A 72,089-nucleotide genomic window follows, 5' to 3' on the forward strand; every position below is an offset into this window, starting at 1 on the left:
TGGTAGAAGAGAATTCCTGGCAGAGGGAATAATTAATGCAAAGCTTCTGAGGTGAGAGTGAGCTTGGTTGGTTTTAGGAACATCTGTGAGGTCACTGACTTCTGTGGTGGGAGAGAGGAAGTGGGGTGGGGGACAAGGTTATAGATATGGGAAAGGACTAAATCAGATAGGGCCTTGTAAGCCATGGCAAAGAGTTGATAATTTATTCTAAATACAATGGATAGTAATAATTTTAGATAAAAAACAATGATTTGATTCACTCATATAAAAAAGATTACTGACTGGTAGATTTAAATGTTTGTTATATTAATCTTTTTCTTTTGTTCAAAGTTCTGCAATATTTCATATTTTTAAGATAATTCTTATTACTCTATTTAAATTTAATTGTTAGAGGACAGTAGTAGAGGTAGGAAAATGATTTAGAAGGCCTCTGTATAATTTTAGGTGATAGATTACTGTGGCTAGAACTAGGGTGGTAGCAGTGGTGAGGAAGAGAAGTAGAAAAATTCAGGATGTATTTTGAAGGTAGAGTTGATAAAACTTGATGATGGATTGAATATGAAGCATGAAAGAGAAAAATAGGAATCAAAGATATGTTTTGATTGAGCAATTGATTTAGAGGGTGGTTCCATTTCCTAAGATAGGGAAAACTGGCAGAAGCATAGGTTTTGGTAATGGTAGGGTAATCAAAAGTTCTCTGATGGCCATTTTAAGCATGAGATTCCTATTAGATCTTCAAGTAGAGATGTCAGGACTAGATACAATAGGCTGAAGAATGAGATCTTGAATCATAAGCTTGTCAGTGGTCTTTAAGGCCATGGATGGAATGAGATCACCAGGTAGAGTTCAGATAGAGAAGAGAGAGGGACCCCAGAGTGAGCCATAGAACACTCCAATATAGAAGCCAAAGTGAAGAGGAGAAATCAGCAGAGTAGATTGGCCAGTGAGGCAGAGGGACAATCAGGAGAGTATGAAGCTGAGAAAACCATGAGAAGAAAATATTTCCAGTGAGGTATAGTCAACTTTGTGTAAATCAGTAGTTTTTAAACATTTTTTATGTCATCATGTCTTTTCTGGGATGTTGAGCCCTATATGACACTTTTCAGAAAAACATCTTTAAATGCACAAAACAAAATACATTGCCTTACAAAGGAAACCAATTATGTTGAAGTAGAGTTGTCAAAAAATTAAAAAACAAATTTGATAGTAACATGTGTTTTCATTAACATTGTCTATAACTAGATCTAGTGGTGAGTTAAAATGTGTTGTAATCTCTAAGTAGTTGTGAGCAGAGATGATATTTTGAGATATCTGAAACATATTCAGTATAATATGTAAGATGTAATGTGAAGATGTAATTTGTATAAGATGTAATATGAGAATATCTGTGATTTCGTGACAGAGTCACAGGTACTGCTAATACTACTGTGGTTTGTTAACTATGTTTAAAACTCAAGTAAATGCTAAATTTAAGTTAGTGATTAGTGAAAATAAAGACATTTTTATTCCATGCAAATTCATAGACTCTCTGATTTAAAAACCAGTGGTCTGATGTTAATGGATAGATCTTCAGAAATGACATTCAGTGATGTGGATTCTTTTAAACAGTGACTTATTTTGCTATACTTATTTAATCGTGAGCAATACCCTTACACTTTTCAATGTTTTATCTTACTCTTAGAAAACTACATTAGAAGGGCAGAGGAGCAATGAGAGAGGAAGTGGGTGGAGTGGTGAAGGGATGCTGAATATTCTTTTCTCTAGTTACTTATGTTGAAGAGCATTAATATTCATAAAGATGTCTAATATTAAAACAGATTTGGAATTGAATTCATTAGGGCAGCAAACGTTTAAATCTGCCTCTACTCCCATTATTTGATATTCAGAATACTTTATAGGGAAGGATAGACATTTGTATAAAAAGCTCTCCTTTTGTCCTCTTCTTTTTATTGCCCCCTTTGAGGTTCTAGAATATCTATTATATTCCTCTTTCCCTCTAATTACATACTGATATACAAAATATAGGTTGCTTGGAGCCTTTAACCGTTTGAGTCCCAAGCAGCGCGATCGCGCTGCTGAGATTTTATGTCGAGAAAACATACGATTCGTTTGAGTCCCAGGGGGTATTGAAAAAACACTGTCGAAGAATCCCGAACAGCGCAACCGCGCTTTCTCTAAATGAGTACGAAAAGACCCAAACAGCGTGATAGCGCTTGTTTTATTTTATGTCGAGAAATACCAAGCAGCGCAATCGCACTGCTTGGGAATCAAACGGTTAAAATACAATGCCCAATTTGTGAATGTGCTGTTAATTTTGGAATTTCCAAGGGTGGTGCTCAAAAATGTTTGACTGCTGGATAGAAATAGTTTTCTTACTCCCCTGCCCTACCAGGTACTTCCTTAGTAATGTAGTATTCTGAAGTTTAAACATTTATACCTGTATCCAACACATCACCAATTCCATGATGAACATTTCTTTGTATTCATTTTGCTGCATTATACTATATTGCAGTGGCTGGCAAAGTATGGCTTGGGGATTGTTTTTATATAGCCAGCCAGCTAAGAATGTTTTTATTTATTTTTTAAAGGGTTATAAAAATCAAAGAAAAACACACAAAAAAATATGCAACTAGAACCTTATGTGGCCTTCAAAACTTAAACTATTTTCTATTTGGCCCTTTACAGAAAAAGTTTGGTGATCTCTGCACAGTGGCTTGTGTGTGCACACATCTACACACATGTATGCCTAGGAAACCTTCTTGGCCCTCTTCTGCATATAAAAGAATTTGTCCCCTTGACTATCAGGGTGGACAAATGATCAAACTTGGCCAATCCTAGTATGTCATCGCCCTAACAACTAGGATTGGTCAAAGAGGCCCTACGTGTCCTACCTGTAGAACAGATATGTAGATGCAGAGAAGAGCCCCTTCTTTGTCTTTCTCTGGGGTTGCTAAGCTGAGATGGGCTAAGGCTGGTCATACTGGTGGACATCATGGAGAAAATGGAGCCAATGTGTAGAGGGAAGTAGGCCTGATGCATGGAGAGTAAGAAGGCACAGACCAAAGCATTTGACCTGTTGACATTTGAGGCCAGATCCATTCTTCTCTCTGTACTGAGTCAGCAATTTTCCTTTGTTATTTAAGCTTTAGTTCCAATTCTACCACTTGTAAGCAAAATAACTCTTCATAATTCAAATGTGAACAGCTCTTCTAAAAGTTCTGTAAGAAACCTGACTTTTTTTCTTGCTTAATTGGAAAGCAGTAGTAATAATGTATATAGCTACCGATTACTGAGCACTCTCACTGCTCTAAGCATAGGGCTGATGGTTTACAACATTATGAAGTGTGTATTATTAGTGCCACATTATAGATTGGGGAACAAAACTCAGAGTGTTTAAGTAATTTAGATCTCACAGCTAAGTCAGTGGCAAAACTAAGATATTATCCACATTCTTTGTGACTCCAAAGTTTACATAAATCCCATGACCACCATAAAATTTAAGTGATCTGACAAAATAAGACCTTATCACACTCTTCCCTCAGAACACAGCAAAATAACAGTCAATAGCCATTTCTTCATTGCCATTTTAGAGTTTAAATGGAGCAACATTATTTTCTCATTTCATATACTAGTAAATAGAAAAATTTCAAATATATGTTAATAACTTGACTGCTATTGCTTTGGGAACTCACTTTGCCCCATTATTTGGCTGAGAAATACATGCATTTGAAAATGTAGAAGTGATTTCTAACGAACTGTCTGAGCTCAGATTCTCTAGAGTGTGTGGCAAGGATTAAGTGCTAATACTTTACTGGGGAGGTGCAAGTCCAGGGCAGTGAAAGTGAGGACAAAGGAGGTAAGGCAGGGAGGAAGGGAAGCAATGCAAGATGATGTGTGGCAGGATTTCACAACGAGCCCCAAAGAGACAAAACTGATCACTTAGCAGATGTGTCCACTTAGTCAGGATATCTGTGGATGCATGTGTACAAGCTGTGTGGATAAATTGTGCCTCCAAACAGTTCACAGGAGGGAAGATGGAGAGAGAATTTATGTGCTAGGCTCCCTCCCCTCTCCTGTTTCCTGTTGGATAGGGTTTGCCCCAAAGAGAGTGAATTCTCCCACACTTCTAGGTTGTATCATCATGATCCTTTGTTATCTAAGAGGATGCTCTATCTCATGCCCTGTGGAGCGGTGTTCCTTCCTAATTCAGTGTAGGAGTCAGAAACCAGGCAAATGCCTGGTCACCGGGCTGCACGGCAGAGGCTAGGGCAATGCATCCAGCATTTCTGAGGCACGTAATTGATTGATCCCAGATGGTGGAACCACACAGCTTTGAGGGGAGTTGATGGGGCATGGAAGTGGCTGAGGCAGAGCAAGCAGCTGGGAACCCAAGTGGTGATGGTACAGAGAGAGTCTGAGTTTGCACAAAACTGTGAGGTCATATAACCATTGAATAACCACTAGAAATCACACATTTTCAAGTTCTGATATATTATGTCAAAAGATCATGAACACCCTAGGGAAATGAGTGCTAGCTCATTTTGTATATGTAATACGATAAGCAACTCAAATGTGGTCTTGATCAGCTATTAGAGGATTTTTCTTCAGTTCCAATAGAAATTTATCTAAGTCTGAACATTTGCTAAAGCTTAATTTAGGTTGATGCACTAGACATTTTTTCATTTTTAATGTGGTGAACTGTTATTATGAATATTAGATCTTTCATCATGGAAAAAACAGCTTCCAATTCTTGAAGACAGCCAGTGAATAGATATTTAAGTAGTGTTTCATCTATCAGTATAGATTGGATTCAGGGAAAATTATATATCCTAATATATATATAATCTCTCAACTGCTATCACATTGTATCACATTGGCTTGGTTCTTTGAAAAAGTCATCAACTGTTTTAAATTTAAAAAGGATATTCTCCCCCATAGTCTCAGAAGTGAAATCTGAAAAGCTAAACATTTACAAAGGCACAATTTGATCTTTCACATGAAAGAGTCTAACGTTGCTAATACAGTCAGGAATGCACCCCTATTGTTTTTATTTCCCCTTCCTGAGCACTCTTCTAGCTCAGCTGTTGTGGGCATCCCTGATGCTCCCTGAGCAGGGATTTTAAATGAATCCACAACAGATTGTTCTCAGACTGAATTGTCTGCAACAAATCTGGGGAATTTTAGTGCACAGCACAAATGGTACTCCTTCAGGGTCATGAAAAGAAAATCCCCATAACTTAATTTTTAGAATATTTTTATTTCTCTTATAAATCAAGCTGGACCAAATTGGTTTGGGATTATTTTCCAAGAACATATGTTTTTGTGGACTTTTGGTCTATAGTCTTAATGATCCCCGCAGTCTGTCATTTATAGCAGTATTTTGCCCACTGTAAAAGCAGCCAGTGGTTAGCACCTTGCTGACTGAAAATTCACAGCCATTTTTCTATCTTCAAAGACTGTTAGGGTGGGGCAAGGTGGGCAGAAGGCAAAGAGATGTAGTATGTGTCTCTGTCTTAAAATCACTCCATGCTGGACTTCAAAAATCTCCTTTAGATCTTTTTTTTAAGGTTTGGGTTCTAAAGGAACGCAACAGTCTGCCACAAAGAACTGCCATTGCCTCCTCCTTCCATAAAATCTGACTTAGTGAACCCAAATGCTGGGAATTGCTTTGGCCTAGACTTAGAAGACAAAGAGGCCAGTGGCCAGGAAACCAATTGACATTAGGGATTTAGTTAATAAAACAATTCCAGGGAATGGTCCTGGGTCAGATCCATCAAGGCTGATTGTTCACATGTTTTTTTTTTTTCACCTCTCAACCTCCATCTGAAGCATAGTCACCTTTGCAATGAGGACTTGTGGGCACTATACCGCCTTCAGTTGATAAGGAGTAACTCGGATTTACTAATATGAAAATGAGGAAAACCAGTTTTAAAAGTCTGAACTGCAAATGGTGAAATAGAGTGGTTTTGGGGGTAACTCTTTATTTTCTGCAAAAATTTCACTTCCAGGCCATTTTAGTTAATCAAAATCTTATTATTAGCATTAACAACTAGATGCTTTTTATATGCAGTATTCTCCTTGTTAAAATTTTTCACTATGACATGAGGTTAGCCTTCTGGTCCGCAAAACATTACCAATATTCCTTTATAGCAGAGTGTCGATGTCCAGCTGCCTTCAAGCTCTATTCGAAACATATTATCCTGATTTTAAACCTCAAATTAGGGCCAATGCTGCCATTAGTGAAGGAGTGATGATGTTAGTCCCTACTTTCTAAAGGAAAAGTATGTGGGAGATGGGAGAAGGCAAAAGACATTGCTTATGTTTTGGAACACAAAATAAAGGAAGAATGAATTACCAGAGACTTCTTGCCTCAACTGTGGCAATTTGGCCCCACCATTTGATATTAACATTCATGAAGAGATATCTATAATCCTCTGGATCCCAGGAGCAATATCCCTTCCCGTTCAGGTAATCCATCACTCTGAAGGGTGGGCAGATAATAGGAACGTATGTTTCATTTATCGGTAAAGGAAATGACAGTAATATTGAAACTCTTTCATATCTTGCTTGATGTCCAGGAGTGGGTAGATTATTTACCCAGGTTCCCAGGTTCCCATTCTGACCAGGGTTTGGTCAGCATCCATCTTTTCTGAGACGGAGAGCAAAAGAATGACAGTTTCCATTTGAGCTGTCTTGGGTTGGAATCTGTGTAGATCTGTGGTTATCAAGTGATATATGTGCATGAGGTGGAAGGGTAGGTAGATGGTTCATCAGTGTCTCTGACGTGGGGAGTGCTGTGTATTTTGCAATATCACCACCACCATAGAAGTTGGAAAATATTCAAGTTTGAGCAGGCATTGTACTGGGAAAAAATTTTTTCCTCCATTGAGGTCCTAGTAATAAAACATGTGACATTCAGGAGTATCCTCCCTCTTTGCACCAAACAACTGATATGCTATGTTATAGACTAGAGAGAATGTGTTTTTATTCAGCTACATGTTCAGAGACTAGCATGTTATGCATTGTAGGCCTTTAAATGTTGTTCCCTAAATGATTAATTATGGAGCCTCTAAATTATTATAGTTCTGGTCACATAATGAAACTTGCCAAGGTCCCTTTCTACCTCTTACTTTAAAAAAAATATTTTTTTTATTGATTTCAGAGAGAAAGGGAGAGAAAGAGAGAGGTAGAAACATCAATGATGAGAGGAAATCATTGATTGGCTGCCTCCTGCAGGTTGGACCGAGCCTGCAACCCAGGCACGTGCCCTTGACCGGAATTGAACTTGGGACCCTTCTGTCCACAGGCCGATGCTCTATCCACTGAGCCAAACCAGCTAGGGCACTACCTCTTACTTTTATTTGCCTCTTTATTCTTTCCCATTCTCTGACTATAGTTGCATCAAACTTTTGGAAACTAGCCTTAACTATGTGGTTGTAGAAGCAAACTTTGGCAGATAAAGAAGTGGAGGCTCAGTGAGGTGAAGTGTCCTAGCCAAGGTGACTCAGTGTCAGAAGATTCACCCTGAGTTCTGTCTACCTTCTTGGCACCATGATTCTTCTGTTTCCCTATACTGTTGCCAGAGGGTATTTATATGATTTGTACTAAAAAATATCATCTGTGAATCAATTAAGGCATCTACTAAATGTGTATCAAAGATCTCTTTGTGTTATACTAAGCACTGAGGATTAGGTGAAGAAGACATGGTTTTCTTGAGGTTTGGAAAACCACCTTCTAGCTAGGGCATCATTACCAATAACTAAAACGCACAGTAGTATCCTAAAGAGATATAGCTCCACTGAATATGGAGCCTCTATCTCTACCTGTGGTGTCTGGGAGGCTTCACAGAGTGGGTAATTACATTTAAAATTGGCCTTGAAAAATAAATAGGAATTTTTGGTCAAATGAATCTTTGTGTTTAACTATTTGGTATGACCATGGGCAGGCTCATTAAATTTTCTAATTCTTAGTTCCCTCTCTTTCAAGAGTGGAATGAAGGTGCAATGAGATTTGCAAACACTCTTTCAGAGGATATTCCAAGAAATATTTTTCAAATTATGGCTCCCTGGGATAGGAGATAAGGCCCAATACATTAGAAAAATAGGATGCACATATCATTTATAGGAAAACACCAGGCTTTTAGATTATTGTTTGGAAAATTCATAGTCCCCAGTGTATCTAGTATTGGTAACGTACAGATAGGCCTCTAAGCCATGGTCAGATAATTTCTAGGAAAATTGGCCAGCAATCAGGGGTAGATATCTACACTAGCACAAATGGTTAAAGGCATTCCTTATGAATAATTTCAGGCATCAGGTATAGGGGAAGGTGTTTGCTTTGGACCTAACTCATAGAATGTACATTTTCCACTATAAACTCAGAGCTGCCATTTTCACTTTCCTTTTATCATCCAGGATAATTGATAGGTAGTAAGAAGCAGAAAATATCCCTGGGCCACATGAGTCAAGGATGTCATGGCTGAAAGTGTTATAATAATAGAAAAATACAAAGATGGTGGGTGCTGAAGTAGGCTGTTCTTGCAATCTCCATATAACAGAACATAATTTAAAAGCTAACTTTTCATAAATCATGGGCAGTGTCCAAACTTATCCTTTTCATGATGTTTCATAGATCAAATAATAAAAGAACATAGGGGACTTCTTTTCTTGTGCAAGCCTTGTAATAATGTTAATTTATTTATGATGAAGGACAAGACCTGTACCATTTAGCTATTGCTGCATAACAAACCACTCCAAAATGTAATGGCTTAAAGCAACAGCTATTTATTACTGCTCATCAATATACAGGTTGGCTGGATAATTGTTATGAACTAAGTTAGGCTCCATGGGACTTATTTATGCTTCTGTGGTCAGCTGTATGCCAGCTAAGAAAAAGTTGAGGTTATTTTGATGTGTATAAGGGAGATTAAAAGAGATATATTGGCCAGGTGGCTCAGTTGGTTGGAGCATCATCCTATGAACCAAAAGGTTGGGGATTTGATTCCTGGTCAGGGAGCATACCTAGGTTCTGGTTGTGGTACATATGGGATACAACCAATCAATGTTTCTCTCTCACATCCATGTTTCTCTCTCCCTCTCATTCTCTCTCCCTTCCCCTCTCCAAAATCAATATATTCTTGAGTGAGAATTTTAAGAATTAAATAAAAGGATATATGTGCTAGGTTGTTGTTTTTTCCATTTTGAAGAGGAGCCAATTTCACTTTATATAAATCAGATGACAAAATGAGCGTGGTTAAATTTCTTATTAAAAGGGGATTGTCAAAGGCGGGGGAAACATTTTGAAGAGGAGCCAATTTCACTTTATATAAATCAGATGATAAAATGAGCGTGGTTAAATTTCTTATTAAAAGGAGATACTACTGAGCAGGCATTTTTGTTTGTTTACATAACCCATCAATGGACTAGATTACAGCTTGTGTGGACTAAGAAGCTTTATCCTGACAAATGTCCTCATGAGATTGCCACACTGTCTGCTCTCCTTTTAGGTTAAGATTTTTTGTTGTTTGTTTGTTTGGTTGGTCTTCTGTAAAAGGCAGTGCCTTTGAGATAGCTTCAAAACTTAAGTGATTATCAATCATCAGTGTTTTAGCGTGTGAGCACTTTGGGAAATCTGGTGGGGAAAAAGGCCCCAAGAACTGAAGGTAAAGATGAAATTCAATATGACTTTACAGTTTTGCCCAAGAGGAGACCCTTAATTAGCGGTTCTCAACCTGTGGGTCGCGACCCCTTTGGGGGTCGAACGACCCTTTCACAGGGGTCGCCTAAGACCATTGGAAAACACATATATAATTACATATTGTTTTTGTGATTAATCACTATGCTTTAATTATGTTCAATTTGTAACAATGAAAATACATCCTGCATATCAGATATTTACATTATGATTCATAACAGTAGCAAAATTACAGTTATGAAGTAGCAATGAAAATAATTTTATGGTTGGGGGTCACCACAACATGAGGAACTGTATTAAAGGGTTGTGACATTAGGAAGGTTGAGAACCACTGCCCTTAATGGACCCAATCCAGCCCTGTTAGCCTTAGCCTCGTCCTTTTATAGAATTAAAGTTAAGAGAGTGGTTAGGATATTTAATGAGATAAATTGGGTGGATGTGAGGGAGACTGGTGGAGAAAACATCATAGCTAGAGGATCCTGGAAGAAAGCAAAGGTTTGTTAATGCCACAACTAGAGCACGAAGCTGTAGGAACACTTGCAGTTTTATTTCCTGTTCTCTTCCTTTGAAAGGGAATTGTATATTTAATGGGATAGACTTCAGTAGTATACAGAAAAAAGGAAACGGCTGCTTCTTATAACCTCCTACCAAACCCCTGTGATTATAATTTGGTTTCATAATTATATTAAATCAGTTGTAATCCCTTAAAAACTCAGAACCCTTTACCTACTAATAGTGCAATCAGTCTAAATGCCATTTATAGTTAGTCTAGAGCAGAAAACAATATTTAAAACCAATTTTCAGTCTCAATTCATGAAAAAAAACCTCATCACTCTATCTTATTTATAATAAACTCATTCAAGTAGATCCAGGCACAATATAAACAAGTGATGGAAAATCCCTAGGAGGTTTTGGCTCATACATTCTGAGCAGACATGCTCGGGAAAACACAGACATTCTCAAAAAACTGCAGTCTGCTGAAAATGCCAGGAGATTCCAGGAGACTGCACTCTTCATTAGGACTTGGCATCTTTCATTGCTTTTGCGTAGGGACTGGGTCAACACTTTTTAGCTGATAGTATGTCCAACTCTTTTTTTTCTGATCCTGTTTTAAATGGACAAGGTCTTGGGGCATAAGAGAAGATACATGCATGGGACCAAGGAATGTGGATCCTGCAAAGTGACCCAAATCATGACCCATGGGAACTCATTCTTGGTGAGTTGAAAAGGCAGGCTAAACTGTTGCCATGTAAGTCAGGCTGTATGTGAATGGCAGCTCAGTGTGATAGAGGGGAGTGGTGGAAAGTGCAGACAGAGGTTTTGGAGCCAAATGGACCTGTCTGAATTTGGTTCTTCTATTACAAGCTGTGTGACCTTAGGCAAATTACTTAACCATTCTGAGCTTCCTCTAAAATGGAGAAAAACATAGCTTTCTGCAAAAATTGCCAAGATGTTTAGCTCAAATATTACTAAGCACCTGGGACACATTATTTCTCCTTTCTTCTTTCCTTATTTCCCTCCTTCCATCTTTCCCTCCCTTTCTTCCTCCCAATCCTTTTCCCCCTCTATTTCTTTCATTCAACAAATATTTGGTGAGCCACTGGACCAGATGCTGTCAGTACTTTGTCCATATTCCTTTGGATCTCTTCACGATTTTTTTATTTTTGCACATGACTCCCAGCATCCACAAGCTGTATCTATTTGTCAAAGAACCAAAGAGCCCGGTAATTTAAATCCCCTTGTGGGCATCCGTTAACTAATAATTGATAGGTGGGAAGAAAGAAACGGTCCAGTTATCATGTCCCCTAACAGGGACAACTCTGAGGTGTGACCTAGACAATATCCAGAGCTCCCTTGTGGGATTGAGCCAAAGTTAATAATCATCCTTGGGAATTAATGTCCTATCCTTGCTTGGTCTCCTCATCTTCCTAGTCTCATTTCCCAAGTCCCTACTAATTTCCTGGGAGTAGTTCCTAATAAACCATCATCACATGAATTCTTATCTCATGGTTTGCCTTTGGAAAACCAGCCCAAATCATGCACTTTCCATGTAGCCCACACAGTTCTGGCTTTCAGGAATGCAGCCATGAACAGTGGTCAGACGTAGTCTTACTCTCGTGTTTTATTAACTGGCAATACTGTAACAAGAGCCTATGTTAATCAGGTCACACTGCATTTTAGACATTCTGCACAATTCTATCCTTCTGTGAGGGGAAAGAATATAGGCTTCAGAGTTAGAACTTCTAAATCTGTGTCCTGATTTGTTCATGTATTAGCAGTAGCTGCATTTGACTTACCGAACTTCACATTTTCCATTTACAATGAATTTACTATTGCCTTCCCTGCCAGACTCACAGAGTTGCTGATAAGCTGACTAAAATAGAATATTTAAAAGCCTCTATGGCACATTACCCAAAACTTAGTTATTACCTGCACATATTATCTGAACGATCAACAAGCAAGGACTTTGAATAATGTAGGTACGTCATGTAATTTCATAGAACATGTTACATATGTTATAAGGCACTGCTTTAAAAATTAACTTTAATGTTTTATCCTTACTGAATTAAACAAGTGTGATTTGGTAGGGTCAGTACAACATCATAAGCTTGGTGTACTTACAATGAAGAGCAGGCTGATGCATAAAGCAGGCAATGCTACAGGTGACAGCAAAATGTAAATACACCTCTTAGAGTTCTATTAAGTGTAAAGTGTTGACAAAGAACAGAGTAATGAGGCAAGTGTTTAGAAGCCTTATCCCCAACATGCCCCTCCCCCCGAAAACATTAACAGCTGCCACATGTAACTCCATCTTCTGTTGAAGGATTGCTAATCCTCTGGCCTCCTCTGATGCTACAGAAAGATTCCCTATGATGTCCTCCATCTTGGTCTTAGAGAGCCATGTTCCACACTTTTGTAGGAATCCCTGTAGGAAAGTATTGCTTCTGGAAGTCTCAGCTCTGAGATGCTTGATTCAAGTTTTCCAGAGTTCATTAAGTCCACAGATAATTTTGGTGGTAAAATCCAAAGTGGGTTAACCTAAAAGAGGACATTCCCTGGAGGCTTACAGGGGTGTGTTTAAGACCCTAAGGCAGTGGTTCTCAACCTCTGGGTCGTGACCCCTTTGGCGGTTGAACGACTCTTTCACAGGGGTTGCCTAAGACCATCCTGCATATCAGATATTTACATTACGATTCATAACAGTAGCAAAATTACAGTTATGAAGTAGCAACGAAAATAATTTTATGGTTGGGTCACAACATGAGGAACTGTATTTAAAGGGCCAGAAGGTTGAGAACCACTGCCCTAAGGGCAAGACATGCATTCACACCTCACTAGGTATTAGAAACAGATCTTGGAAATTCAATATAAGTTAAGGCATATCCCTCCTTATCAGTTCTCTCCTGGGGACTACATAGTCTTTTATATCTGCTAATGTGTTATTAGCTTCATATTTTTCTTGTTCTTAGGGCATATTCTGCTGCTATATTTATATGTGGCATGTCATCGCTGCCTCTAAATGGTGATGGCCTTCAGTTAAGTTTACAAAATAACTGCCTTAGGACAATCAGTTGTCCTGACCTTTCTATGTCCCAATACCAACTGGTGAAAGATTTTTTTTTTCTGCTAATCTAGACTCTGAATTGGTTTCCCTGAGTCAAGTGTCTACTTTTGGTCCAATCATCTGGGGTCCGTGTGTGGTGAGAACATAGCTCTGACATGGCTTCAGAGTCCTAGCTCTTAGGAGGAGGGTTGTCAAAGAAGTAAAGATCAGGGTGGGCACATGTTCTAAAACATTTTCTCCAGTAATTCAGATGTATTCCTAGGGTGGCTTGCTGCATTCCTATCACCCACATCTAGTTAGCTCTCAGGAAAAAAATCAGCATGAACCAAGCAGCCAAAGACAACTCTGACAGAACCATCTGGACTCCATGAAATTTGACATCATTCTGGCTTGTCTTAAATCCATCCTTCTTTTGAAACCTACAGTCTTTTGACAGTTTGTTCCCAAGCAAGAAGGATATTTATATAGAAAAGGGTACTAGTTAGGCCTCTTAGTAATATAAAATCTGTGACTATTCTGGCATATTTTTTCAAAGGGAATAAAATGATTCCATTAGCTTCTTGGAAAGGGTAATTTCCCTGTGAATTCTGGTAGAGCATCCATTTCAGGGAAGAGTAAACAAGCGCACATTGCTGTCAAGTATTTCATCAGCACTGAAATTGGACTTCATTAAAGCTAAGATGGGGCTTTAATTTTTACAATCTGATTCATGTTTAATGGCCAAAGTAAAATGAGATGAAAAAGAGAACAGAAGGAGAGGGAGAGGGAAAGATTCTGCTTTTGTGTCCAACAGATCTTTCTAGTTTGTGTTTCCTCATAAAGTCCCAGAGGGAGGGCACTGTTTCTTTCAAGTATGGGGTAATTGCTAGAAGCTGCAGGAAGTTACTCTTATCTAGCAGAATACTTCCTCTTAAAAAGATGATTCCAATCTGAGAAGATACCCAAGTTCTTTTTTTTTATTTTCCCCCCTTCTTATTGAATTGTATTGGGGTGACACTGACAAAATTAAAATTATACAGGTTTCAGATGCACAATTCCACAACACATCATATGTACACTGTATTGTGTGTTCACTACCATAAGTCGTCTCCCTTCTATCACCATTTATCTCCCCTGTGAATGCAATTTAAATTGGAGTTTTACTTCACATTAACAGACTTTAATCCATTACTTTTTTAAAGTTAAAAATATACGTTTTAAACATTGCATGTGCACAATTGCTTTTTTAAAAAATCCATTACCATTCCATGAAAATGAAGATTTTAATAAGCTAAATAGGTACTTAATTTTTTAAAAGTTTTTTCGATTTAAAATTCTATTTAAGGATGAAAATCTGGTATATTGGGTTTTCTTTGGAACACCTTCTGAATCACCCAGGGTAGGTTATGCACTCCTGGGATACAGTCTCTTTCTTTTTCTCATTGTTTTGTAATTGACTCTTATTTTATTTATTTATTTATTTTAAAATATATTTTTATTGATTTCAGAGAGGAAGGGAGAGGGTGAAGGAGAGAGAGAGAGAGGCTGATTGATTTGTTGTTCCACTTATTTATGCATTCATTGATTGCTTCTTGTATGTGCACTGGCCGGGGATCGAACCCACAATCTTGGCATATCCAGAGGATACTCTAACCAACTAACTGAGCTACCCAGTCAGGGCTGTAATTGTGTCCTTTAAAAAAAAAATCTTTATTGCTCAGAGTATTACAGATGTCCCTCTTTTCCCTCTATTGCCCCCTCCACCTGGTTCCTGCCCCACCCCAGGCCACACAGTGCTGGAGCTCAGAGTAAGTGGGACTGTGTAGATTTGTGCACCAGCCCTTTACGAGGAACTACCTGGAACTCCAGCAGCCTCTGAGTCACTCAGACACATCGCCGCTGGTTTTCATAACCTGTAGTTACAGGGACTTCTCTTCCCAGCACTGCAGCCCTGTGCTGGGGTCTGGTGTGGGGCTGGGACCTCTTGGTTCTCACGAGAGGCCTCCACAGTGGAGATATCCCTCCTGATTAAAAAACAAAAAAACAAAAAACACAAGTGGTTGGACCAGCCTGTTCTGCACCTCCACCCCTCCTACCAGTCTCAATGTGCTTTCTTGTTTACTTCTCTAGTTGTAAGACTTCTGTTCAGCCAGATTTCAGGTGGTTCTGGATAATGGTTGTTCTGTATTTTCGTTGTAATTTTGATGTGTTTGTAGGAAGTAGTGAGTACTGGCATTTACCTATGCCGCCATCTTGGTTCTCCAATCCCAAGATCTTTTGTTTTCACCAAAAGCTATAGATGTGGAACCCAGCAGATTTGGTCATTATAAAGAGCTTGAACCTTTTCAGATGGGCAAGACCACTGAATCAGACAACCATATAGCTCAGTTTAGGAGTGAACAATCTTTTTTACTTGAAATTTATATATAACAAGCCTTAAAGTACAATATCTCTCATGTCAGACAATGCTTAAACATGATAGAGGTGCTCCTTTGTGGCTTCAAAGGAAATGTTAAGCTCCTAGGCATGGGGATTCTTGATCTTATTCTAATGGGGCAAACCTGTGGAGAACAGAGATGCACACACGACTTTGTAAAACCGAGGTCATACCTGGGCTTTTTCAGCTATTGTTTGCGTGGATGGAAGTTGTCCTGCTTGTCAACAAACTTTGAGTAGTGGGCTAGATCTTTTCCATTTGCCATCTCAGGTCTACTTCTGCTCTTTTCCAAGGAGGCTAACTTTTGTGGATTGTCTCAATGGGCCCCCTTGTCCTTTGGCTTCTAGTTGTTTTTGCCCAATGTAAGGCACCTGTAAGAGCAGGTTGGGCAGGAAGAAAAGACCAGGAACTTTTGTTCACCTCACCTCCCACCCAGCCCAGTAATTGTGGATTGGCTTCCTCTGCTGAAGGCTGCAACTCCTGTTAGTTGGTCTGTGCCTAGCCTTTTCAGTTAAAAAATAATTTTATTCATTGTTTTAGAGAGTAAGGGAATGGGAAGGAGAGAGAGAAACATCAATGCGAGAGTGAAACATCTATCGGCTGCCTCCCTCATGCCTTCTACCAGGGATTGCGCCCATGACCCAGGCATTTGCCCTGATGAGAAATCTAATGGGCAACCTTTCATTGCATGGGGCAATGCCCAATGAACTGAGCCATGCTGGGCCAGGATGCCTTTTCAGGTTTGAGTGTGATAATACCTCTCTGCTGTGCTATCCTCAGAGTACTGGATTATCCATTGTTGGATTCCCTTAAATAGTCCTTTGTTAAACTCACCCCCAGTTGAGTGTTTCTTTCTCTTTCCTGCCAGGATCCTGAATGATACAAATAGGGAGAGCCCTCACATTCTCTTGAGTTTCTTTCCCTAGACTTATTTCCTGCTCTATAACCTGCTTCAGTGGTTAGACACACACAAAAATAAAAGGTCAACCAATTTTCAGGGATACTGGAAAGATGCTCTGCAAAAAATATCATATCCTCTATCCCCACTTCTTTTGTAATTTATTAGGATATGATATCTTTTTTAAAATTTTCTTAAAACTGGTACCTAATCTTTTCCTTGAAAGTTTGATATTTTGCTAAGAGAGTATGGGCAATTGAGTTAGACCCTTCTTTATTTTCTGAGGATATGATATCTCTCATTCTATTTAGAGATAAAGTTTTATTGAAAAGATGCCTGAAAGAGGCATCACATTTAGTAGTTTAAGAATAATTAAGAGAATTAGAGTTAGGTTATAGATATTGAGAACACAAATATTGTCTCTGGTTTGAATGAGTTCATTGTGTAGGACAATAATTGACAATTCTTTCTTGAGAGTATGTTTTGCTAGAGAAATAAGAAGGCTCTGGGCTTTCGATGACAGACAAGCTTAGGGCAAGATGGACAGTGGAAGGGAGGCAGCTTATAGCTCCAAAGACAGATAAGCCAATTATTTTTCTTTTTCTCCCTCCTTTCATCTAGCATTTTTTGGATTCTTTTTCAAACTTGAAGGAACCTTTATCATAATTAATTCTAGATTCCTCCTTAACAGATTGGAAAATTAAAGGCTTCAGAAATTAAGTAGTTTACCCAAGGCATATAACTGGACCCTTTACCTCTAGCTTTTCAAAAGGCCTTCATGAAATTTCACAGCACAACTATTGCATGATTGGACTGTGGTGGGAGTTGGAATTGCCTGTGAAGGAAGGATCAATAATTTCTCATGTTAAAGAGGGAACTGGGTTAGAAAGAAAGGCACATACGGGTTAGTCTCTTGGAGAGTCAGGTAAAGAGAGGCTTGCATGTGATTTATTTATGATAAATGATGAGGAGAAAGACAAAGCACTCATGTTTAATATCTTGAACAATATGCACTACGTCTTTTTGGAATTGGAAAAACTTAAACACAGGACTATGAGAACTTACTTGGTAGTTTCTCCAGAGCAGTCTTGCTGGCATGGAAGTGACAAAACTGTTATTTCAGATCCTTGCCAGGTAGCCCAGCTGTGTAGATATATACAAATTGGATTTTGGTATCTGGCTCCATTTAACCACATAGATATGGTCCTCATCAATCAAATATCTTCATAGCAAGCCCTCATGTTCAGTTATTCTTTCACTTGTTTATCTAACCTCAGTATTCATATAATTGGGGAAGGCTTTGGAGATAAAGGTGAGAAGCCAACAGCCTTGAGATGGGACTCCAGTGAAAGTCAAAAGCATGCAAAAGGAGCATTCCTAGATTGATGCAACCCTACAGTGGATGGACAGAAGTCTGAGAGACAGGCCAGATGAGATAATGTCTTGGATTAAGGCCACAACGTTAAGAGAAGGATGAGGCATGACTTCCAGGTGGTGTGTTTATTACTCTTAATTTTGTTTAGAGAAGCTGCCTGTCCAAGAGAGGTGAACTTTGGGAGAAGAAGCCCTATATTACAGTTAGTATCTTGCAGTGTTGAGATCACAACAATACAATTGATGGATTTATGCCACACATGTGTGTATATACACATGTATATATGTCATTGCTTTAGAGTTTTGCCAGACAAGATATAGAGTTCATATGAAATTGTTTCAGTTATAGAACTGATAGGGGCATGAAAACTGATATCTGAGCTTCCTCCCATTCTTTTGGAGGCTACTTTTGTCAAGACAAAGCAATGAAACCTCACTCTCTATACCCCAGCACCCCAGAAAATACTTTGGGAAGGAGTTAGTATGGAGGATGACCTAGAGAAAGATCAGGTATCTGGGTATTGATTTGACTCAGATGTTTTTTGAGGGCACCCATTCTGCAATTTATCAAGGGTTTATGAATCAAGGTACCTACTAGCAGGCAGGACTTCTGGTATTTCTATGATTTCTATAGAAAACTATTAATACTTTCAGGCTGTGAGCTAACCCAGCCCTTAGCCTACTCCCACAGGGACCCCAGATTGGGAGACTGACATACACATCCTCCTCTAACCCTGGTCTCCCAAACTTGAGAGATTCTGCTCAGAGACCAACAACACATAACCATTTTGTGCATTCGCGTGTCTCCTTAAGTGGGTTCTTAATTTCCATAGTCCTTGAATTGTGACGAGCTTTCAAAGGAAGAGATCCCCAAACCAATTGCTTCAGCACACTGACATTTTAAAGGAGTGCTTAGTTGCAGCCATTAGTTCCCTAGCAGGGAACTGGCAGGCAGCCATCTCACCCAGCCCCACATTCACAGCAAGTGTAGGTTGTCAGGGTGGAGACTGAGGAAACATTCTTCTCTGTAGTGGCTGGGATTGCTCTGTGCATTGTAAAGCCTAATAGAACCTGTGAAATGGATGATGAGTGGGTCTGAAATACTTGTCTTTAAAATGTCTTGAGAAACAGATGCTAATGAAGGCATTTACTTCTCTGAGTCATTTCACAGTCATTGCCATAATTTTCTTCTCTGCCATTACCATTTCATGGCTGTTCTAAGTTCCCATCTTTGGTCAAGTGATTCCATGGTTTCCTGCTACTTGCTGAAAACAAAAATCATAATTCTGGAGGCAGTGTTCCTTTCCCCTGACTAGATGTATCCTTTCCAGAGAGCTGGACTTTTCTAACTCAGTGGTTCTCAACCTTCTGGCTCTTTAAATACAGTTCCTCATGTTGTGACCCAACCATAAAATTATTTTCGTTGCTACTTCATAACTGTAATGTCGCTACTGTTATAAATTGTAATGTAAATATCTGATATGCAGGATGGTCTTAGGCGACCCCTGTGAAAGGGTCGTTCGACCGCCAAAGGGGTCACAACCCACAGGTTGAGAATCGCTGTTCTGACTTTTCTTTGTGCCCATTTGTCACCCCATCTCTGTTGACTCTGCCTTCTAAATTAATCCCTCTGTCCATGTGACTTAGTCTCTCATTGCTAACTCCTTTCCCTCATCTATTTGAATTTCTTAGTGTCAGTCATTGCTTAGGGAACACAGGAAATGGAAATGGCTTCTTATATCTATGTCATTCCCTCCGAACACAAGGTTATTCTACCAAGGGGGCCTTTTGAGAAGCGGCTTTGGCCTATTTAATACACACAGTATTCACAGACATGTATAAAGTCTGTCCCCAATATTTAATCTTTGAAATTACTCTTTGCATTCAATTCTAGCCATTGACCTGGAGATTTGTCAGACCATTTAAAATGAGGACAGCTCATCCTTGGGATGTGGTCTTTCAAATGCTCAGAGTTGCTATTCCTGTTCAGTTGATTCAGTTTTTTACATTGAATTCTCAGCAGGAGCTGAAGTTGCCTTCCCAAACCTTCTTATGACTCATTGCATCCTCGGGGAAGTCACTACTGTGACATTCCCAAAGAGTGGGGCCCTGGAAAATGCAAAGTCACACAGCAGCCATTCCCTGCACCCTACCCTTCCATGTTACCAGATCTATTTTTTTTGTTGTTGTTGTTGAAAAGTCCCGCTGCAACACGGAGCCCAACTCTTGTTCTCATCTTCTGCAAAGGACGATGAGGAATGAGGAGATATGGGTTATAGTTTCCACATTGCTGCAGAGCAACTGGGTGAGCTTGAGCAAGTGGCTTCTCTATCCCTCAGTATCCTCATCTATGAAATGAAGTGTTTGGATGAGCAATAAAATTCTATACAATTTGGAATCATTCCTCCTCCTAAGTTTCTGTGTGGAATTTATTTTCCTAGTTATAATAGTATTTCAACTTTGGTCCTCATTTTATTATTGGGCACTCTTTTTCTTATTATCTTAATTTTCTTACTTTTTTGATGTGATATCTTCCCTTTTAAACTTTTAAAACATTTCTATTTTTATCTAAAATTTATTAATTTCATTTTGAATACAATAACATTCAAATTATTTTTAGTGTTGGTGAAAATTTTTCTAATTTTCTTCCGTTTTATTAGGAAATTTTTATTGCAGTGTAACATACATGTAGAAATATACACAACTAATTATCATAGAGCTCAATGAATTGGCACCAAGGTAACCCCATATAATCAGAACCTAGATCAAGAAACAATTTAACAATCTTCTCAGAAACTTCCTTTATTCCTTATTCAATTCACTCAACCTCCTGTCCTACATGGGTAACCACTATGAAGATTTTTAACACTCTGTATTTGTGTTACTTGTATTAAAACTTTAAATAAATAGAATCAAACCATATGTACTATTTGTGATCTGGCTTCTTTAACTCAATTATGGGATTCATGTATGTTGTGTAGAGAAGTGTAATTTGTTTATTCTCATTGCTGTACATCAGTTTAACTATTCAAATGATTTCCTTAAACTAGCATAGGAATTTCAGCCCTGTGTTCTTATACTATACTAGGGGCCCAGTGCACGAATTCATGCACCTTGAAAGGAACTGTGGGCCGAGAGGCTGCATTGGGCACAGGGGTGGGTCTCGGCCCATCTTCTGCACCCGCACCCAGCCACGGCCCCTGGTCCGTCTGCTGGCAGCCCCACTTCTGCCGCCACTCTCAAGCGCTGATTGCGCTGGCCCCACTCGCACCTGCTAATGGTATGGAGCAATTGGGGCCAGTGCCAGCAGCGGGTGCAACTGGCGGCTGCTGCCCCAATTGCCCCTCAGGAGTAGGGGGAGATGGAGAAGCCCTGAGAGGCCATCAGAGCTGGCAGCTGCCGCTCATACCCACTGATGGTGCCAAGCGATTGGGGCTGGCGCCGGGCACTGGCAGCAGGTGCGAGCGGGGCCAGCACCAGCAGCAGATGCGAGTGCCAGGTGGGACTGTGGCATGCGGGAGCAAAGAATTTTCAGTAACCACCAGAGGCTTGCCCCAATGACAGCGACTGGTGCCCTGCCTTGGTCTGGCACCCCCGCTCACCTGCTCCATCATCCCACTGTGGCCAATGCCTACCATGTTCTGCACATGCCCCCTGGTGGTCAGCACACGTCATAGCAACCGGTTGTTCTGCCATTCGGTCTATTTGTATATTACCCTTTTATTATATAGGATAAATGCTGATAATCTGTCTCTATGGAGAAAGAGTATATATGCTAGAATTTATAACATTGGAGTGGTATCAGATTTTCTAACTTTTTTCCACCTGTGCCCCTGGCAACCATTGAAAATGTTGGAGAACTTGGTGCTTAAAAGGGACTAACAGACTGTTTTCTGGTTATTTCAAAGGATCCCAGAATCTCTTCATAAATTAAGGCAAAGTAGAATCCAACAAACCTTATTCCATTTCACTGAACAAGAACCTAATAACATATAAGCTCCTTTGCATATTATGTTGTCAATGTTGTTTAGAAAATAGACAGATGTGGAAGCACATAATCAACAGTCAACAATCAATAAATCAAATAGCTCCTGGAGCTCCAGGGCTGGGACAGGAACACAATGAGAAGGAAGTAATTGGCTCCTCTGGGAGTCAAAGGGCCAATAAGCAAAGAACCAGCTTAGGCTCAATGCATGACTCAAGGCATTCTGAATTCCAGTCTGAAGTTGTCTACCATTGGCCTTTGGAAGAAAAGATAGTTGGTTGATACTTTTAGGGAAAGAGGTTTCAATATGATAAATACTTCCTATTTGTTAATATTATATATCCTAGTGAGAGATTAGATGCTATTTGGAGATGGTCAATAAAAATACTCATTTTAGGCCCTAGCTGGTTTGGCTCCGTGGATAGAGCATTGGCCTGTGGACTGAAGAGTCCCAGGTTTGATTCCGGTCAAGGGCATGTACCTTGGTTGTGGGCACATCCCCAGTAGGAGGTGTGCAGGAGGCAGCTGATCGATGTTTCTCTCTCATCAATGTTTCTAACTTTCTATCCCTCTCCCTTCCTCTCTGTAAAAAATCAATAAAATATATTTAAAAAATACTCATTTTTGGAATTACTCATGTGAAAAGAAAAATTTGAAAGCTCTAAGTAGAACTATACTTATACCAATTTCTACCAATCCCTATTGTTAAACAAAAATGTTAACTTCCATGGCTGAAAATATATTTTAAAGAAAGATTTATTGAGCCCCAAATGCTAGTCAACCACTATGTTGTACACCTGAAACTAATACAAAATAATATTAAAAGTAAACTATAATTGAAAAATAAAAAATAAATAAATGAAAGAAAAAATAAATGCTAGCCAAAAAGAAGTGGTTTGGGGCATGAAGTCTAAACCACTAGTAGCATGGTTATGTAGAGAAGACATACATGTTCATCGTTCCAGAGTTTGCAACCATTTTTATTTATTATTAAAAAAATATTTTGTTAATCCTCAGCTGATGATATATTTTTCTCCATTGATTTTTAGAGAGAGAGTGGAAGAAAGGAGGGAGGGAGAGAGATAAGGAAAGAGCAGGTGAGAGAGAGACACATTGGTTGTCTTTTGCATGTGCCCCGATCGATCAGGGCTGGGACCGAAGCTGCAACCCAGATATGTGCCCTTGACCGAGAATCAATCCCAAGACCTTTTGGTGCCCAGGCCAGTGCTCTAACCATCTAGCATACTGGCCATGGCTACAAGCCTTTTGAAACATATAGTGGTGGTGGGGGGGAGTAAGATGTAAGCCATCTGAAAGAATTTACATTATCAATAGACAAAGGTGTGGGAGAAGCTGAAGCAGGGCCAGCTCTGGGATAGGCGCAGAGTCTCCAAAGAGAAATGTCCGGCCTGTGGATTGGATGTGGCAGCAGTCCAGAAATCTCTATTGTAAATAAGAAGTGGAGACTCCTGGAGTTCAAGGATGTCTGGCTAGGATAATTGCAGAAATAGCTACCTGAAAATTAACCTGAATTTCCAACAGACACACAAGGAATGTGAGCGGTCTTTTTTGTTGGCTGGCCCTCAGCCATTAACAGGCTAAGAGTTCTGTTTCTTTATCTCACTCTCTGGCCACTGTAATTTAATTTAGAACATCTCAGAATTTTTTTTGACAAAGTGAGACCCTAGAATTTTTTTAGTATTTTTGTACCTTTAATACTTTTGTACTTTTGGACAATTAGTTGTTACATTTTTCCTTTAGGATTTTCATCTCTCTCCAAAGTGAATCAACAAGACAGATGCCTTCCCTTTAGATAAAAGAGCCTGGATATTTTCTTCTTCTTTCTTGGTTATGGTAAAAAAGTTTTCTTTTTGCTCATTTCATTCTACCCATCAGGATTTCGGATGGAGACAGCATACTTAGCCGATGTGGAATAAGTGGATAACCAGAATCCTTTTAAAATGTCATATGCTTAAAAGAAATGTCAGCAGTTCCATGTCCTTCAGGGTTCATCTTTCTAGCACTTGAGGCAGTCATTTAATGAATCAGTGGAGGCTAATGTGCGTTGGGGCTGTCTATGTCATAGATAAGTTAATGCTGCAGGCTTAGAGGGGATTTCAACAAGCTGATCTTAATTTCTTTTAACAAGTGAACGCTGGAAACATGACTATGGCTTTGGTATTCTACAGTGGGCCACTACCTGGAGCTGTGACAAAGGATATAAAGAGAATGATTGATTTACTGGGTAAGTACAAACGTGGGACAGAGAAGGCGATACTAGGATTTTGAAAGTCAGTGTTTGGTTCAGTTCAAGGACTAAGTTGCAATCAAATCCTGTGCTTGTGATTATTACAAATAGTCACCTATTTCCCCCTGTCGTAAGTGTTTCCCTCCATGTCCTGCGTGGTTCAGGGTTCGGGTCTGGAAGAGGAGCCACACAACAAATGAAAAAGAAAAGACACGAGATAATTTGGGAATATTGGGGGACCAGGCGAGCAAGTCCAACTAAAGAGGAAGGACTTCCACTGTGCTCAGGCCTCACCAAGCTTTTTATAGTGAGAGGTAAACAAGGTAGTGGTTACCATAGTTACACAGTTCTTGTGAGTTTCACTTGTTTTGACCATGGTTACACTTCCTGCACTTCCTCAGCCCATTAGCTTCCCAGATAAGATCTAGGGAGTGTTATAAGGTCAAGCCTAAATATGCTAAGAGGACTGTGCCCTCTAAGCTGGGACTTGTTTGTGACTTTGCCAGCAGGTCAGTCCGAGGCTTAACCCTATATCAGTTTCCCACATCCCCCCTTTTCTATTTCCCTTAACATGCATTTATTCTTTCATTTTATTTATAATTTTTGAGATTTTTTTTGGTAATAGGCATTTTCTACTACTATAATTATTACTGTTACTATTACTAACAAATGTGTATTGAATACTTAGCACATGTCAGGTACTGCTATTTTTTAATCTTTATCATTGAAAGTAATATAGATGTCCCCCTTTTGCCCCATTGACCCCCCTCAGGTCTTCACCACACTATATTCTGTGTTCATGGATTATGCATATAACTTCTTTGGTTATCTCTTCCCACCCACCTCTGCCTTTCCTCTGAGATTTGTCAGTCTGTTCGATGCTTCTATGTCTCTGGATCTATTTTGTTCATCAGTTAATTTTGTTCATTAGATTCTACATATGAGTGAGATCATGTGATACTTGTCTTTCTCTGACTGGCTTATTTCGCTTAGCATTATACTCTCCAGGTCCCTCCATGCTGTCTCAAAGGGTAAGAGGTCCTTATATTTACAGCTGCATAGTATTCCACGGTGTAAAACTTTTTTATCCACTCATCTACTGATGGGCACTTAGGCTGTTTCCAGATCTTAGCTATTGGAAATTGTGTTGCTATGAACATAGGGATGCATTTATTCTTTCTGATTGGTGTTTTGGGTTTCTTAGGATATATTCCTAGAAGTGGGATCACTGGGTCAAATGACAGTTCCATATTAATTTTTTGAGGAAACTCCATACTGTTTTCCACAGTGGCTGCACCAGTCTGCATTCCCACCAGCACTGTACTAGGGTTCCCTTTTCTCCACATCCTCCCAGCACTGCTGTTTGTTGATGGCAGCCATTCTCACAAGTGTGAGGTGGTACCTCATTGTCATTTTAATTAGCATGTCTCTAATGATCAGTGACTGTTGGGTATTTTTTCATATGCCTCTTGGCCTTCTGTATGTCCACTCTGGCCCATGGGCCCAAACCAGCAGTCACCTGTTTTTGTTCAGCATGTAAGCAAATAATATTTGTTATATTTTAGTTGAGAAAAATTGGGAAGGAATATGTCATGATGTGAAAATTTTATGAAAATAAAATATTGTCTATGAATGAGAGAGAGAGAGAGAGAGAGAGAGAGAGAGAGAGAGAAGAGGTTAGAAAGATTGTTGAAAGTAGTGTTTGAATTCCAGCCCAAGGTATATAGGCATTATTCAGTAAATAAGAGTGGTTATGGAGGAACATCTAGCAAGATATCAGAGTAAGTATTGAGGAGAATAGTAATACTCAGATGTGATTCATTCACTCTTAGGAACTCAGGTATGAAAGAGACTTTAATGTTCAAAATACTCATTTAATGTTAGAATTGTGACTCTTTCATTTTTCCCAAATTCTATAAGTTCTCCAATTAGTCGGTGGTTTTTAAAATATGTCAGTATATGGATATGTATGCATTTTCTTTGCATATAGGTATTTTGTTTAGGCTAGGTGATGAAAACTAGTTTGAGAACTAATTTTACACTAATTGTAAGCAATGAGGTACAACTGTCTTGCCAACATTGGTGCCATCTTTCTGACTGCAGATGATTCTAGATTACAAAACAGACTCATATCATATTTTGAAAAGAATGGAATTTGTTTCTCTTCTGAAAAACTCAATACAAGAAAATCAGCTATCAAAATAAATCATTGGATTATTCTCATTTAAAAATAATTTCTTTAGCTGTGCAGAAGCTCTTTAGTTTGATGTAGTCCCATCCATTTGTTTTTATTTCCCTTGCCTTTGGTATCAAGTTCACAAAAACCTCTCTGAGACCAAAGTTAATACATTTAGTGCTTATATTTTATTAGTTTCAGGTATTCACAAGTATTTTTTTTAGTTTTGTTTTTTAACGTTTTATTGATTTCAGAGAGGAAGGGAGAGGGAGAGAGATAGAAACCTCAATGATGAGAATCATTGATCAGCTGCCTCCTGTACGCCCCACACTGGGGATCAAAGCTTCATGTGCTCTGACTGGGAACCAAACCGTGACCTCTTGGTTCATGGGTCGATGCTCAACCAGGAATCAAACTTTGACCTTCTGGTTCATAAGTTGACGCTCAACCACTGAGCCATGCACAGGATCAGATTTTTCATATCTATAGTATCAACAAGATTTACATATGTTTAGCATAACTTGCTTCTTCCTGAATCAAGTATATAAATATGCTTTAGAACAATTTTTAGCTGGATTTTTAAAAAAGTGGTTTGGGTTAATTCTTGGCTAATCAAAATGTCATATAGTATATTGAAAAGGTGAAGTAATTTGTAGTTAGAAGATCTATTTATCATTTCCTGGTTGTGTAATCTTTGATAAGTAACAGTCAGTTTCTCTAAGCCTTCGTTTTGTCATTTGTGAAATTGGGATAATAGTTACATCTGGCTTGCTTTCCTGAGTAGTTCTGAGGATCAAATAAATAACATATGAACTCTTTAAAAATGTACAAAGTCTAGTTACTATTAACCAGGAATGTAAATTATGTGGTAGATCTCATTCCAGAAACATTTTATTTAACTGGTGTTTGATTCCACTCATCTTCTTGTCTCTGCTTTCTGGTAAAATTTTCGCATGTCATCATATCTCTGAACAAACCTAACCCTTAGATTTGGAATCGTATATAATTTCTTATTCACACAAAATTTATATTTCCATATGCTGTATTCTACTCTGCTCCTACATATCTTATGGTTGTAGTCAGAGAGTTAGTTCTTTCATGCTATATCTAAATTTATATGAGTATGTGAGGAAAAGATAGTTATAAAAGAAAATTAGAGAGGGAAAACCTCTTCATGGATAAGAAAATAGAAACAGTAGATGCATGCTACACTAAGCATTTTTTTCTGGAAGGTAATATATGCTTGTATATGTCAGGCACTAGATTAGTCACAAGTAAGGTGATAGATTTAGCTTGAGAGGATTTCTAAATTTTCTTCTATTTAGATCTTGGGGCTTGAGAAGATGCTATCATCTTAAAGGCTACATTAGAGTTTATTTGTTTAAGCTAGTAATTGAGATTGTCCAAGGTCTGTGAGTTGTTAAAACACCATGCTGGTAAGGCCAATGATAGAATTAAAATTCTCTGAGGCTTTATTTTATACTAGAGGCCCAGTGCACAAAATTCATGCACTGGAGGGGGGGGGCGCATCCCTCAGCCCAGCCTGCGCCCTCTTGCAGTCCAGGACCCCTCGCTCCTTACCGCTCAGCTCACTGCTCCTTAGCCCGGCATCTGGCTGAGTGGCGCTCCCCCTGTGGGAGCACACTGACCACCAGAGGGCAGCTCTTGCATTAAGCGTCTGCCCCCTGGTGGTCAGTGCACATCATAGCAACTGGTCGTTCTGCTGTAATGGTTGCTTAGGCTTTTATTATATAGATATCATCATAGACTTTGGTCATTCTTGGGAAGCTGACTTGAAAGTTAGTTTCATTGCTAGGAAGAGAAGCTAAAAGATGGCAAAAGGGGAAAAATGTATGTAGCCTACTTGAGGCTGTATTATAACCTAACTAGGATGGTTCAAGACTCTTATTTTTGTATGTAAAGAACAGTTAAAATAGGACAAGAAGAGATCTTCAAGAAAGCCAGTGTAGTAGCTTGAGCCTGGGAGAGGAAACTGACAAGAAAACACGTCAGTTGTCTCAAATAAGTTTTGGCCCATAGGCAAAGCTGAAAGGTGTAGAGGAAGAAACCCAGAAAGAATTGTACTGTAGACCTAGAACATTCTCATTTTTCAAATAAGGGGACTAAGAAAAGTTAAATGATTTATCAGCATCTGGTGCCATTGGTGATACCTTTCCAATTTTAGTTGATAACTTTTCTATAGAAGGTTAGAATTAGTTTCCTTTGTTATTCTCACTCATGGTTTGCGTTAATGCAGTCTATCTCTGATGCAGGGGGTCCCGCGGGGGTGAGGCCGAACGGAGTCCTAACAAAGCATGCCCGACTCCGGGGACGGTTCAGTGACGCAAATCCAAGTTTATTGTGTGAGTGCAGCAACATATATAACATTCCAGACCAATCAGAAGTTTACAACATCCATAGGGCAACCAATAGTAGGAAAGATCAGGGTACTATGTAGGGGCTCCTGGGGGTCTTCTCAGGCGGGCGATGCCACTTCCTGGTGTGCCGAGGAAGCTTGTATAGGCGGAGTGTGCTCACGCCATTGCATCTGCCGCAGCACTGAGATAGATCTCCTGAGCTCTTCCCACATATCTCCATTTTGGTGTCTCCAGGATAACTTCTTAAAATCCAAGGCAACTATAGTTTATTTCTTTCCCATGTGTTTATTGGAGGCCTTCTTTATGCCAGGTCCTGTGCTAGCCACAAGAGACATAACAGTGAACATGACATTGTAATACAAAATAGTGCAGTGATGACCAATCATCACAGACAGACCATTTTTCACTGAGAGTTTATTCAATTTGTGTAAACTCAATGGAAACAAATTTTGGGAATACAAAATGACCCAATCATCTGCAATGTACCAGTTCTCCAATTCAAATCATCCAAAGATAAAAAGCATATTCTGCTCAGTGATGGAGAAGGTCCATCGTTTCCCTTTTTAATTCTTACTGAGGTTTCCTAAGAGGGCAAAAGAGATATTCAATTTTATGAATTTATGTGCTTGAGGTTTAGATGCAAAATGAATTCATTTTCTGTAATGACTTCCCTAGATATTTGGTTGGTTCAAGCTTAGGTTTCAAGTAGATTTATTTAAGAACCTCAAAACATAATGAAACTGTCCTATTCATGGCCATGCTACCTGACTTCCTGGCAAAGGTAGAACAAAATAATACTAACATTTTCCACCCCCAAAGACAATGAACAGAAGTAGAATCTGATCTCCACAAGTGTGTATTATAGTTTCTACTGAAACCTATTTTCCCCTATAGTCACCATCACCCATTCTCTCAGAGATAATCATAGCAAGACTACTTTTTTTTGCAAAATAAGTCTAGTCTCAATAACCTTAGCCTGGTTATTGACATAAGTGAAGCAAGAATAGTGATTGATCACATAGGCTAGTTTTCATAAAGAATCTCACATTGAATTTTTAAAAGCCACTCAAGGCCAGGAAGCTAAGTCGAGGATCACCATCAAAGTTTACCTGTAATACACACAGATTTGGGTAAATTCCTCTATTTTCAGGATCCCCCAAATATCCTGAGGTTCCTCTGCCTGTCAGGAAGTGAACTTCCTTACTTCTCTGGAAAGGCTGCTGGGAACCCTGTCAGCCCAGTACCACATGGTTTTTCTGAGGGGCTTAATTGGCTCCATAAAGTCAACTTTAATTCTGTAAAGCTGTCTGGTCATTTCTGAATCTATGCACATACTAGTAATTCTCAACTATGAAATTCCAGTCAAAGCCTTGATAATTTAACCAATGTTTCCAATGATGTTCTGTTACCATTCTTATTGAATTTATGCAAATTAATTGTCATAACTATGTATGTTGCCAGTTGGGTACTTGTAAAGTATATAATTGCCTAGCCACTATGCTGTACACCTGAAACTAGTACAAAATAATATTGAATTTATAAAAGTAATTGAAACATTTAAAAAATAATATTGCCATGAAAATAAGAATACTTATTAACAGTTTCCAAATCCTGACAGGATCAGGTAGGGAGAAAAAGTAATTGTTTTATCTTTGTTCACAAAATTATAATTTACCACATTGCTATAAGTCATAGATAGCTCAAGAGAAAAGACTGCCTTAAATCCAGAAAAACAAAATATTAACCAACATGCTTTAAAGAGAAAAGGCACAAAATTTTTATAATTATACTCATCAGTTCATTCAGTCACATGTAATTAATACTTGACTTGTCAGAATCCTTTCCATGAATGTCTCTGAAGATGAAGCACTTTTGCAAAAGCATCAGAGTAAAATAATAACTATCTGGAAGAACATAAGGCTTTCCTATGGCCTGGTTAAAGATCCAATGAGAGATCATTATTGACAAGGGAATTTGGTTATTTCTGTGACATAATTTTTTGTGGTTATAATACAATTTGCTACTTTTGTCTTTGACCTTCCTAGTAGATTTTATTTTCTTATTTTTCAGTTACAGTTGACATACAATATTTTATTAGTTTTAGGTGTACAGCACAGTGATTAGACATTTATATAACTTATGAAGTGATCATCCCAATAAGTCTAGTACACATATGACATATACATAGTTATTACAGTATTAGTAACTGTATATCCTATTCTGTACTTTACATCCCCATGACTATTTTATCTGGACATTTATACTTTTTAATCCATTTCACCTTTTTCACCTTTCCCACCAACCCTGCTCCTATCTGGTGACTGTCTATTTGTTCTCTATATCTATGTTTGTTCATTTATTTTGTTTTTTTAGATTCCACGTATAAGTGAAAACATATGGTATTTGTTTTTCTCTGTCTGACATTTCACTTAGCATAATTCCCTCTAGGCCCATTCATGCAGTGACAAATGACAAGATTACATTCTTTTTTATGGCTGAGTCATTTTCTATTTATACATTTACCACATCTTTTTTATCCATTCACCTATCAATGGACACTAGTTGCTGCAACATTCCAGATCAAGTCTGGTTGCTGCTTATGCCAGGCTTTGGACCACCTAATGGGAGCTACAATGCAAGTTGAGAGCAGTCACCATTTGTGCTTGGGGCCACTCAGCAAGAGCCACAAGGCATTCTGAGGCTCGCTGCTACTTGTTTAGGGTTTGTGGAACTTGATGAGATTTTACGAAGGTCCGCAGCACAAGCCCGGGCAGGCCACTGTGTGGAGGAGACACTGGAAGGGGCTCAGGCAGTGCTAGCAAGTCAGTGTCTCAATCACCAGGGCTAGGTGAATGGTGTTCGCCAGGTTAATGAAAAGCGCATGTTTGGCACCCACCAGAGCTGACCAGCTGGGTGGAGGAGGGCTCAACAAAGGGACAATGGTACCTGCCAGCACTTCAAGCTATACCTAAGGAATTAGTTCACGAAAATATTTTCTCCTTGTAATCTGAATTTGGAAAGAAAGGGAGAAGGTGATTTTTACCTTCCTCTCTTGACTGGGTTACATAGAGAGAAATTCAGGAGAGCTGATTTAGGTAAGAAATCTTACCCTTCACCAGCTTCTGCCAGTTTTCAAGGATCCCATTTGCAGGAGATGAAGGGAGCATGGTGTCTCAGTAAGTCACCAAACTGTGGGGGAGGAAACATAATTTTCCCTCTACTGTTCTAGGTTCCTGAATGGGCCTCCCATGTAATAAAAATATTAAGAGGATAAAACAGAACTTTCTTGACATGTATACCTCCTGTATTCATGGGAGAGATGCAGGAAAACTGAGTAACTCCTCTGCATTTTTACATACAACTATAAAAGCACATTTCCTTATTCTTTGCATATAAGTTTAATGGCTGCACAGTCCTTCGTCTTGTAGGTGTACCATAATTTAAGATATTCCTTTAATTATTGGATATATATGGTGTGGTTTAAAATTGTTTTTAGTGAAACTGTATAAATATCTTTTTTCACAAGTAATTTTTGGCCAGCAATAGACAGATGATAGTTTGAGGACACATGAATGTTAAATAAATTTCTAGTGGCTATAATCATACTGCTATCCTTAGCACCATCTCCATTCAACTGATTAGTGTTAACTTACTGAATTGATATTGAGGAATAGAAAAAAAGAAATAAAATTGAGTCACTATAGTCAAGCTGCTAAATTACTAAAATCAAGTAGGTTAAGTTATGAGGAAATAATTCTTTTCTAGATTTAACTAGCCTGGTAACTAAAACTTTTTTTAAAATTTTTCCCTTTATTGATTAAGATATTACAAATATGACCTTATCCCCCAATGTCCCCTCATCCCCCCAATCCTGCCCTCACCCTCACTCCCTGTTGTCCACATCCATCGCTTATGCTTATATGCATGCATACAAGTCCTTTGGTTGATCTCTCCCCCTCACCCCCTAGCCTTGCAGCAAATCCTTGGATATACACCAAACCTCCAGATAGACTAAGGAAAGAATGTTAGAGTATCCAGACCACCAGTGATTTAGAGCAACACCATCTCGGACCAATCCAGAGGCTAAGAATACAGAACTGATTCTTCTCAAGGAGGTACTTTTCACTCTAAGAACCCTCAGCTTTTCTCTTCTTTGAACACTGTAGGTATTGCCTAATTGTTTTATAGTTTGAAAACCCTAAGACCCTTGAATAAATTTGTATTACCTTTTTTTTCTAGCCAAAGCCTCCTGAATCATTTATGCTTAGTTGACAATATATAAGACATACATAAAGCTACAACCAAGTTATAATAAAACTAGAATATTAGATCAAATATTTATTGAGTTTTCATTTGTCTTCTGGGTAATTTTACAGCTTTGTCTCCTATCTTTGAAGGTCATTTTGGCTCAAAGGCAAAGAACTGCCAACATTGGTGAATGCCTAGCAATGTCTTTATTCATGACGCTGCTTCCTGACTGACATCCTTTGCTTTCTCATTTTCATGTGTAAGATGTTATTTTTTAAGATGACATTAAAAAAATAATTCTAAAAACTGCCTGCTCAGTTTGACAGACTGGAAATTTGTGGTTATCATGGGGCCCTAAAAATAGAATCAAGTGTCATATTTTCTGCCTGAATTATTGTTTTTACTACGTCTAAGCTTAGTTATGAATTTTTATGAGGATGATCAAAAGCTGAGGTGCTCAGTAAGGACCTAAAAACAGCTTCTTAAGTATTTGCAACTCTCTTAAGCTCAATTTCATTTTCTCTGATTGACCAATTTGACATAAAATAAATGAGATTTGTCTTGGAGGCATTGCTCTTCTTTACATATGTCTTTCTTTTCCCTGTAGCCATATATCTCTTTGAAAACCATCTGGGAAAGGAACTTAAAACAGAAGAACTTCCACTGAGCTTTTAATTGAAACCTTTAACATGGTTTTAATCCAATTCATTGTTAACATAATTAGATTTTGGGAGAAAACCCCTGTCTTTCCAGTTAAAATACACTCATGTCCAAAAATCCAAAAAAAAAATTAATCTCAGAGTCCATGGGAAAAAACTGACAACAATACACTTAGCCAGTTTGATGACCTCGTTGTTAAGTAGGCAAGAGACCACCTTAAGAATTTGTTGGGGTGAACAAAAGTGAGGGGGGAATAAAAAATAACAGGGAAGATAAAATTTGTCAGTCAGGTTTATTTATTATAAATATAATACTATATGCTTATATTTAAGAATACTGTAGGATGCTTATATTTAAGAATACTGTAGGCATTTTTGTTGTACTACATAACTATAAAAAAATCCTGCTATAAAGCACTTAGACATGTTGAAAAGGGGGGAGGCAATATCTTTACAAAATGGATAGTTGAGTTTGTAACAAATGAGAGGAAATCCTCAAAAGGAAAAAAATCCAAAAGAAAACTGAAAATAAGAATTTAAGTACCTGAACTGAGGTTGAAGGTGCCTGGATGAAGATGAGATGGATGCTGGTCTTAGTAACCTAGAAAATTGGGTTTTAGTGCCTTCTTGGGGATAGGAGACAAGGAGGTAGGCTTTTATGTCATTGCAGTTGAGTAAAATACACATACATAAAGTTGAGACTCTCAAAGGACTACATCCTAAGTTAAAGGGTGGGGAAAAGGGAGACACAAAATAAGCTTGCTGTCCTGGCCTGGGTAGGAAAATATCTCCCAGGGTATCTTGTAAATTTTATGGGCATCACCAAATTCTCCTTCATAGTGGTTGTTCTATATTGCATTTACACCACCAATATATGAGAATTAGTTTTAAATTTCATGTTACTCCACTAATGAAGGAGCCACTAAACTATAAAATCCTTCTACAGTTACAGCAACTGAGAGGATATGGAGGTAGCTATGAAAAAAGGACCCCAATTTGTGATTATAGTCAAGATTCTGGAGACCTAAATATACAGTTCTGCAGCACCTCCTTAAATGGGCTTATTAATTTCATGGAATGGAAGATTTAAAATTTTTCAGATGGAAACATTACCCAGATTGAGTTACATATTCAATACCTATTAAAATTCCAACTGCCATATTTTTTTTTCAGAAATTGGGAAGCTGATCCTACAATTTATGGTGAAATATAAGAGACCTAGATAATCTAAAAAAGAATCTTCAAAGAAAGTAATATTGGAAGACTCCCAATTTCAAGTCTTACTACAAACGTAAGACAAAGACAGTACAGTTCTGGCAAAAGGATAGACATAAATCAATGCAACCCAAAAATAAAACCATACATCTAGGGTCAATTTTTTTAAACGTCACCTAAGGATATGCTTTTCATTGGTTTTAGAGAGAGAAGGGGGGCAGAGAGAGAGAGAAACATTGATCAGTTGCCTCCCATATGTGCCTCAAGCAGGGATTGAACCTGCCACATTTTGGTGTATGGAATGATGCTCCAACCAACTGAGCCACATTAGCCAGGGCGGAGGGTTGATTTTTGACAAGGGCACCAACACCATTCAGTGGGGGAAAAGAATAGTCTTTTCAACAAATGGTGATGGAATAACTGGATATCTACAGGCAAAATAATGAAGTTAGATAACTTACTTCATACCATATAAAAATTAACTCAGGTAGATCACAGATTTAAATATAAGAACTAAAACTTAAAAAATATTTATAAGAAAACACAATTTTCATGACCTTAGATTAGGCAACCATTTCTTAGATATGACATCCAAACTCAAGAAGAAAAATAGTCAATTTGAACTTTATTGACATTAAAAGCTTTTGTTCTTCAAAGGAGATGATCAAGAAAGTGAAAAGGCATCAAAAACAATAAAATACTTAGGAATAAATTTAACCAAGGAGGTAAAAGATCTATATTCTGAAATAAGACATGGATTAAAAAATATAAAAGATATCTTCTCTTGATGGATAAAAATTAGTATTGTTAAAATGTCTATACTATTCAAAGCATCTATAGATTCAATGCAAGTCTTATCAAAATTCCAATGGCATATTTTACAGAAATAGAAAAAAAATACTAAGATTTGTATGGAATCACAAAAGATCCTGAATGGCCAAAGCAATCCTGAGAAAGAACAAAGCTGGAGGCATCACACATTTCAAACTATATTACTCATCTGTAGTAATCAAAACAGAATGGTATTAGCATAAAAAAGACACATAGATCAAAGGAACAGAATTGAGAGCACAGAAATCCATGCTTACACGGTCAACTAATATTTGACAAGGGAGCCAAGAACTGGATATGCACATACAAAATAATGAAACTGGACTTCTATCTTAGACCACTCACAAAAATGAACTCAAAATGGATTAAATAAGGTGTGAAACCACAAACATAGGGAAGAAAGCTCCTTGATATTGGTCTTGGCAATCATGTTTTAGATATAACACATAAAGCACAAGCAACAAAATAAACAAGTAGGCCTACATCAAACTAAAAAGCTTCTGCACATTAAAAGAGAGAATTACAATGAAAAGTCAACCTATGGAATGGGAGAAAATAATTTGCAAACCTTCTGTCTGATAAGGGGTGAATATTAAAAATATATTAAAAAAATACAACTCAGCAGATAAACTAAATAATCCAGTTAAAATGGGCAATGGACCTGAATAGACATTTTTTTTGCAAAGAAGACAGTCAAATGGCCAATAATACATGAAAAGTTGTTCAACAACACTAATCATCAGGGAAATGCAAATCAGAACCACAATAAGTTGTGAGGTCACATCCTTTAGAATGGCTATTATAAAAAAGGAGAAAACAAATGCTGGTGAGGATGTGGAGGGGGGGAGCCCTCGTGCACTGTGGGTGGGATTGTAAATTGGTATAGCCACTATGGAAACTGTAAGATGGTTACTCAAAAAAATAAAAATATAATTATCATATTATCAAGCAATTCTACTTCTGGGTGTATATCCAAAGGCAGCGAAATCACTATGATGAAGAGATATCTGCACTCCCATGCTCATTGTAGCATTATTTACAGTAGCCAAGGTATGGAAACAATCTAAGTGTCCATCAACAGATGAGTGGATAGAGAAAGTGGGTGAAAATGGTCAAAGAGTACAAACTTCCAGTTATAACATAAATGAGTTCTGATATATAATGTACAGTATGATGACTATACTTAACAGTACTGTGCTTTAGACTTAAGAGTTTCTAAGAGTAAATCTAAAAAGTTTTTTTTTTGTCACAAAAATGGGAACTATGTGAGGTGATAGACGTGTTAACTGACTTTATTGTGGTGTTCATTTTTGAAATGTATACATATATCAAATCATCACATTGTACACCTTAAACTTACTCAATGTTATATGTCAAATATATCTCCATAAAACTGGAAGAAAAGAAAGCAAAAGACAACCCATAGAGTGAGAGAAAATGTTTGCAAGAAATTTATCAGCTAAGGGTCCAGGATTAAGAATATATAAAAACTCTTATAAATCAACAATAAAAAGTTAAATAACCCAATTAAAAATAACAGAGGACTCAAATAGACCTTTTTACCCCCTAAATGACATACTGATGGCAAATAAGCACATAAAAAGATGCTCAACATCATTAGTCATTAGGGAAACACAAATCCAAACTGCAATGGGATACCACTTCACAACCATGAGGATTGCTATAATAATAATGAAAAAACACCAGAACGTACCTGTGTTGGTGAGGATTTGGAGAAATTTGAACTCTCATACATTGTTGGTGGGACTGGGGGCCGCGGAACCAGCCATGCATGTCTGGACACTTGACCTACAAAATAGCAACATAATAAACTTGTGTTGTTAATCCACTACATTTGATATGGTAGTAATAGAAAATGACCCAGTAATCCCACTCCTAGGAATATATCCCAAGAAACCAGAAACACCAATCAGAAAGGATATATGCACCCCTATGTTCATAGCAGCACAATTCACCATAGCTAAGATTTGGAAACTGCCTAAGTGCCCATCAGCAGATGAGTGGATTAAAAACTGTGGTATATCTACACAATGGAATACTATGTCGCTATAAAAAAGAAGGAGCTTTTATCATTTGCAACAGCATGGATTGAACTGGAGAGCATTATGCTAAGTGAAATAAGCCAGTTGGAGAAAGATAAATATCACATGATCTCACTCATATGTGGAATATGATCAACATAATTTGATGAACAAGAATAGATCCAGAGACAAATGGCAGGGGAGTGGGGCGGGGGTTAGAGAGCAACCAAAGGACTTGTATGCATGCATATTAGCCTAACCAATGGACACAGACACTGGAGCGGTGGGGGCTTACCCGGGGTGGGAATGACTAGGGGGGGAGGTCAAGCGGGAGAAAAGGAGAAATATGTAAAATTTTAGACAATAAAAAAGGGAAAAATTATTTACACACATAGTTTATAAATAAAGTAAAAATTATAGAAAAAAGGAAAATTAACACGGTAATACAATATGATTATCAAGGCTAGGTTATAGGCCAAAGGGCACTACAATTTCCACCTGGCATGCTCTTTCTCTCTCTAGACTTGTACCTTTGGAACACGGAGAAACCATGAAAGAAGCAGGGCTAACCAGAAGACGCCATACTGGAGAGAGCACACAGAGATAGAGAAGTCCCAGGTGTTCCATTCCTAAGCTGTTTAAGTCTTCCAGTTTAGGTGCCAGACATCTCATAGGATGCTTTTGATATGGATTTAGGTCTCATCAGACTGAGAGACTCCTAGTAAGAATCCCCTAGCTTAGCCTAATCACCCTCCATAACTATGAGATAATGATAATGATAAAAATGACTATTGTTTTATGAAACTAAATTTGTGATGATTCATTACACAGCCATAAAAATTCCAGATACTTCCTCCCCCCCCCGCCCCACATAGAGAGATTAAAAGCTTTTTCTGTATGAAGCTGAAGGAGCTGCATCATAAAGAAGCATATAGAAAATTATAGAGTGGGGACTGATATGAGCCTTTATTTTTCATTTCTCTGGTAGGGCTGAAGGCAAAACAGCAAGTGCCTGTGGTTCACTTTTCATCTAGGAAAAGGATTGGCAAACTTTTACTTAAAGGCCAAGATAATAAATATAATAAATATTATGGGCTTCTCAGGCTAAGAAGCAAAAGCAAGGCTACAACATAGTAACTTATATAACCACATAACATATAGCCATTTATTTTTATTAGCTAAATACCTGGACTAAACTTCATATTTTGTTGAAAACAATCATGCCTCTTTGCTTCCTAATATCCCGCTGCAGGCAGGCTGCTCTTCAATGCAGGCTGCTTCGCTAAGCTCTGAAATGTGCAAGGATTTCATTCTCTAGACAAGGATGGGGTGGGTTGTGATTTTAGCCATTCTGTGTGAGGCCGGCTTCTCTTTGCAGGCGTTTTTCACTTGAAAGTTTCCAGATACCTTGCCTCAAACTGAGCAGGAAAATGCTAAATTAAATTTGAGACAGAAATGGTAGATTTTTCCAGAGCTTTCACAATTCTTTTGCACATGATGTCATATCAAGTGTAGCGGAAAGAAAACTAGGTTTCAAGTCACAAGATTTGAATATGAGCTACTTTCTAGTTGCCAGTACCAAGAGCATGATGGTTAACATCTTTGAGCTTCAGTTTCTGTACAGCATAATATCCACCTGCTCACTTAATAAGAGTGCTCAAAGTTTAAATGAGAAAAAATATATAAAGGTGAATTGCAGCTAGAAAGTGCATGACACATGCTTATTGTTATTGATGTGCCTATCACAAAGCATTTGGTCTTCTCATTCTGACTCCCTCTCCCTTCTCCCCTCTTTCCTTCCCTCCCTCTTGTGTTTTGAAATCTTCACTATTTTTTGTTCTGCACGGGTCTATTCTGCTATTGGCTTAACTGATAAATTAATTTTGGTGGCTTCTCATTCAATATTCTATATTTTTATCTAATGTCCCCCAGGAGTGATTTTCTGGAAATAACATGCAAAATATGATGACCTCCAATAGTGAGGAATGTGGATATGTGGCATGTGATTGTGGAAGGTATCTTAGAAGGACCTGTTGGAGTGTATATTAGCTTTTTATTCATACACTTATTAGTTCTCAAATAATTAGATGTAACTGCTAATCATTGCTTAGTGCTGTAGATTTAATAGTGAATGAAACAGACAAGGTCACTCCTGCATAGATCTTACATGTTAATGGAGAATGGATTATTTTCTCAATGCTGCTGTATCAAATGACCACAAACTTATTATCTCTCAGTTTCAGAGGTCAGATGTCTAAAATGGCTTCACAGGGCTGCGTTCCTTCTGGAGGCTCCAGGTAAGAATCTGTTTCCTTGCCCTTTCTAGAAGCTTCCTACATACTATGGCTCATGTCCCTTTCTGTCTATCTTCATAGCCAGGAATTGTTCATCTTCAAATTTCTTTCTCTCTGTCTCGCTGCTTCTATTATCCATTATCACATAACCTTCTGTCTGACTCTGAGCCTTCTGCCTGCTTCTTATAGGGATCTTTGTGATTACTGTGGGTTATCTAGGTGGACCCATAATCTCCCCAACTCAAGATTCTTAATCACATCTGGAAAGTACTTTTTTTCATATAAAGTAACATTTACAAGTTCTGGGAATTAGTATGTGTACATCTCTAAGGGGTCAACATCCAGTCAACCACAAGATAAAGTAAACAGGGTTACAAATACATAGATGATTTTAAAGTGTGATTTGTGCTTTGACGGCATTACTGGGGTAATAAGATAGAGCTGCACTGTGTGGTAGCACAGCCCCACATGACTACTGAGTTCTTTAAATGTGGCTAGTATAATTGAGAAGCTCAAATTTAAATTTTACTTAATTTAAATGAATATTATTTTCTTTATTTTTTATAAGTATTTTTCATTTTTATTGAATTTATTGGGGTTACACTGATTAGCAAAATTATATAGGTTTCAGGTGCACAATTCCACACCACATCATCTATACACTGCATTGTGTGTTCACCACCCCAAGTCTCTGTCCATCACCATTTATCCCCCTTTACCCTCCTCCACCTCCCCTACTCCCCTCCCCGCAGCAATCACCACACTGTTGTCCGTGTGATTTTTTTCTTTTTTGTTCAATCCCTCTACCTCCCCCTCCAGCCCCACCCCCAATAGCTGTCAGCCCACTCTCTATCTATGAGTCTGTCACTATTTTGCTTGTTAGTTCATTTTTGTCCATTAGATTCCACATATGTGTGAAATCATATGCTAGTTGTCTTTCTCGGACAGGCTTATTTCAATTAGCATAAATTCAGATGGCTAGTGGCTACCGTATCAGACAGCACAGCTCTAGGCTTTTTAGAAGACACAGAAGAAAATGTTCCCTCTCTCTTTAACTTAGATGAATTGTATGAAGATCCATGAAAGCAGTTAATCCCCATTGACCTTAAAAGATGGAATAAGGCTGGTCAGATGAGCAACTAGATATTTTTCCCTAAATAAGCAAAAGAGAATCACTCCCTATTACCATTTGGCAGGTAATGACAAGCACCGATCATAATATAGTTGGTCCTTAATATCCACAGATGTGGAACCCGCAGATATGGAGGTCTAAAGGATTTGAGCACCAGGTATCTACAGGAAACCAACACCAAGGGATGATTGTTGTTCATTTCCTTCTTTATCCACATACTTGCCCTGGCTTTGTGGTGAGCTGAGTGTATTTATTCACCTCTTGGATTTGGGCTTAGCCACGTGACTAGTTTTAGTCAATGAAGTGTGACATAAGCACAGGATTTACTAGTAAATGTGATTGCATGGCTGATTTTAGCCTCTTGCTTTCTTGTGATGACCATGAGAGCAATCTACTCTGGGTAGCCACTGGTCCAAAGAGAGTGTGGAGACATGTGGAAAGAGAACTCAATGCAATTTAGAGACTAAAACCTTGAGCCTGGAGTCCATCCTAGCCCAGTTGGAGGTATAGCCAATCTGCAGGTTTGTTTTAAGACACAGAATTTTAGGTCAATTTGTTACTAACCATCATTATAGCATAGCGGAGTAAATATAAGGGGAACTATAAGGAGGAGTTCTCTTTTCTTGGAGGACTTTGTACATTACTGAGGGAGGCTGAATTAGCCTCCATAATTCTTCTGAGCTTGCTCCGGATTTACATTTAACACGGAGAGACCAGAGAGGGATTTTTTGCTTTCAAGTTAGTTTTGTTTAGTAGTTTTAACAAAAAGGATACCTTCAAAGTCAAGGATTTGTTGTAATAGAAATTGCACAGCTCAGTAGACAAGGTAGCTGAGTGAAACTCTTCACTTCAACAAGGTCTATTTCTGGCTTCAATGACACAACTTTCTCTTTCAAGAACTCACCATCTCTCAAGCTTTGTTACCAGGAAAGCAAGGAAAACATCACTAGCTAGCCTTCCTTCCAAAGAAAGTGTGATAAAAACAAAGATGGCAAAGATTTTAAAAATCCCACAGTACTTTAAATACATGGCTTTTCTTTCAATAGCTATAGTAAACCTGGCTATGCCTCTCAAATGGACATTATCTTTTTAGTGTCTGAGGGCAGGATTAGCCACCTCTCCTGTTGTTTCTTTACATGGCCAAAATTGAGTGAATTTTTCTCCCTGTGATTTTTGTTGCCTCCTGAGCATTAATGGTGCTGGAATAGTATTATACTCTCCCCCCCAGGTGCATTGATTTTCCTGCTTGAATTGATGTAGTCCCACAAAGAGAACACGTCATTGTTATTATCCTTTTGGATGCTCTATTCGCTGGCTCGGCTACTCCACTCAGCTTAATCAAAAGTAGGCTGTGTCTATGGAAGGAAACACAGCTTTTCAGTAGTGGGAAACTTCCTGAGCTTGAAGGATGAGAATAGGCATCTACTCAAATATTAAGGGCATCAGTTTTCAAAATTTCAATGTAGCAATTGATGAAGTTATCAATGGAACAGCAAACTATAGACTACAAGATTTTGAACTCTACGTGCGTATGTATGTACAAGAAAAATCACTTGCTATATGTTTGAATCTGGAAACAGAGGCCAAAAATCATGACTATTGTCTCTATTTTCTCTATTTTGGATGAAGACATTTATTCACTGAGAAATCCATTAAGTTGGGACAATTACCAATATCCACAAGGGAAGTTTGGCTTATTCCCCTGTGTTTTTGTTGGAGTTGTCATTGTCAACTGAATTGTATTATCCCTACTTGCGGTATATGTTCAAAACCTTCTCCCCAGGCCAGACAGCCAGGCGGTCATAGTCCTTTGTGTTGAGAACTAATGAAGCAATGCTTTTCCCTGATGCTTCAACAGAGCTGAAACCAAGGCGGGTGCATAGCTGAGTTAAATCGGAAGTTGAATGTAGTAAGCCAGGGAGGTCAAATATAAGCAGATGGTTAAAACCAAAAGGCCAGAAGAAGAGAGTGGCAGGGATTTGGTGCCAGGGAGAAGAGAAATCCACTTCGAGAAAGCAGGGCATCATCCCAGGCCATTCTTGGAACAGGCCCCATTTTTGAGCAGCTAGCACCTATGCGCTTGTAGGAGTGTATGATGGAAGGAGACAACTATAAAGGACTAAGTTGGGACCTATCCTCCAAATCTGTCTCTCCCACAGGGCTGTGAGCTCTCTGAGGAAGGTCTAATTCTTCCTCTCTCCCTTAGTGCTTATTATATATGAACTAAATAGATTTTGGCAGCATGGTAAAATAATTATCCCGATTAAGCAGATACACAATATTTTTTGTTAATGTAACTATGCAAGTAATTCCAGTTATACAATCAGACTGTTGGGTTAGATGAATAAAGCTTCAATTATATAATTAGCTGCAATTTGTGCAATGGAAGAGCAGAAAAGACAGAATTTAAAAGGTGAACTTCACAGTTTTTGAAGAAAAATGCTGTTTACAGCCAGGATTGTCTGTGACCAAGCTAAGTACATGTTTTCAAAAAGGCTACTGTAATTCTCTGGAGTTAGTAAAAATTGTAGCTCCTACTGCGTTGAAAAGAAGATGGACTTAAAACATACCCTTAAGTTTTTTTGTTTTGTTTTTTGAGAGAAAAGCACTTTAAAAAAAGAAAATGCCATATAAATACCAAGTCTTATCATCACTGTCATGAATACCTTCAAGCCACAGAGAAACAGGTTCATAAAAAAAGTCTGCTTTGGAGACGGGCCAGTGAGAAAAGTTCACTTTAGATATTCTACACACAAGCTGCCTGCATTTAGTGCCATCTTCCTGAAATCCCAAATTATTGCTCTCACCACTGTGTGCAGGAAAATTATCAGGTAAATAAAGAGCACAGCAGGGAGAAAATGTTAAATGCATACAGAGTGTTCTAATGATAGCATTCCCAGTGCAATATTACTTTCAAGTAAATCATAGTGTGACAATAACAATATACATTCCTGTTACTGACCACTGTCACCAATCAGCATGCAGCACTGACTCGTTTTATCTTTCCCTACAACTACAGAAAGCCCGAAAGAAATCCTCCACACATGAATGAATGTCATGTCTATTTGGCCTGCAGCTTTTCCAGAACTGCTGCCCATATTCATCTATACATTTCTAGTATTTCACACACACACACACACACACACACAAACACACACACACACACACACACACACACACACCCTTAGGGCAGAGGTTGGCAAACTACAACCTGCAATCCAAATGTAGTGCCAAATGCCCAAATTTCCATTGCCTATTTTTGTATCATGAGCTTAGAATGGCTTTTACATTTTAAATGGTTGGAAAAAAAAACAAAGAAGAAGAATATTTCATGACAAGTGGAAATTAGATGAAACTTAAATGCTGATGTCCATAAATAAAGTTTTATTGGAACATAGTCATGGTCAAGAGTTCATGTATCGTGCATGGCTTCTCTCATTCCACAACAGAGGTGAATAGCTGTGACAGAGACCCTGTGACCCACAAAGCTAAAAATATTTACCTTCTGGCTCTTTACAGAAAAAAAAGTGCTAAAAATTTCCTGATACAGAGCATACTGTTGCTCCTTTTAAAAAAATTGCTTTTTAAATGGAAGTATAATGTAATACTTCAATAAAGGGTACAAATTCTATGAAATTTTATATATTTGTTCATCTGTATGACCACTACTCAGATAAAAGCAAAAAAGATTTTCAGCACTCAGAAGGCTTCCTCCCAGCAAACTTTCCCTCCCAAACTTACCCATTTTTTTCTAAAGACTATCACCATGAGTTGATTCTTCCTATTTTTGAAATTTATATAAATAGAGTAATATAGTATGTATTTTTTGTTTGGTTAATTTTATTCAGCATCATGTCAGTGAAATTCACTTACATTGCCCATGACAGTAGTTTGTTATATTGTATGAATATACTATACTTTAGTTATATATCTATTCTACTCCTGTTGGATATTGGGTCATTTTCATTTGTTTTTGCTATTGTGAATACAGCTGCTGTGAACATTCTTGTACATGTATTTTGGTGACCATTTACATCCAATGTCCTTGAGTATATGCCTAGAATGGAACTTCTGGGAGGCTAGTCCTTTTTCAAAAAAGTATAACCCAGTTTGAAATGAGCAAGATACATTTGGTAGAACCTTTTAAAAGTATAAAGCAAAAGTGTTTTTACTTTTGGAGCTGGATACTGGAGTTTTTAGGAATTTCTTCAAAAGACTATAGTGAGAGAGATTATACAACATATATTTTTAAATTACAAAATATGGTGATTTAAACTATGTGATAGATCCACTAGGGTTCATTTGTACTCTATTCTTTAGTGCATTTAAAAATGTTTCCAATAAAAAATAGAAAAAAAAAGGAGAAACAGGTTGAAGAAAATAATGAAGCAGGCCAACTATTATCCAATCTGAACACTAGGCATTGAGGACTGTTTCAACTTCTAGAATTGTGATTAGAGCTGCATTTTCTACACGGGAGTGCCTATAGGACTGTCAGCTGATTTCTCAACAGAAACTTTGCAGGCCACAAGGGAGTGGCAAGAATATTTAAAATGATGAAGAGCAAAGACCTACAACCAAGATTACTCTACCCAGCAAAGCTCTCATTTAGAATTGAGGGTCAGATAAAGAGCTTCACAGACAAGAAAAAGCTAAAGGAGTTCATCACCACTAAACCAGTATTACATGAAATGTTGGAGGAGGAGGAGAGGAAGGAAGGAGGAGAAAGAGGAAGAAGAGGAGGAAGAAGAAGAGATAGAATATAAATGACAACAAATACATATCTATCAACGGTTGAACCTAAAAGTCAAAATAAATGATCAAGAAATCTAATGAACAAAATAAACTGGGGAATGAAACAGAAGCAGAGGCATGGAACCATGGAACAGACTGACAAATCTCAGAGGGAAGCAGGGAGGGAGGGAGGGAGTGAAAGGATAAATTGAAGATCACACAGACAGTAGAGTGGTAAAGGCCTGGGGTGGGGCAGGAACCAGGTGGAGCGGGGGGCAAAGAGGGGGAAAAAAGGGGGACATCTGTAATACTCTCAACAATAACGATTTAAAAAAAAATGAGCAGATTTGAATGGACACGTCACCAATGAAAGTATACCAATGCAAATCAGCATATAAGATGCTCAACATCATAATTTATTGGGAAAATGGTAATTAAAACTGCAGTATAATACCACTAAATCTCCATTAGTATGACTAAGATTGAAAGGACTGCCTGGGGTGTGGCTCAGTGGTTGAGCGTCGACCCATGAACCAGGAAGTTACAGTTCGATTCCAGGTCAGGGCACATACCCTGATTGCGGGTTCGATCTGCAGTAAGGGGCATGTGGGAGGCAGCCGATGATGATTCTCACCACTGATGTTTCTATCTCTCTCTCCTTCTCCCTTCATCTCTGAAATCAATAAAAATATACTTTAAAAAAAAGACTGATCATCTCCTGTGTTGACAGGGATGTAATTAAACTGGAATTCTTTTTCAAAAACTTTTATCTTTATTGTTGAAAGTATTACAGATGTCCCCTGAGTTTATATTAATAAATTTGAAAATAAATTAGATACATTATTAGGATTAATAAATGTTTATGTATTTCTGAATACAAAGTCAGCATACAAAATCAATTATATTTCAGTATGTGTAAGTAAATAATTAAAATGAAATGAAAATAATGTAATTTACAGTAACATCAGATGAATCAAATATCTAGGAACAAATCTAAATAGTGTAAGACCAGTACATATAAAATTTTAAAATATAATTTCTTTCCATAAATAAAGTAACAAGTGAATCAACAAACTGAAGATACAACGCCATTCACAGATTGAAAAAAAATACTACAATGATGCCAATAACCTCAAAATTGACATAAAATTAAACTAAATCCCAATGAACATCTTAGAACATTTTTCTGTTCAAATTGACACATTATAATTTTGAATTGTAAATTCAAAAGACAAAAACAGCCAAGACATACTTGAAAAATAATAAATTTAGAGGACTTGCTTTATAAAATATCACACATTAAGCTTGGTATTTGTATCAGAATATAAACTACTTGAATAGAATAGAGAATGTGTAATTGATTAATATATAAAAAATACTTGATATAAAACAAAGTGGCAATCCAGAAAAATGGGGAAAGAATTGTCTTTTCAGTAGATTGTCCTGAAACAATTAGCTATTCATATATCCAAATAGCCATATATTCAAGATGAAACTTTGCCACTACTTCAAACCAAAACTAAAAATCAATTCCAGATACATCATAGCTCTGAACCTGAAAGGTAAAACAAAGTTTCTAGAAGAAAGTGTAGGAGAATATTTTCATGGCATTTGACTTGGCAAAGGTTTTACAAACAAGATATAAAACCCATTAACCATAAAAAGGGATAGATAAATTGAACCACATTAAAAGCAGAGTTCTTTTTATAAAAAGAAAACATTAAAAGAGTAAAAAAGGCTATCCATTGAGAAAACATTTACATGTATTTCCAACTAAAGGCTTTTATACAGAGTACAAAATAAGTACTTATAGATTAATAATAAAAAAGACAATATAACAGAAAAACAGGCAAGAGACTCAACCAAGCACTTCATAATCTATGATATCCAAATGGTAAATGGCAAACTAAATATCTAAACCCCTACCAGAATTGCTAGAAATTTAAAATCCCTTAAAATGTCTGATAAAGGCAAGAATGTGGAGCAAGGGGAATATTTGTACACAATTAGTGGGAGATTAAGTTGGTTAAATAACTTGGGAAAACTTCATTAGTGTTTATCAAAGTTGAACCCAGAATTTCCACTCTTAGGCACATAACATATATATATATATATATATATATATATATATATATATATATATGTATGTATACACACACACACACACACACACACACACACACACACACACACACTAGAGGCCCAGTGCACAAAATTCATGCACAGGTAGGGTCCCTAGGCCTGGCCAGCTATCAGGGCCAATCTGTGGGGCGACCAGAAGGGCAATCGGGGCTCCCGCTTGCACCCACCTTGGCCTGGCGCCGCCCGCTCACCTGCTCCACCATCCCGCTGCGGTTTTACTTTTGTTGGGGCCCATTGGGGCCGGCAGTACCTCCACTGCTGCTGGCTGCCAGCACCAAGTCCCTGATGCCTGCCATATTCCGCGCTGCCTCCTGGTGGTCAGTGCACATCTAACCCCCAATTGGTCAAACTCCCGCCCATGGGGACAATTTGCATGTTAACCTTTTATTATATAGGATATGTGCCTAAGCGACTGAATGACCAGTCGTTATGACATTCACTGACCACCAGGCGACAGACATTCAACACAGGAGCTGTCCCCTGGTGGTCTGTCCGTTCCCACAGTGGGAGTGCTGCTCACCTGACCTATGGGTGCCAGATGCAGGGCTCACGGCTGGTAGCCGCAGCCCAGAGACCACAGTGGTGCAACCTTAGCAAGCAGCGGCGGCGGCAGGCACAGTGGGGCCGGGATGAGCAGGAGCGGCAGGCGGCATTGGACTGCCATTTTTGGCCTGATCCCTACAGGCCACACTGAGGGACCCCACCAGTGCATGAATCCTTGCACCGGGCCTCTAGTGTATACATATTTGAACCAAACATGTTCAGAATGTTTATAGCAGCTTTATTTCAAATGACTAAGAGCTTGAAAATAAACTCTACCAAATGTGCAACCATAGAATGGGCAAACGATGTCTGAAAGAAGCCAGTCACTAAAGAATAGATATTGTATGATTACATTTTCTTAAAGTTCAAGAATAAGCAAACTGAATCTGTGTTCTTCGAATTCAGGATGGTGGTTACATTTGGGGGATAAATGGGTCCCATTAAGAGGAGGCATGCTGGTGGCTTTTTATAGGCTGGATATTTGCTTTTTTGATCCGAGTGGTAGTTACTTAGGTGTGTTCACTCTGTGATAATTCATTAAACGGTACATTGATTTTGCATATATGTTATAATTGAAAAAAATTAAAAATAACTTGGTTTCCTATCAAATGAAGAGGGCAAACTAAATAATCATGTATATTCTATCATGCTTTCTTTTTTGGCATTCACAGTGATATTCATATGTTTTCTATGTTCATGTGCCAGTAAGCTGATATGCTCTAGTGACAAAAGATTTCAAAATAGATTGATATGAACTGACTTAAAAATGATATTTCATTGTGGTGAGAAAACAAGACTTAGTCTCTTAAATTTTTAAGCGTGGTGTTAACTATAGGCACAATGTTGTAAAGATGATCTCTAGAACTTATTCAGCTTGAGTAACTGAAACTTTATATCTGTTGAACAGCTACTCCCCCTTTTCCCTTTCCCTAGCTCCTAGCAGCCATTATTCTATTTTCTGCTTCCATGAGCTTGACTATTTTAGGTACCTCATATAACTGGAATCATGTAGTATTTATCTTTCTGTGACTAGCTCATTCCACTTATATGTCTTCAAGGTTCATCCATGTTGCATCATGATAGGATTTCCTTCATTTTTAATGCTGAATTATATTCCATTGTATGTATATAACACATTTTCTTTATTCATTCATCTGCTGATAGCCATTTAGGTTGCTTTTACCTCTTTGGCTATTGTGAATAATGCTGCAAAAGACATGTAAGTACCAATATTTCTTTAAGATACTTATTTCAATTCTTCTGGGTAAGTACCCAGAAGTGGGATTGCTGGATCATATAGTTCTATTTTTTTTAGGACCCCCCATCCTGTTTTTCATAGTGGTTGTGCCATTTTGCATTCCCATCAATAATACACAAGGTTTCCAATTTCCCCACATCCTTTCCAACACTTATTTTTTGTTTGTTTGTTTTGATAATGACCCTCCTAACAGGTGTGAGGTGACATCTCATTGTAGTTTTTATTTGAATTTTCCTAAGGATTAGCACCTTTTCATATACCTGCTGGCCATTTGTATGTCTTCTTTGGAGAAATGTTTATTCAGTTCCTTTACCCATTTTTTTAATTGAGATGTTTATATAATTTTGCTATTGAGTTGATGGAGAGCTTTATATACTTTGGATATTAACCACTTATCAGGTATGTGGTTTGCAAGTATTCTTCCCATTCCACAGGTAGCCTTTTCTCTCTGTTGATTGTTTCCTTAACAGTATTTGTTTAATGTGTAAAAATGACAATGCTAAATTAGTTTAATTTAGATTTCATTTTCTTGCAGTTAAACAAAGAACTAATTTTAATTTTATGATTCATAGCTGTCTAAGAGTTCCTTTCACAGAATGGATGTGTAATTTAGTTTTTCTATTTTCTCTGGATGCATTTGACTGCTTTATCTTCTTTAGAAGTTCCAGCTCAGATGTGTTTGGACATTTCAATGCATTTCTGGCTGAGACACAACACAGCCTAATTCCACAAAGCATTCTATAACTCAGAAACAGCAAAAACTGATCTATAATATCCACCACCATCATAGAATCTTGTATGCGTTCTGGGACAAATCACTGAACATTGTCTGAACTTCAGATTTCCAATTTCTAATGGAGATTTGATAATAGTTTTTTGACTCTTTCATTTTCTCATTCTTTGTGGTCTATTTCAGATAAAGCAATTTCTTCTGGTAGTATTGATATATTTTCCCTTTTCAATGCTGGAGACTTACATTACTCTATTTTCACTTTTGGTTATAGAGTTTAATTATAAATATTAAGTATGATTAATGTTTCTGTGCTTGAATGGTAACATCTTTTCTTGAATTATTTAAATACTAGAGGCCCGGTGCACAAAAATTTGTGCACTCGGGGGGGGGGTCCCTCAGCCTGGCCTGTGCCCTCTCACAGTCTGGGACCCCTTGGGGGATGACCACCTGCTGGTTTAGGCCTGCTTCTTGGGAAATTGGGCCTAAGCTGGCAGTTAGACATCACTCTGGCATCCCAGGAGCCCTCGGGGGATGTCCACTTGCCAGCAGGGAGCAGGCCTAAGCTGCAGTTGGACATCCTTAGTGCTGCTGAGGAGGCGGGAGAAGCTCCTACCACCACCTCTGTACTGGCAGCCATCAGCCTGGCTTGTGGCTGAGCACAGCTCCCCCTGTAGGAGTGCACTGACCACCAGGGGGAAACTCCTGCATTAAGCATCTGCCCCCTGGTGGTCAGTGTGTGTCATAGTGACCAGTCATTCCCAATCATTCTGCTGTTAGGGTCAATTTGCATATTACCCTTTTATTATATAGGATAGAGGCCTGGTGCATGGGTGAGGGCCGGCTGGTTTGCTCTGAAGGGTGTCCCAGATCAGGTGAGGGTCCCGCTGGGGTGCCTGGCCAGCCTGGGTGAGAGACTGATGGCTGTTTGCAGGCTGGTCAAGCCCCCCCCTCCAGTGGGGACCCTCACCCCATGGAGGTTTGGCCAGCCTGGATGAGGGGCTGATGGCTGTTTTCAGGCTGGCTACACCCCATTTAGGGTGGGGGGTCTCCACTGGGGTGCCTGGCCAGTCTGAGTGAGGGGCTGAGGGCCATTTTCAGGCTGGCCAAGCCCCCTGGCGATGGAAGCTCCAAGCCTCTCCTTTTTTTCTTTTTTTTTTATTCTGGGATTTATTTACCTTCTATAATTGAAACTTTGTTGCCTTTAGTGGAGCTCAGAGCCGGCCGGGAAGCTTGGCTTCCTCCATCACTGGAGCAACCAAGCCTCCTGCTCGCTTCAGCTCCGTGGCTGCCGGCCACCATCTTGGTTGGGTTAATTTGCATATAGTTGCTCTGATTGGCTGGTGGGCATAGCTTAAGGCGTAGCAAAGGTATGGTCAATTTGCATGTTTGTCTTTTATTAGATTAGATAATCACAATGATTTTGAGAAAAATAAGAGATGTAATTGGTGAAGCTGTTAAAATGACTATAATTAAATACATGAGAAAAGGATCCAATTTGTGGAGAGTTGTTTATTCTGTATTTTACCTTTCAAAACAATTAAATTGTTTTTATACATTTATATGCTCACAGGGAATATTTGCAACATACTTTTAAACTGGGGCAAATTCGTATTTTATATCAGCCTATTAGAGAAACAAGCAAAGTATCTAATCCCCCTCCATTAGGTTGAGGCAAATGCTGGTCTTGGGATATGGCTATCCTATTAGTTTTCTCTAATATCTAAGAAAATATGGGAGAACTTACTACAATCATTCTCAGGTCCATGAGGCTAGTAGGATTGCTAGTTAAAGGGCTATACTTTGGCTTTAGCCTCTCTTATTGAGGTACCTATTATTAATGGCTTAAGCTATACTGTAGCCATGCTCTAATCTCAGTCGATTCCCCATTCCTCCTTGATTTTAGGAAATTGACTTGCCATCAAGGCATGTGTATTTGGGTATCTGGTAGACTTGATACGTCTGCCATTTTTCAATTTAATGAAAATCCACAGTGAAATTACATTCTAAATGTCTTTCAAAAAGTTTGGATAATTATTCATTCTATTTGAGCAGCTCAGTAGCCTTTAGTTTTCATCTAATTGGTAATGACCTTCATCCAACTTCCTTGTTTCTCAAATTCCCTAATCACATCGCACAGCAGTACCATCAGACAAGCCTGAAAAAGGCACATGCCGAGACACCAAGGAAAGACATGCAGGCTTAAAATACTTAAGACAACTGGAGGGGACAAAAAAAAATGAAAAAACATCAACCTCTTCAAGTTTATAAAATGTAATATCTGGCACTGAATCTCATTAGATGGTCCAAGAGAGTTTTAAAAATTATTTTCTGAAAAGAACAGACTTTATATTTACAGAAAACCCAAGTTTGGCATGACTTTTGCATTGTTTAATATCATTTCAGAATAGTCAGAAATCTGTTTTAAACATTTATTCATCTTTAAATGAGCCTGACATTATTTTGCAATGATTAATTAATTAATGTAGCAATGTAACATAGCCAAGGTCTATGCCAATCATTATGGAAATCTTAGAAGAATAACTTGAAGAGATTGTTGTTCCTCAGAAATAAATGCACTATTTTGAGAGAATCAGTGGAGTTCCAGGGCTTTACTACCATGAAGCCAAGTCACCAGATCAAATGTGAAACAATGTAATCAAGAACCTAAATGATTTATCTGAACATTGCAGGCTTGGTTTAATGGAGCTGGAATAACCTGCCTAACCACCTGAGTGTTTCTTATGTCATAGGCTGTTTTGGGATTGTGGAGGCACTAACCATATGACTCTAAGATCTATTTGATTCAATAAGAATTTGTCATAATATTGTACATGACTTGAATTATATAAGGTTCTCTATCATGACATTTAAACAGGGCTGTTGGATAGGCTATTCAGCTTTTCATGTGCTCTGGTAAGTTCCCCAGATTGAGTGGGCTGAATGCTGTATTCAGCAATAAGTAGGACTATGAATCAGTTTCTCCACCTGGGCATAAGCAGGAGAAGCTCCAGGCCACCAAGGCTCTTTGTGGTCTTGACCCAAGCCAACCCATGCCTTAAGTTTCCTGGTCAAACAAGGGCTACTGGCTTTGCTATGATGTTGATCAGCTCTGTCTACCCACCTCTCAGCTTCCACTTGCTGGGTTATGCAACTTCTAGGTCATCTTTTCGGCCCTTCATGTCAGATAGGGCTGAGGAACCATGTTTTAAAGTGGGTGGGGCTATGACTCAGCTCTTCTGCCTAGGTGGGGTCACACCAGGCTCCAGGCACCACAGAAGTTCTCTGAGGACCTGAATCAGGCAGACCTGTGCCCTGCCAAGTTTGTGGTCAGATTGCACCACCAACTTGGTTCTGCACCTGACCAAAGCCACTGGTTGGGACGAACAACTACTTGGGTACTGAAGTTATAAACTTTGTCTGCCAATATCCAAATGCTGGTTATTGTAAGAATCTTTTCACTTTTCTGTCATTATCAGATTCCTAGTAGTTGAGCCCTGCAGATGCCTCTGTAATCCTCATGGAGCAAAATCAGAGTAGGAGCGCCTATGAAGTGACCACAGTGCTGGGGTGGGGGCTGGATGACACCCCTAAGCTCTCTTTTCCCACTGTATGAACCATAGGATCAGGAGGGACCTCTTCACATTATATTATGCTGGCCGCGGGAGGGACAACGCAGTCAGCATGTAGCCATTCCTCTTATCCTTCAAGTGCAGTCTGTCTTGGTCTCCGTGGTGAAGAGGGGTGCTTTGACCTTACTCCGTGTTCTAGAATTCTTTTCCATGAATAGTTGATATCTTGTCCATGAATATTTGATAGTTGTTCTTCTTGTGAGGGAGAGCAAAGTCAGGAACAACCTATGTCACCAACTTGGTAATATCACTCTCTAAAGTATTTTCTTAAAAAAAAAAAAACACAACAACAACCAAAAAACAAACCCATACACATCAAAAGAGATTTAAAAATAATTTCCTAGGTTTGGCTCCAGAGTCCACACAATACTTCTAGAACAAGCAGTCCTCTCAAAACTACTGAAAAAAAAAGTCACTGTAAATTCAGCAGAGCTCACATTTTGGTTTGAAGGAAATATTGATTTTCTGTATTCCCAACAATGACCTTGCCTTTGTGATAACCATGGCAACTGCCTAAGTTGTGAGGCCTTGGTAAAGCCAACATGGCAGATTCATATTATATTATCTGGAGGAAATGACAAGGGGGATATAATCAGTGTAACTACTTGACCATCTAGTATTTAATAATCTGAGGTCTTCCTAGACATCTTTCCTCTGATCAGAGGTTCTCAAACTTGGCTGCATATAAGAATCTCCTGGGTAACATTTAAAATACCAAATGCTAAAATCCCACCTACAAAGATACTGTTTTAATTTATAGTGAGCCAGGGCATCAGTACTTTTAACAATCTTCCAGATGATTCTAAAGTGCATCTGAAGTTGAGAACTACTTTATACCTTTGGTTATATTTTTAACCAACTATATAGTCCCTCAGTTGTCATATTCTAACTAGATATAAACTGTCCAAAGGTCATTCCAACAATCCCTTCAATCAGTACAACTGCATCATATAACCTAAGAATATTTGAAATAGAAACCACAGAGAAAGCCAAAGGGGCATTAGAAAGAGTAGGAGTAGTGGTAAACATGTCAAAATAAAGTTAGGTTCAACCCATGGCTTGGAAACACAGGCAGTGTGCTATTCTAGAAAGTGAATTTTACAAGGACTCAGACCCTCAGCTCTGGCCCTAACTCAAGCACAAATAACTATATGACCTGGGGCCACTCACTGCCCTCTCTGGACCTCACTTTCCTCATCTACAAAATAAGAGGACTTGGTTTGTTGATTTCTAATTCCCCTCCTCTTCTAAATTCTTGTGGTTTCTAAAATACAGGAAGATTAAAACCTGCTATGGAGGGCTTCTCCCTAAACCACTTAAGTCAGAAATTTCAAGAGTGGAGTGTGGGTATCAGTAGAGGCATACCTCAAAGACATTGGGAGTTCAGTTCCAGACCAATGCAATAAAGTGTGTATCATAATAAGTCTAGTATCGCAATAAAGCAAGTCAATCTTTTTGCTTGTGAAGGGTCTTGCCTTCATTTGAAAAAAACAAACAAACAAAAAACAACATCTGTGAAGTGCAATAAAGCAAAGAGTAATAAAATGAGGTATGCCTGTATTTTTTAAAAGCTCCAAGGTGTTTCTAATATTCAGCCAGGGTTGCTAACAGTTAGACTTGAAGAACCTACTACATAGTGTAACTTTATGTGAAATAGAAAAGGAGAAAATAAAGACTAAAGTGTTTTGAGCAAAAAAAGTGATAAAATCAGTACCATTTTTATAGGTTAATGAAAAGCTCACACTACCTTTTCCCATTTCTTTTTGACTTTTTCATTTTTACAATATTCTTAGATCATGGTTCCGCATCTCTTTTCTTTCTTCTCTGTTAAACCTGCCTTACTAAGACATTTCATTACCAATGAATATTTCATTGAAAGAATTAAGAAAGTGATCAAAAGCAGTATTACTTGGGAAATGGAACTTATAATATCTACTTCTCAGAGAGATGTCACTAAAACTGTAATGAAATATATTTTATTTTAATTTTCACATCTGTGAGGATGTGTGCTTTCAGTAAGTGTATATTGAAGATAATTCACTGCAAAAAATGTCAGCATCTGTAAAAAAAAGAGAACACAGGAAAACAGACTAAATTTAGTCAGAGAAAAGTTAAAGGCATCTGTTCTATTACATAAGGTTGTTGAGAATGCACAGTGGCTTAGCCCAACTGGGCCAATGGCCAGTGTCTGGTGGGCAAAAAAAGAAACCTTTTCAGATGCACTACACTCACCCTCATCATCTTCCAAATATATTCACCATTCTTCCCATTGTCTCAGAAACAATTCTAAGAGTTTACTTCCAGCAACTGCTCTTCCCAGAAATCCTGTCTAGCGCTGTGATGCCCCAAACAGTAGCCACTAGGCACATGTGCCTATATAATTTTTATATATTTTTTTATTTCAGAGAGGAAGGGAGAGGTAGAGAGAGATAGAAACATTAATGATGAGAGAGAATCATTGATTGGCTACCTCTTGCACACCCCCTACTGGGGATCTAGCCTGCAACCCAGGCATGTGCCCTTGACCGGAATCAAACCTGGAACCCTTCAGTACACAGGCCGACGCTCTATCCACTGAGCCAAACCAGCAAGGACGTGCCTATATAAATTTAACTTAACTAAAATTAGAAGTTTTGTTCTGTTACGGCAGCCACATTTCACATGCTTGATAACTACATATGACTATTGGTTGCCAGATTGGATAGCTAAGAATATGTCCATCATCACAAAATTCACTATGTGGTTAGGGCTTTACTAGAGTCCTAGCACTACAAAAGCCAAACTTACTTATTAATCAGAGGTGATTATGTGTTCCTTTGGGCCCTATTGAACATAGAGATCAATACTATGTCTCAGTTTTCTCCTTTAAAAATGGATATAAAATAATAACTCCAATGGAAGAGTTTGGATTTATGTTTAAGTGTCCTAAGGAGCATAATTCAAAATTTAAAAAAAAACCCACACATGGGAAACATGCATGTTATAACTCATAATCTGGGGGGAAACTAAAATGTAAGGTGCAGAAGGATTACCTGTTTCTCAAAATATAGTCTATGTGCCACTTGCTTTGGACTCCCCTCACACCGTTTGTTGGAAATATAGATTCTTGTGCCTTATCCCAGAGTTACTGAATCAGAATATTTGGAGTGGAACCCGTGACAGGTCATTTTAACAAATATGTATACTATTTGAAAAATTGCCCCTTTGGAAAAAAAATCATTTCTAGCCCTCCCTAGCATCTCCCGTGTTGTGTTTACCTTTTAATTCGGTGGATTGAATTTACCACTCCTTTGGTCATTCAGTAATTTGCAAACCTTTTTTAAAAAGTCAGCAGTCTCTCCAACAGTGAGATTACCCCCATGATCCTGCAGAGAGAACTAAATCGCGGTGTATTCCACACTCGCCTTTCCTGTGGCTGGGCAGCACCATTGAGTTTCAGCAATGTTATTTTGTATATTTTGCATAAATTGCTCATTCGGGGCTAGCCCAATAGGTACCTAGGAAATATTTCACACAGTTTCTGAAAGAAGCTGTTTCAATTGCAAACAGCAGGAAAACACAGCCATTAAAAGAGAAAGAATGCCTATGTTTTTACAACAAAATAATTAGATGCCATTACTGGTGCTGTTTAGATTTCAGTACCCCATCTATCTTACTTTCAATTAGAAAGAATGTGCCCAAATAGCAAAAGTCTGGCTAAACCTGAGTGCATTTTGACTGCATTGTTTTTGATAAATTGTGACCCCACTGATAACATAGTCAATGCAATTTTCATTAAGAACAACTTTTGTTGGCTGGGACTAGTTTTTGAGGTAAAGAGCTGGATAGCAATTTCAAGAATTTTATATCTATTTTTCCACCATGATAATAGAATCTCAGAGGTGGAATTTTTTAGTTTAAGCCCCATTTCTATTCAATGTCTAGATTTTTTAAAAGTATTTTTTTACTGGATTTTAGAGAGGAAGGGAGATGGAGAGAGAGAGAGATAGAAACGTCAATGATGAGAGAGAATCATTGATTGGCTGCCTCCTGCACACCCCACACTGGGGGTAGAGCCCACAACCCGGGCATGTGCCCTGACCGGGAATAGAACTGTGACCTCCTGGTTCATAGGTTGACGCTCAACCACTGAGTCATCGCTCAACCGCTGGCCTGGCAATGTCTGGATTTTTGCACAGCTTTCCCAGTTAGTGATTGTCCATCTCCATTTGAACACTCCGAAAATGAGAGGATAATTTCTTCTGAAGGAAGCCATTTACACTTTGGGATGACAGCCTCCACTCATACAAATTCCCCGTATCTTTTAGCAATTGGCTCTACTTCTGCTCTTATGGACTACATATAGTAAACCTAACACCCCTTTACATGACAACTTTCCCAACAGTGGAAAATTACTAAGGTGTCCCTCATCATCTCCACTGGGTATTCAGGAATATTTCCTTTAACTAACATATTCTGGCTTTCAGTATATGGTGATGAAAATGGAACAAATCAGTATCAATTTGTTCTACTTCAAGACCTTTTTTCATATTATAACTCAATTTAGACAATTAAGGGTTGACAATTCATAGTTGATAACTCAAAGAGACCTAACCTGTAATAGAGATTGCTTTGACTAATAGAAATTCTTAAGAAACTATGTCAATTTCATCTAAATTTCAATGGTGTATCTATTAAATCTCTTGGTAAAAGCTCAAACTTTATTCATTAATTCAGCATATTCATTAAATAACCAACTGCTACATGCAGGAACACAGTCATGAACTAGAATCCTAAGATCTAGAGAAACAAACATTTAGATGGCTGTATGATACAAACCATTGCCCTTTCCTGAGTAACCATTTGAAAGTGTGTCTGGGGGTTGGGGCCGGGGGTGAAAGCAACAGAAAGGGCACTAATCCAGTTATCAGAGAGGCAAAATCTAATTTTGTCAATCTAGTTCTTGTAAACATATCAAGCGGCCTTCAGCATGTCATTTAGTTTGACTTAGCTGCATTTCCTATGTTCTGCCTACCTCAGGAATTTGTGTACATTTTGTTTGGTTTAATCCATTGAGATGATGCTTGTCAAATGACTTTCTTATTAAAGAGAATACAGCATAATTTACTAAATACAGACATAGTCTGTATGTGCTGTATTACTTTACAGTTTACAAACTGCTTCTAAAACATATGCTTCAACATTTCCAAAGATTTGTGAGCTCTTATTCCATTTCTGAGGTACAAAAATCACTACCCTGCAACTAGGACTAGACATTCAATTTAAAAACTTACAATGAATTTTATCATTATCTTCAATGTAACCATTTCCATGTTGTTTTGATAATGTTTGAAGAATTTTTTCCCCCTCAAAGTCAAGTCCGCTGTAAACTTCACAGATACTAAAGCTAATTTGATAGATTATGGTATCTTTTCCTCTTTAATAGCCTTGTGTGTTTTTTTTTCAATAGATAAGCTTCTGCCAATTTCCATGATCTTTGCCAAATGGATCAAGTAACTGATATTATGGTTTGATCCCAAGAAGTTTGTTTTCAACTTGACATTTTGCCTCCTACCAATTTAAAAGTAACTGCTGAAACACAATTATCAGAAGGGAAGGAAAAGACCTCTTGAATTAGTAGACCTCTTTGTGTTAGTTCCCTTTTCCCAGAAATATACTTTGTAATGTTTTGTTAGTTGAGTTTTAAGTGTCTCAGAGGTGGTGGATCTGGCACTTTCTTGGTAGCATATTTCACAGTCTGATAATCTTAATAGCTTTAATACCCTGCAATGTGTTTAATACAGTCTCATTTGTTTGTATAGGTTAAATTTTTCTAAGGGCTTCTCATCACCCTAGCAAGATAAATTTTTTAATGGTCTCATCCCTTTTTAATTGCTTAAACTTTACCTGTTCTTTTTAGTGTTTAAGATAAAAAGTTTAGAATGAGCATTTTAGTTTGTACCACAAAGGCCTTCAATGGTCATACCCAGGATCACTTAAAGCATGTTTCTCAATCCTACAATTTTCTTTCTTTATCTTTCCCCATAAAGTTTAGTTCTCTATATTCTTATTGAGGTAGCAATAATTAAAGTAGTACCTATAATTTGCTCCATGCTCACTACATATCTGGTGGTGGGCTATGTACTTAACCAGGGTTTCTTAAACTTGGCACTATTGACATTATGTGTCAGATACTTTTTTGTTATGGGGGCTTTCTTGTGCAGTGTAGGATGTTGAGCAGCATCCCTGGCCTCTACACACAAGATGCCAATGGTACTCCAAGTGTGACAACCAAAATATCTCCAAGCATTGCCAGATGTTCCCAGAGGAGCAAAACTGCCCCTGTCTGAGAACCACTGACATACATGATCTCATTTAACCTGTACAAAATCCTTATAAAAATGGCATTATTCCAGTTTTATCACTGAAGAAAATAAGGCTAAAGAAGGATAATAATTTATCTACAGTCACACAGCTAGCAAATGGAGAAGCCAAGATTTGAAACCCTATTCTGACTTCAAAGCTAATGATTTTACTGCTACCAATACAAACTTACTTCAATAATAGTAGGATCACAATGTTAATTTCACTTTAATATATTTCATCACATTTGAGTTAAGTGGTATAAAAATGGTGGCAGAGTAAATAGAAGCTCCGAGACACGTTACCAGGACCAAGCTGGAATTACAACTAAAATACAGAAAAATCAACTGAAGACCAGCTGGAGAGAACACTGATAACCAAGGACAGAAAGTGGAGACCACATAGAGACTGGGAGAAAAGGCAGAGGCACAAAGGCCTGGCTGGGCTCCCACAGGCAGCAGCTGAAGGTCTGGAGGGATATCTCAGCTGTGGGGGGTTCCCATTGAGAACGCTGAGTTCTAAACCCCAAGCTTGTCTCTCCAGCCTAGAGCACCAGAACTGAGAAAGGTGCTCACATAACACCTGGCTGTGAAAAACAGCAGGGTTGCTATCTGCCAGCCATAGACACCTGGAAATGCAGGCACCCTCTTAAAGGCCCAACACAAAATTTTGTGTGCAGCTACTCACCTTGGGCTCCAGCAGAAAGAGGGCATAGCTGACTAGAGCTGTGTGAGCAGAAGCCAGGGTTGGGGGATCTGGGGTTGGAGCTCAGAAGGCAGACACCCAGTTTCCTGTGCTGAATCATTCCCTCATGCTGGGCAGGTCATCTTTCTCAGGCAAACTTTACTATCCAGGTGGTTTTTGCCTGGGGGCAAAACCCTAACCCTATTGGAAGATCCTGTAGAACAGTGGTTCTCAACCTTGGCTGCACATTAGAATCACCTGGGAATCTTTTTAAAATCCTGATTTCTGGGCCTCATCCTCCGGAAATTCTGTTTCTTTGTTATGGGGTGGGGCCACACATTAGTACAAAGAAACAATTTTCCAGAGGATGAGGCCCAAAAATCAGGATTTTAAAAAAGATTCCCAGGTGATTCTAATGTGCAGCCAAGGTTGAGAACCACTGCTCTGGAGGCTTTGAGTCTTTGCCTGATCTAATGATCAGAAATAGCAGTTTAGGTCCCATTGCAGATACCATCCTGGACTGCTCAGCGAGGCAAAAGCCAGCAGGACCCCAAGCACCTGAAGCTGACACTTACGGCATTGGGGTTGAACCTCACTGGCAGCAAGTCGGAAGGGAGATCCCTCCCAGGAACATGACATCAACAATCAAGTTCCAATTACCATAGGAGAGCCCAAACAATGCACACAAGGGGCATTCCTAGAGCATCCAGCTCAGATGAACAAAGAGACTACACCACTGGACCCCTTAAGACACTTTCTACATAAGGCCATCCCACAAAGACTGGGAGGCATAGCAGTTCTATCTAATACATAAAAACAAATACAAAGAGACAGTAAAATGGGGAGACAAAGAACCCCCAAATGAGAGAAAAGAAGAAGTCTCCAGAAAAAAGAACTAAATGAGATAGAGGCAAGCAACCTTTCCTTCACATTTTTAATTTTACCTGAATTTGTAAATCTTCCTTAGAGGAAAACTCCCTCAACTTCCATGTGAAGAACTTTTTTTGTATTATTGTTATTTAGCACTTTATCATTTCATTTTTTGGTGCGTTTTTGTTAATCTTTACCCGAGGATATTTTCCATTGATTTTTAGAGAGAGTGGAAGAGAGAGGGAAAGATAGAGAGAAACATCGATGTGAGAGAGACAAATTGACTGGTTGCCTCCTGCAGGAGCCTCAACCAGAGCCCGGGCTGGGGAGGAGCCTGCAATCAAGGTATGTGTCCTTGACTGGAATCAAACCTGGGACCCTCGGATCCACAGGCCAATGCTCTACTCACTGAGCCAACTGGCAAGGGCTATCATTTCATTTTTTTGAAGCCAGGATGACTTCTGATCTATGAAGTTCTTATTTTACCACAATCTTGACTTCTAAAGAATTTGGCATCTTTCTTAGCTTTGCCTAATTCACAAATTTTATTAGTCTTTTTTCTATTACATCAATGAATTAGGTCTATTTGGATTCTTGCTAGTTCATACTGCATTGATACTACCTAATTCATAGTATCCCTATTTTCCAGAAAGATAGAAATAGGTGCTGAGGGGAAGCAGAGGAATAATTTGCAGGCAAGCAGTGAGACAGTAGCAGCATCAGGCACAGAAGGATCCTGTATTCCTTCATCTCCTAGAGGCATATGACTTAGGAGAAGCCTCAAAACATCACAAAATGCAATTTGAACTCAGTACTAGTCAACAAAATAAAGAATATGAATATATGGTTTATACTTAGGCTTGAGATCCTTTAGATTCCAGGAGTTGAGCAATGGTCAAATGCTTTCAGAGGAAAAGAAGGGCAAAATTTGATATTTTCTTTCTGGTTTCCCTTTTCTTAGTCCATCTTTTTAAATCTAGCATCCCAGGCCACCCAGAACAAGCTAAGCAGACAAAAAAATAGACTCACTCTCATTTTTCCCTTTGGTGACTACAATCACTCTGTCGTAGGTCAACACTCCAGATGTAACAGAATGAGAGTCAAAGGGTTTTAGAGGTTATCAAATAAGCTAAAGAACAAAACTGTAACTGTAGACCATAAAGTATTGAGGAGCATCTACTGAATTGCTTCAGGAGTGTAATGTTTTCTCAAAATAATGCATTTGTAACATGTTTGGCTACATGGAGTATGAAATCTGCAACTATGGCATGGAACAAAACTCATTCAAATACTGGTGGTTTGAGTCTATGGCATCAGTTTCATCAACACTTTTCTCTGACCAGTTATAATGATTTAATAATTGAATTATTAATCAGATATTTTGTAAATAGCCTGTGAGTTGATTGAATTCAGTCAATATCCTTTACCTGGTTTGCATGTGTGGGCGCCTTAAAGTAACTTGAACAATTGAGTGGTGTTGACTGAATGGGCACCTTTTCTTGTGGCTTCAGATAATCAGAAAATACCTTAGGAAATGAGAGAAGCAGTTTGACATTGCACCCTTAAAAGTGTCTGTTTACCAATAGAACATATGTGTGTTTAAGAGACTTGGGAGGATTGAGGAAAAAGCCTTGCAAACATTGTTTAATAATATAACAAAGCCCAATGTTGAAAATTTCATGACAAATGTCTGAAACTGGAAAAAAGTGATTCCCCAAATAGTTAAATATATATAAAATTGGGGCTTAGTATACTAAATATCCTGGTTTTAAACTCATTTTTTTTTCATTTTTAACTGAAAGATGTCATGGAGACATTGACTTGAGCTATGCTTAGTGTCCAATTGTTACATGGAGTTCAGGAGTGGGTTCTTGTCCTAAAAGTTTGAAGAATAAAATTCACAGACTAAAAGATTTTAAATAAAAATGTAGACGTTTATTACAAGCATATAAAAACTCCCCCTGGGAAGTTTTCCCAGGGAAGTGGTCCAAATGTGAAAAATCTGTGTGGGTTTTCTCTCTCTCTCTCTCTCTCTCTCTCTCTCTCTCTCTCTCAGAAAAAAATCAGTTCCAAGGCTCTTGGTCTCCAGGTTTATAAATGCTCAGAGCTCTTTTTCTCTTCATGAACCTTTCTAATTGGATCCCTCCTTAATTTATGTCCCCTGTGCTCTCCCAATTGGTCACTCTCTAGCATGGTATTAGTTTCAAAGTTCAAAGCCCACCTGGTGCCTCCCTCTTCCTCTTTCCCTTCTCTTGTAACATTCTTTTATCTTCTGTGAATGTTAAGATAATTCTGGCGTCTTAGAGCTATCTCTGCACTTCATATATGTATTCCTCTCCCATGGACCCCCCTTGTCCCTAAAATTGCCTGTCCTGTCTCTAAAATTCCTTTCACAATGATCTGATCACATTTTCAATTAATAGGTATCTAACATAACTTCCAGGAAATTCCTGTGACTGTATCAAAATATCACAAGTGAAATGAAATGCTTGGAAGTTTTTGTTGTTGTTGTTTTTTTTTTTTTTAATTTAGGCTGGTTTAACAATTTTCATGAAAGAGAAACATGCAAACTGGTGTCACTCCGCTACGCCCACCAGCCAATCAGGATGAGTATTCAAATTAACCAAAAAAGTTGGAGGTTAATTTGCATATGCAGGTGTGGAGTGAAGACTGAAAACACTGAAGACTGAAGACAACTGAAGACTGAAGAGGCTTGGCTTCTCCACTGCAGTCAAAGCGAAGGCCTGGGTCCCGGGTGCCGGAGGAAAACCGGTGCCAGCAGCCAGGGGAAGGAAGGCCTATTGCACGAATCTCTTTGTGCAACAGGCCTCTAGTTTATTAATATTTAGGCATCAGAGATGTGATAATTCTATGCATTATTTAGCTATTGCCAAAGTTCTCAAATTTTATTGGGACTCCTTTTTGGGTTATGATTAAGGAAGGTAAGAACATAAATAGAATCAGAGATGACTTACTTGGCTCCATACAAACTGGAATATCTCAACACTTTTATTTTAGCAATAGCACTTATCTTAGATTGGGTCCTTCCAAAAGCAAACCCTGAGACTAGAATTAAAGTGCAAATAGTTCATTTGGAAAGTGGTCCCATCAACTGAGAGATGAATGAGGAAATAGGATAGACAAGGAAAGAAAGCAAGTATAGGCTGCATAATGAACAGGGTTCCACTGAGGGCAACTGGGGCACAATACCACTGGGAACTTCCAGGAGACAGTGGGGACCAGGCCTCAGAACTGTCTCACCAGAGCCACGGAGGCTTATGGTATTTATCTACCAATTTCTGTTGTCATTTCTGGATGGATGGCTGCTCCCAGGGGCAGAAGTCCCCAGATTGAGCCTGCCTTATGCATAATTTGAGCAAGCTCCCATGGTTTAAGACTGCCCACTGGCAGAGACACAGGTGCTTGTAGTAAGATTCCCTTGGTGCATGAGTGAGTCACAGACAGCATCTGTAATAGCACTGTTATTCCCTAAAATATCAACATGAAGTCCCCTAACTGAAAAAAACAACAACACAAAACCCAGAAAATGATGGGTCAGAGTTTTGGATCATAAGTGTGAAATCCAAGTTCCAATAACCGTCCTTAAAAAAGGAAGGGAACCATATTTTTGCAATATTCCTCAAAACATCTGCTCAGAAAAGACAACCTACAGAACCCTTGTAAATAGATTCCCTCACCATTTTTCCCCAGCTGAGCTTGTTGTATACCAGCTCAGTTTAAACAGAAAGCCTCACTGGTTCGAACTTGCTTTTGTCAATTTCCTGATGGCCTGGAGTGCTTCATTTACACATTCACTTTATAACTGAAAAAGTGGTCCTTGGAGAGGAGTCTTGGCAATTATTTTAATTAGCAGCAACCTGAAGACTGTCTTTTCTTTCTTCCCCCACTAACCCTAATGAACCAAGAGATAAGCTTATAAAGTTTTGCCCCAAAGGGTTCTCAGCTGGCAGCTGATCAAAACGTGTAGAGGCACTAATAGTAGACAACTATTTCATACTCAGGCTAATTTTTTAAACTGTTAATTATAGTTCAGCTAAGAGGTGAAGAAAGGCCCATAGTTACCAGAATTGTTTATAAGTTGTCAACTCTGTTTGGTCTACCCTGAAACCACAAAGCCTTCATAGATAAAATATTCATGTGCATCCAGAAGATAAACTTTAAAAAAAGTTCTTTAGTCTCTGAAGAGCTTATCTCTTCATAACTATCCTTAATCCTTCTTGTCTCAGAGTTGAGGAAATCCTTAAACATGTAGCTTTTAAAACAGAACAAAAACAGAACTTATGCTGAAATCATAAAGCACAAGATAGTAAGATAAAACATTCACTCACATTTATACACTTTTGCAATCATAGTTTCATTTTAGATGAAATTTTTTAGGTCAATTTCCATTTTGACCAAATTATGTTTATTTTGTTTCTTTTAAAATGATGGTTTTCTCTCTTGCTTTCTCCTTCTTTAGGCCAGTCTTAGACCAACACTTAGAATGGATTCACATGCTTCAAGAAAATGCTTCATTGTATCTAAGTACATTCTCATTCTTCTTTAAACTTACCCAAACTCCTGTACCCTTAGTGAGACAGTACTGGGAGGAGATAGTAAGAGGTTGCCAACTTAGCCCTTCCTTGCAGGATACGGCTTTCAAATGAGCTTTTAGTATCCTAGAAACAAGTTGTCTGCTGCTGTATTTTAAATGAATAGTATCATTTTAGAAATGCTCTTTTTACTTGCAAGACAGATGGCTCATTTTAAAACATCTCTTGAACAGAAAGCACGGCCCCTGGATTTCCCTGTCTGCAGAGCAAAACCAGTGGTCTCACCTGACCAGGATATTTAGTGTACACATTGCCAGGTTTGGGTCCCCAAACAATGAGCCACATGGGCCTTGGGTTCTGGCTTACTGCCCCACCAGGGCAAGGAAGTTATTTAATAGCCTCATATACTGCTGAGTATAATATCCAGTCCAAAACTAGTAAGCCTGACCAGAGAATCCAGGAAACCATATTATAGCCTCACATGGGTAGGGAACCAAGTTATAAGTCCTATATAGCTGTTCTCAGCTTGTGACACACCTCTACTACCCTAACCTCAGAGACATAGAAGTGTGGAACAGACTGCGGAATCTCAGAGGGAAGGTGGGGGTGAGTGGATGGGTGAAGAACTTATGTGCATATATGCATAACGCATGGACACAGACAATAGTGTGGTGAAGGCCTGGGGAGGGGGGCAAAAAAGGGGGACATTTGCAGTACTTTCAACAATAAAAATACATTTTTAAAGAAAAAGAAATGGTGAAATAAATACTTATCTGAATAAATAAAAGTTGAGGGAATTCATCACCACTAAACTTGCCTATACAAGAAATGCTAAAGGTAATTTCTTTGAGTGGAAATAAAAAGATGCTAATTAACATCATAAAAAAAATATGAAGGCAGGTATCGAAATGGCCAATGGACTTTCTCTTCTTTGTAAAGCTGAGTCTTTGCTTCCACTGAGCACCATTCTGAAAAGTCATTCATAACCTTTAAAGATTAGGGTGAGACCCAAAATAGTGCTGAATCTCAATGTTGGGTAGTCAGGAAAAAAAATGTGACATGGGAAAGAGCAACAGAGGGAGAATGTTGTGTGTGTGTGTGTTTTTTTTAAAATAATACACATGCCTACCCTCTCAGGATTGCTGGTGATATGAATATTTTGTAAAATAAATTTACCCAACATATTCTGATATTTCTAATATGAGTTTTCAGTTGAGAAAGAGTTCACTAAGGGCAGTTTTAAACTTATTTGTCTATGTCCCTCTTTATTACTTGTTCCCACCTTCCAAAGGAAAGAGAATTCCATGATCATCAAGAATTATAGGAAAACAAAATAAACAATTTGTAGTAAAATGGTTGTTGACAACATATGAATAACTTATTAACTTTCCAGAAAAAAAAGAGTTTTTAAACGTGGTTTTCAGAGTCCCTGTACATTTTTGAAGTTTAGGAATACAGCTGCTCAAAAAATGAGGGAATGACTAATTCATATTAGAACTTCAATGCATTCACATCTTAACATTTACTTATTGGAAAATTATACATAGAAAGATATTGTTGATGCAAATAAGTATCCTTCCTCCCTATAAGGAGAACAAACAACTACTCCCAAGCTAAATTAATAATGATGAAGCTAAATTGACAGTATTTATAATTAAAATGCAAGAATTAGAGTAATTGAAAACCACAATCAAATGAAGACAACACTGATGATAAACTCACTGATTACTAATTGCCCTTTCTAGAATTTGGTGGCATTCCAACTGCATATATACTTAGCATCATGTATAGCAGTAAAATTTATTAGTAGAGTATGAATGAAATCTTTAGTAAACTCTAGTAAGATGCTAGAAAAAATAGAGTTGGGTATGGGTTATTTTGTTGTAAGAAAACAAGGATGTTTTCAAAAGTTCTGGGTTAGTATTATAGGAAGCTAACCTAAAGGGGCTCCCAGTGGTCAAATTGTGACATTGGTGCATGAAAAGAAAATGATAATTATAGTCAGTAGTGCTTCTGAGCATGAGATCTATTATCAACAGAGAAACTAATATTAATAGGTATGAACATAAGATTTTCTGCTGCAATGAAGTGGCCATCTACTTGGAAATCATTCATGTTAGATGATATTTTCTGCATAATTACAAATATTCATGGCTTGCAATAAGGCATTCAATTTGTGTCTGCAACAATAGATGCTATTGGGCTGCAGCCTGGAGACTGGCTACACAAGATTCAGTAGAAATGACATCACTTCCATTGCACTGAATACCATACCAAATTCTCCCAACCACTGACCCAATAACAAAGTTTCATAGTCTAGTCATAAATATTCATTTCTCCTGTGAAATGTGTGCCACACACACTGAAAGCTCCTTGCTCTTAGTTGCATGCATCATATTCCAGCCATAAAAATAAGTTTGTATTTTTTCCAGCATTTTTTACTAGCCTGAAATTTATTCTTTAGAATGCCCATCTTGTAGATAAAAATGATCAGGATCACAAACAAAATTGTCCTTGTCTCCTCATGTTACCGATTGGGGTTACCAGCTGGGAACTTGTTTCTTGTCTTTTTGAGGGAAATATTTTCAATCAAGAAACAAAGTGTAGAAAAGCAAACAAGAATTTATTGACCTCAGCAAAAATATACTTAGGAGAATGAAACAAGGAAGGGCATAGAAGAAGCAACAGGAGAGCCTAGGCTGGGCTGCTTTAGCTCACTGGGAAGTCAGAGGAAAGGGGGCCTTATAGACAGGATTGGAGATTAGCCCAGGACAAGCTGCTGCTGCCCATTGCTCCCCTGGTTGCAAGTCCCCTGGGGTCCCTTAGAGTTTTGCCTGGGGGATGCGTGCCTGAGGTGGAATGGTATGGGCATACTTCTTGGAGGGAGAACAGGCACTGGGTCCTTTGTCCTGAGCCTAATTATCTTTCTTTTGCAGGTGTAAATCTTAGGGGAGGTCTCAGGGGAGGGTCTTAATAGAATATTCATTAGCTTTCCAGGTGTCCTCTTTCAGGGTTGTGGTCTCCACTGATTGGTCAGTGCCAGGGCAGGGGGTCATTAGTCAATGTAGCTGGTCCTGAGGCAGCCACGCTGTCACTTGTCTGGTTTTGATGCTTTTCTGGGCCTGGAGCTGAAATACAATTGGTGCCTAGATGTTATCTTTAGGGAGGAAAAGGTCAGGGGAGGGGGTCATCTAAATGGCCTGATCATTGATATGAAAGATCAGGGCTCCAAATCACATGACCAGTGATATGCTAGAGGAGGTTAGCCTGGGGGCAAGGTTCTTGTTTTGCCAGTTTTGCCCCTTAAAGCCTCCAGGGCTTTCTGCCCTGGTAAATTTCTATACCTGACCCATCATCCTTGCTCTGCTCATGTCTAACACTCAGAGCAACCAAATCCATAGGAAAACCATACTTCCTTGGACCTACTCCCCCAAAAGAAGCCCATATCTCTCTATATAAAATCCAAGTGACTGGAACGATGAATGACTGGAATGACCAGTCACTATGATATGCACTGCAGTGGCCAACCGGCCAGATAGGGGCCCTGATTGGCACCCTCCAACCTCCCTTGGCCCCTCCCCCTGGCTGACTTCTCCCCCATCGGCTCCCCACCCCCATCGGGGCAGGGCCGGCCAACCTCCCTCATCTCCTCGCCCCCCCCCCCCCCCGGTGACTTTAGACCCACATGGCCCCCTGGTAAACGCCCGGCGAGATCGGGGGCGCCCCCCGCAAACGAAAGATGGGGGCATGGGCTACTCTAGTACTAAAATAAAGTTTCATTCTGACACTCTCCGGCTGAGAATCCCTCGTGACTCGTTACGATCACTCCTCCATGAATGTTATAGATACTTCTATCTCCTCATAACAATGAAACCCAAGCAAGCGGTAATTTGTGTATTGGTTATTTCTGAGGCTCCTCGGCGAGATAGCATTGACTTGCACCACCTCAAACCCTAATCAAGGGTTACAGCTTTAACAGACTACTAAGTTAAATATATTTAGTTGAGAGACATAGAGATGAAATAACTAATAAAGCAATTAAACCTAAAAAAAATCACCCTAATAGTTACAACTTATTATGTTGATCTTCCTGGATTTGCTAATATAATTACTATCTTTAATTCCAGGATAACACATTTTTGCCATTTCAGGTTATAGGTAAAAGTCAAAGAAAGATTAACCAACATAGAGATACTATACTTTTTTCTACTTCCCAAATGACTCTAAATAGTGGGTATGTGCCCTTAATAATCAGGACTCTAAAGGAGAAGGTGCTTTAATTGAATAAAAATTATGCATACATTTCAAACAGTCATAAGGTATCCATGATTTAGTACCTGCAGATGCAATTTTGTTTTACAATCAGAGTCTGTCTTACCCAACTGACCTTCAAACATGCAGCATTATGTGGACATCACAGTTGGGAAAACAGTTTTAAATAATTAGTTGTTGCACTGTGATTACTACCAAACATTTAAAGAACTAACACCAACCCTCTTCATACTCTTCCAAAATTTTGAGGATGAGGGAATACTTCCAAACTCATTGTATGAAGCCAGCATTATTATACTGACACGAAAACCAGATAAGGATACCATAAGAAAACTACAGACCAATATCGCTGATGAATATGGATGCAAAAATTCTCAACAAAACATTAGCAATGTGTAACTGAATTCAGGAACACATTAAAACTATTATACACCATGACCAAGAGGGATTTATCCCTGGGATAGAAGGATGAGTCAACATAAGCAAATCAGTGATGTCATGGCAGAGTGAGATGACCCCTTTGTATTTTCTCATAAATTTATGTTTGGATATTTATAGTCCAACAGAGGGTCCTCTGCTCAACATGCCAGTATGCCTGAGAAATTCACACATTCACACACCCAAAGGTGGACATATTAGAACATGTATGGGATGCAGGATGGGGAGAAGGATGGTGTCCTCAGGTGTGGTTCCCCTACTGACAAGACAGATCACAGCTCCATTAAATGCCATAGCAGTGGAAGAGCTGGGTTGCAGTAGCACCAGTGCTGGAGGATCCAGCTCCTTCCCCTGACTGTGGAGGAGCTTGGTAGCAGCAATTGACGTGTGTCTACGGGCTCTCACTGCACCAGTGGCCACAAGGAACCAGCATTTGATCCTGGATCCTGGTTGTTACAGTTGTGAAGAATCTTACAGATGATCATATTCCCAGTTATATGCTAATTGTTCTGGGTTGAATTGTTGCTCCCTCAAATGAACAATAGATTGAAATCTTGGCTGTTTGACTTTATGCAGATATTGAGACAAATGTTTTCCTTAGGAAGTACAAAATTACTATTTTATTCATTAAAAGAACCTTAAAGAAACTTTTAAATAAAAATACTTTTAAAAATCCATTAATGAAAACCAGAGGGTAAAGTAGAATAAAAAGAAAAAAGCTTGCTTCTGATATTTAT

Source organism: Myotis lucifugus, unplaced genomic scaffold (assembly GCF_000147115.1).
Source record: "Myotis lucifugus unplaced genomic scaffold, Myoluc2.0 scaffold_20, whole genome shotgun sequence".
Classification (NCBI taxonomy): domain Eukaryota; kingdom Metazoa; phylum Chordata; class Mammalia; order Chiroptera; family Vespertilionidae; genus Myotis; species Myotis lucifugus.